Source organism: Sparus aurata, chromosome 18, assembly GCF_900880675.1.
Source record: "Sparus aurata chromosome 18, fSpaAur1.1, whole genome shotgun sequence".
Lineage (NCBI taxonomy): Eukaryota > Metazoa > Chordata > Actinopteri > Spariformes > Sparidae > Sparus > Sparus aurata.
This window is the reverse complement of record NC_044204.1, coordinates 13,765,013-13,837,101: the sequence shown is the minus strand read 5'-3', so window position 1 is coordinate 13,837,101 and position 72,089 is coordinate 13,765,013. Positions and strand designations below refer to the sequence as shown.

Below are 72,089 nucleotides of genomic sequence, written 5' to 3'. Positions count from 1 at the left end.
TCTATACTCTATACAAGAAGGTCTAAATATACACACAGTGGAAACAATATTGCAATTTAATACAACAGCTTGGAAAAGTTCAAAAACGTTATTTACTGATTTTTTTATTATTTGTCCCTTGTGGTGGACATCGGGTCTTGTTTGATCACAAAATGTAATGATGCAATGTATTGATATTGAATTCATTTGCAATCGCTGATTGTTTCCTGACAACCATTTCAGATGTACCTCTTCCTTGCGTTTGTAGCTTGGTGTCATCTGACATCTTTGACTTCCGTTTTTCATATTGGTCCCAGTTTCCAGGAGACCATTTGTTTTCAACATATCCAGTACGGAGGTGGAATACCTGTCAAAGTACAGGTGTGTTCCTCTTGGAAGAGACTGTGTCATCTCAGCGACTGCATTCCCTCCAATTCCCAATTTCTGGTCGGTGAACATATTCTGGCCCTTGTAGACTTCAAAATCCAGCACCAGACCACTGGGACTGGCAAGCACACACGCTGTCACTGCTGTGGGATTTGGTTTTCCCTGGCACAAACTGCCGTTCGGGACACAAGCCTTTGAAGGGAATCATCTGTTCATCTTCACAAGCCTCGGCTCGCCTCTCATTCTTTTTCTCCTCATCAGAGACGTCAAGATCGTTTAGGACTTTGATGGACTGCCTAATCTTGAAGAATCTGTCTCGCCTCATTGAATTGTTCATAACTGGGACCCTCGTCTTCGCCACCCAGTACATCCAGATCCTAGGGTATCTGAGACATGCCGTTCACATAGATATTCTGGCTCCCTCACATAGTTATCAGGGAGGTCTTTGTCCTCCCTGATAACATATATGAGGGAGCCAGAATATCAGTAACATCTCTGAATATAATGTAGTCCCTTAGAAAAAACATCACAATGACCTCAGTGCAAAAACAAATAATTGAATTAACATTTGATATTATGAATGTGTCAACATAGAACATTACAGGCATCAACAAAGTAAACATCATGACAGAACAGTTGTATTGTACTGTATTGGATATACTTACACAGGTATACCTAATAATGTTCCCACAATCGTGTGCCAAGTAACATCAGTAAGGTCAGCTTGTACACCACCGGATATTTACAGTATCAGTTACTTCAAGCATTAGGTTAATGAAGAACATCACCCTCTGAAGTTAGTCCCTGCTGACTTAAGCTTGGATTGTTTGGAAGTTATTTTAGAAGCCTTCTGCATTCTACTAGAAAATCAATAAATCAAATACATGACAAAAGAAAATTGCAGTGACTGAGGCTGTTGCAGTCTCAAAATTCAGCCTCATTCAGCCCATATTAAAAAGATTGGACAGGCTGCCTGCCTGCGTGCACTCAATTCTCACATGCTAGTTTGACAGAGTGAGTACTGACAATATCCATGTTTGTTGTTTACACTAAAATCATTATGATAATGTGATGTGTTTTCACATATGTGAGTGAGACATGAGGTAAATGTGCGGTACACAACCTTTGAGTCTGTGTGATGGCAGCTTTGCCAACTGAGCACCAAGCACCAGCCCCTGACTCAAAGTAAGAGTGAGAAACAGCGATAGTAGCTGTTTTTAGACAGGGCACCAAGCACAAATAAGCACAAATAAGGCAGAGAGCTACTGAGCTCAATAAAAGAGCTGCAGCCCCAGCAACAGCCTCATTCAGTGGCTAACATTAGCACAAAGCACACAGCCCCTGAGCCAATACTACTCACTTAGCACAAAGCACACACCTACAGCAGTAAGGAGTAACTGTTGAGATGGGTAGCTGCGATACGTTTTACTTGTGTTTAAATGATTGTGGCATTTAACATAGTTGTTCATGTATGCATTTATTAGTCTAAAGAAGCAAAGGAAGCTTGTGCAACCCCCTAAAACATCACCCTGCTGGCCAGTGAGGGATGTCAGCGTCCGTGTTGGCAGCCAGTGTGTGTTCATGAGTTTTGGAGGAGTGGCTCTGAAGGGAGGAGTTGGGATTTTTTTCAGTTGGATACTTTCAAAAAGAAGCTTGTCATTGCTGACTTCAACAATCTTACTAACCCTAGCTTTAGATGAGAGCAATTAATAACCTTGTGCCAGAGGGAAGCTAACAAAAAAGCTGCAATATTGGAATAGGTGTAGCTTCCCCGACTGGGCTTAAGGTAACACCTGAACATAACCTTGATATTCCAGTCAGAATTTAAAACAATGCTAAATGTTTTAAGGTACCCGTTAAGTTATACAATATGTTATTCTACCACAGATGCAATCCAATATATCCATTCCTACAGTGGAATATATGACCCTGATACAATATTGGAACGTACACACACACACACCACTAAAAGCCTTTTAACACAAAAGAAGGAAATGTTCCATTTTATTTACAGCAGCTTAAAGGTGAACTAAAGAACTAGAGAGTGGAAGCAGAGGGAGTTAATTAGGAAGTGGCAATTGTCTGTTTGTTAAAAGAGAGACACAGAGCAACAGTGTTGTAAAAGTTTTATTGGCATAATCCCAGCTGACCCAAATGTGTTTTTACACAGCCTTTATCAAAGACCAGCCTATATTTTTTTGCGCACCAGATATCATGTGAAATAAGGTCATTATTTGGATAGGGTTTTTATTATTTGAGAATGTACGGTTTTGCGCTGTTTGCCTCAACTGTAAATTGCTCTGGATCACATCATCAGCCGGAGGCCTTAAGAATAGTGTAGCTTTATTTCTCTATCTCCGTCTCTTTCCCTGCTTATTTTTCATTCTGCAATTGTGTCACTGCCTCCGAGGACTATTTAAAATTAAATGTAAGACTCAAATGCGCCTCGGAGAAATACAATACTTATATGCCATATGCTGCAAGAGCGGTAGATAATCTTGAAATTACAGTGAGGGACCACTAAAAATAGTAATTTCACAAGCAGCATCAATATTTAATAATCTCTTTCTTTCATTTCCTTCATAGTCTGTATTTTTCTGTGTCTTTATACATCATAGATAATTATCTTTCGTTCTGTAATCTGTCTTCTATCACTGCATTTCTGTATGTCTGCCTCTTTCTGTTCCTCTCAAGTTGGCGTGTCTATTTTAGAACAATAGATGTCACCTGTGACACAAAAAAACTGTAAATTCCTATAATCTCTCTCTTTTGCTCTCTCTCTCCACACTACACACTCTCTGTTTTCCTCTCTACCACCACCAGCCCCCTTTCCTCTCGATAGCTCCTAGGAATGATCTTTATCAGAGGAGACAGAATTGAAACTTCACAGTTAGTCTTTCTTTAATCTCCTCAACCCTCTGCCATCTCTGAGATTACTGAAGTGGTGTGTGTGTGTGTGTGTGGGTGTGTGTATGAGAGGGGGAACAAATCCATATGTGTGCTTGCGTCACACACCCTGCATCACACACCTCACTTTTGTCTAAGTGTACAATTTGTTTACACATCCACTTGTATATGATTTGGTAGGATTCTGTCATAAAGCAAAGACAGATAATATCATATTTGGTCTATTACACTGTAGGCCTTTCGAACATATTTCTCAACAGAAGTCCAATTTTGCTGAATAACATTTGCCAGCACGACACATTTCTTCTGCATAAGAATCCAAAGTTACTAAACACAGGCTAAATATGGCATGACTTTTCACAAACTAGTCCAAAACAGTTTAAACTGTCATTTATCCAACCGAAACTTAATTAACTGGGCACTGCATAGTGTACTGAAGCTGCAGAGCTGCACCTCAAGTACCAAGGCTTAATGCTGTGGCTCTTTGCTGCATGTCTTACCCTCTCTTTACTCCTTTTCCGGTCAGTTTTCAACTATATCTAATAATGGGAAAAAGAAAATATGTATTATAAATTGAAATATTGTCACATCTAAGATTTTCAGACATAAATGCAATCGAATAACGTGAGTGATGCTTTCATACAACCTAACTAAAAATGATGACGGGGTTGCTCATTCATCAATGATGGAACCCCATAACACAGTTCTTTTCCAATACTTTCGAAAAATGATTGGTATCTCTTTTCTGTGACAGAAAGGCAGGGCCGGCCTAAGGCATAAGCGAACTAAGCGGCTGCTTGGGGCCCCCTGGCCACCAGAGTGCCCCAATCAACAGAAAAAAATTTGATTTTTTTTTTTACATAATAAAGGGCTCAAAATCAAGTTCTGCATAGGGTCCCCAAAATGCTTGGGCCGGCACTGGTTAAAGGTATAACATGTGAGACACCTGCCAAAGGTAACTCCAAAAACATAGGGGGCAGCATATTACCAGAGTAACTAACCGCTAACTGCTGTTGACTATATACTTTGCTGTAGCTATCTTCTATGTTAGCCATTAGCCTATGTTAGCTAGTTAGCTCAGTCATATAAGTGATCCTTTGAGTTGGCTAAAGTCTTCCTGGGCCTTGTCCTCAGAAACAAGGGAGTCACTACAGTCAACAAGCTACACAAACACGCCTGGACAAAGGGACTGGACACAGCTTTTGGTTCTAATTAACCGAAGGGGAGTTGCAGACTTTAAACCCTGAGTGCATGTGTTCTCACAGAGTCATTATCATCACATGTGAACATGAACAAACTTGATTGCAGTCAGGATTGCACAGATTTATACATTGGGGAAATAAAACAACCCCCCCCAAGCGAGTGGCACAACTCAGAAGGGCCAACTCCTCAACTCTCCAAATACTCGAGGTGTCATGTTGATGTCTAAGTGAAGGCTTTGGCCTTCAATGATTAGCTGTGCAGCCTCCTTTAAATCCAAATTCTTTTAGACCTTGCAAACAAATGAGAAGAACAAAACTGGGCTGGTGTTGTGAGGGGAAGCACTGCTGCTTGCCAGAAAAAAAAAAAAAAGTGCAAACACAACTGTTACAACGCACAGCCCAATCATACAGCAGCTGCTGTGCATGCAGTGGCAAAGGGTTAGTTCAAACAATAAACATGCTCTAAATATGCTTCTAGTCTGAGCGTTCAATGCACATAAAAGGCGCAGTAAAAGTTGGAAGAGGGGGCAAGTACACTCACATGATGTGTTAATAAAATGTTAACACCTCAGTTCAGAATCCCAGCAATGTCAAAGATCAATGCTGTTTCTCAAACTCCGCAAACAGAGCTGCTCAAGAGGTGTGTAGAGAAAACATTTCTGCACAGTCGAGGCTGCAGTCTCTATTAACACCCACAATAATGTAGGCCCATGCTGTATATTACAGACCTTGGCAGAGCCACAATATGCAGAAAATGTTTTATCCCTGGCTCTGAATGCACCCCGGTTATTCCCATCCAGTCGGTACATATCCACTGCCATTCGGTTGAGGATGTGACAGAACTGATGTGAAGTAGTGGCCTCATGAGTGAATCATTGGTGGTTTAAATACCCAAAATATCAGCGCAGGGACTGGTATTTAACCTTCACCTGCGCTAATGGAGCAGAAAAGTATTGGCACACTTGATTGCATCACTTGATCCCTCACTCCAGCTTGTGTATAATACTTGGCCATTAGTCAGGGAATCGTTGATGAAATATCTGGTGATCAATCCTCAACGTGTATAATACATTTTTCAATCAGCCCATAGTGTGAACAGGCTTCCAGTGTAATACACACCATGATTTATGATAGCGTTGAAAAGGTATGTGATTTAAATTAGTGATCAGTTCTTAATTACAATAGCACTATATCTTCTTCAATGGCCAGTCAACACCAAACGCTGGAGCTCTCTCTCTCTCTCTCTCCCTCTCTCTCTCTCTCACACACACACACACACACACACGCACACACACACACACACACACACACACACAATGTGAATGTGATGCAAAATGGTAAAATTTAAAATCTAAGTTGGCTATATAGATGACACAACAGTTATTTTGCATCAAAGCAGTAAACATGTCTGACTTGAATTTAACAATTAATATATTTCATATTTTCTATGACAGTGACTCATCTGATAATAAGATTTTAGTAAGCCTGTTTCAGGTAACCTGGTATTGCATGACCACCTACACAAAAACATGGTAACTCATGGCGCACTAAAGGTGGAAGTAATCTGTATTTAGATATTTAATAACTAAGCTCTGCTTTCATTCATTAAGAATGCACATACACAGTACTTTCAATGACACAACATGCAGAAGGTGGTGTCATTGCGTCATCAGATCTGTGACTTTATACTGTACAATCATTGTTCACCAGACCACAATGAGGCTGATGTATTAAAGTTCCCTCCTGAGTTTTTTCTGATTGTTCTCGTGCCTCAGTTGCTCCCATAACAGTTACATGACTAATATAACTGAAGATGGAAAAAAAAAAAAAAACAACTCAAGAACCTTTTGTGTCTAAACCTAATCAAACTGTGACTGTTAGACAGGTTAAAAACGCTCCAAAAGTCATAAAAATATGTGAGCTGCTAATCAGCAAGCTATATATTGAACGTCTAATCAGATATTATATGTTCACTCGACTTGAAAGACTGATTGTTTAAAACTATGTCACCTTTAATACTTTGAGCCCGTGGTTCTTTTAGTTTAGAAGGAATATCAAAAGATAACAACAAATTATTACAATAATTTCTATTACATCGGAGGTGATGATCAATGTTTTTTCATTACCTAGTGCTTTGTCATTTTTGCCAATTCCCGCCATTAAAAAGTCATATGAAACTTCTGAAATTGCCATGCAGTCATTAAAAAAAAATTGCTAAATCAAACATTTTTTTTAATCTCGAAAGATAACAAAATACTACTGAGTACTATTGTGTATACTGTGTATGTGTTTGTGTGTGTGTGTGTGTGTGTGTGTGTGTGTGTGTGTTTGTGTGTTCTGCATTTTGTGCACCAGATTCAAAATGATGAGGTGGCTAGAAGGAGATGGATTTTGACTGTATTGAGGAAGAGCGATTACCAGAACCATGTAGCCAAAATGTCTTATCACAGGACTTTGACAAGACAGGTCAGACAGTGAGGATTAGGAAATGAGTAATAGCCTCTGTCATTCCAAATCTGCCACATTATCTTCAGAAGACACAGTAGCATATTGAAAACAACACTTTACAATCCATCCTACTGATCTATACATCCTCAGCTTAGTTAATTGTTTAAGACAAAGGAATAGGCTACATTTCCATAATGCTACTCGTGTCTTTTCTTTGCATGGACATTCAATAAATGCCAAGCCAAGGACCAAAGCGAATTCCTAAAGTGCCTTCATTCATATGAAAGACAAGGAAAAGAAAAAGAAAAAATGATGCCTCATTTTTAAGATACTCTATCCTAGTTAATCAGTTTGGATATATTATATCAAACAAACACAACCACAGCAATAATATACATAGATGCATAGATGTGGTTGAGTTAGTAACTGGGTCCTTCAAGACCATAAATCCTATAGGATGTATTTAATTAGTTCTGTCATACTGTATACTGGAATTGAGATTGGAAAGGTCAGTCCGGTGGGAATGTCAGTGTCCCGTAAGATTCATACAGATGGACTGGATTCTGGAGGTTTGGTATATATACCTATATACTTATTGTATATGGAATACATGATATAGAGCATTATAGATAAAGCTGAGTATGATACTAATATTAATCAATCTTGCTGGACTGTAGGGTTTCTGCAGAGGCAAGAGTTACGATAAGCAACAACAAGAATATGGCTTGGGATTTGGCCCATTCTTCATTTGCTAGCTTTGCTTTTAAGAATCTATCATTTCACAATTTATAAGCCTCTGTGATACAAATGAATACTGTAATCATTCTTTATGTGTTTAACTATCTTTTCAGGAGAACAGTGACGGTCCAAGCCTTTAAAAGATGAAAAAGAAACATGGTATTTCTGATTAATTAATTCAACATTTAGACAGACAATAAGAAAATAAGTAAAACTTTGTGTATAGGCATGCCTGTTTAAGAGGAGGAAACAATAAGAGCAAAGGGAGTTCTTACTCACTTAACTGTCTAAAAGTGTACATGAACTTGAAGAAAATGGTACACTTCCCTTCATCTTGATTGAGAACACTGATGTTAGAGACTGAATGGCTTGTATGTCTATGAAAACTATTTCATCAAGCACACATTTGCAAAACATGACTTTCTTGGATGAAACATATTCACTGTGAGCCAGGAATCAATAAAGATGTGCCACAAGAAAATGCCATCTCTGAGCTTGATAAATAAGGAGGGATGTTTTCAAGACAACCAAAGTGAACGTAAGACAGAATCCCTTTGTTGTGATGGTGGACAATTTGAAGTGGTACTGGTTGTCTCCTGGGTTCTACCACCTCAGACCAAATTTGACCGCAGAGATACAGGCCCAACATGTGACACATATTCTTCATGGATTGTGACATCCATGTTCTGGCCATAATCATCGGTTGCTATGCCTTGAATGTTAGAATACGCACTCTGCTCGTCATACTTCAGGCATCCAACAACTGGATCCCAAGTTGTTTGATCCACCTAACATGCTGAAACCAATGCAAAACCTGCTTCAGGCATATGGGGAGTTGAACGTCTTTGAGTGGCATGTCCCACAAAGCTTTTTGAAGACTAACCAACCACACAATGACATAGTGATGTAATAATCCACTCTTTGGTTTCAAAGGCTTGTGTGAAAAATAATTACCTTTCAACAAATTTGACTACAACTTGGTCAAAGCCCCTTCTCTTAAACTTCTTGTCAACTTCCAGTGACAAACCCCTGGCCGAGGGTTCAGCAGGCTAACATTGGTATTAACTTCTCTAATGGGCAAACATTTGTGTTCCCTTCTCTATCAGGCCAACAACAATCTTAGCTTCTCCAACTGGCTAACATTGGCATTAACATTTTCAAGATTACAGTTTTTGTAGCATGTTTATCATAATATGTTGGTGTTCATGTTGTTCCCCATCCACATTGTCATTTCCATACAGACAACAACCCCAGTGCAAACCATTGTATGGGGTTTACACTGGCCAAACTAGTAATGCCCTTCGACAGGAGACTGTAAAACCGCTTATTGTAGCAGCTGTGAACAACCAAGACTCATTCCAGCCAGACCGCAGATTTGTGAACATGATCCCTCAGAACACTCCCACTGAGTTTTCAGCTGTCATCCAATGCTGTGCAACACACATTACTGGCTGGGTTGTGAGCAAGGTGGGCCCTCTCCTGTCAGGTGACACCTGCCAAGAGGCTTCAACAATGACAGGGACCCCGCAGATAAGTCGAACTGCCTCATACAGAAAAACAGCAGGGGGCTGGTGATCCCATCCACCAGATGTGTGACAGTCAGTCATCATGGCAGTGGAGAGGGCCGTCAGGAAGATGATGAACACCCTTACAGTCTGTAAGAAAGATGTACCATCCATCCAGGGTCCTCCTTGCTGTAGAGGAAGGGGCTGGGTTTCCCAAGACATTTTTAACCTTGAAGAGCACTTCCTGCACTGAAAAAAGTGAAACTACTGTGTCATTCCTTTAAAGTGTATTTTTAAATTGGTCTAATGACAAATTATGGGTTCATTTTTAAACCTGATGTTTTCAGTTTGCTTCAAAGCAAATGTTACTACCTGTGGATAAAATTAAAAGAAACACTTCTACTCAAATGGTATTTTCACTTCAAACCAAACGTTTTCCTGTCACGTGACCATGTGACGTCACATCAGACCGCTCTTTTCTTTGAAGTCCGCCATTGTTGTTTCCTCGCATCAAGTGTGGACCACAAGAGTGGCAGGGTTCTCCCCAGACGGTGGAATAACGGCGCTGCGCTGCTATACTGCTAGCTCAGCACCACTATACTCATTTTCAATGTTAGCTGCTTTATAGCGGGTGTTTGTGGGCTGCCGCGGTCTTCTCGTAGTGAACAACAAGTGTCCGACGAGGTCCGACGCCACAAAACCAAGTTACTAACGAGACAGTGCCGTTTTATGAACTACGGGAGCCCATGAGGAGCGATCTCCACCCCGCTGACGGCGAGGAGCGCCGGAGGAGCTTCCCCCCCCGACGGCGAGGAGCAATCTCTCTTGTGTGTGATTTTGTGAGGGAGTTCATTGTAAGTTTACTGTTATGATGCTGTGTTTGGCGCTTCTTAATTAATTGCTGTCGTTGGTAAACACACACACGGCTTGGTGCTGCAACCGAATTTCACAGCTATGAGATGATTGGCTGTTTGCCTGTCAGGGAGCATTCAGGGATATGATTGGCTGTTTGAATGCTAGGCAGGGAGCACATGTGGGACTATTTGTTACATGACTGGCTGATAGGCAGTCCCAAAATAAAATAGTGTGCAGAGTAAATAAATTGCAGACAATATGTTATTCATTCAGTGTGAACCAGTATCAAAGGATCCACAGAAGAGGCAGGGTTTATAATTCCATTCTCTCATCTGTCAATATAATCCAGTATAGTACAATACCAGAATGCCTAAGGTCTAATAAATTGGAGTCTGTAGTTACAATCATGGACAATAACTAAACTTTTTTAGATTTATCAATCAATTTGAAATCTCCCCATCAAATTCAGTCTGATAAAATTCAGTATAGATGCTTTTATGATGGTAGTAAGTATAAAGAAAATTTGCAGTTGTCAAAAGAGTGTGCTATTTCACTTATTTTGTACATTGATGACTTTGAAATCTGCAACCCCCTAGGTACTTAAAGAAAAAAACACAAAATCTGTGGGGTATATTGGACATTGGGGAACTTAACCGCTAGTTTTCAGTCATCACTGTCTAATACATATTTAGCTGCACTTATTCATAGTGAGGATGTTAAGTGCTATGGTTTTGAGAGTGTACTGAAGCCATTGATAGATGATCTCATTACCTTACAACAAGAAGGACTGTTTATTGCCAAATTGGGGAAAACTGTGAAAGGGTTTGTTCATTGTGTAGTGGCAGACAATCGCGGCGCGCACAGTTTGGCAGAGTTTGTGGAACTTTTTTCAGGTAACTATGTTTGCAGGTTCTATACAGCAGAAAATGTAGACATTCAAACAACAGAGGTCAGGTCTGGAGCATTTTGTTTAAGAAGCAATGAAATTCATCTCAAAGCTATTGAAGAAAATTCATTGGATTGACATTTTGGTGTAAAACAAAGTGTGTGCTGTCAGAAAATATGTCATATTTCAGTGTGACAGAGCGTTTTCCCTCAGATATAGCTCATGATCTGTTTGAAGGAATTATCCCTGTTGAGATTGCTCTTTGTCTTACTGTGCTAATTTCCAAAAATTATTTTACATTAGCAAATTTGAATGAAGCAATAACAACATTTCCATTTAAGTGGACTGATAAGACAAACCGCCCCCATCTTGTGCCCCTCACCTATCCTACAAAAAGAACGATTGGAGGAAATGCACACGAGAATTGGAGCCTGTTGAGATTTCTTCCTCTCTTGATTGGAGCCAGAGTTCCTTCAAACGAACCAGCATGGCAGGTCCTGTGTGATTTAAAGGACATAGTAGAACTTGCTGTTGCACCTCTTCATACTGAGGACTCTATTTCTTATCTAGACTTCAAGATAACTGAACACAGGGCAGTATTCCAAGAGGTTTTCCCCCACAAAGAATACGGCCCAGACATCATTTTCTGGAGCATTATCCCCAGTTGATACGCCAGTTTGGCCCCCTGGTTGCACTATGGACTATGAGATATGAAGCCAAACATAGCTTTTTCAAAAGAGTAATCGATCATACGAACTGTTATAAAAATGTATTGTGTTCATTAGCCCAGAGGCACCAATTTCAGACTGCATATAATCTGCACATGTCTGAATTTTCTAAACCATCTTTGGAGGTTACTGACGTGTCAACACTTTCCCTTGATGTTATCAATCAGGATATTGCACTAGCAGTCAAAGAGAAACACCCAGATATGGACACTGTGAACCTTGCAAAAAATGTATCCTACAACGGCTATAACTATAGGACTGGAATGGTGGTAGCCCATGGGTCTCTGGCTGGACTTCCAGAGTTTTGTGAAATGGTTCATATGATTGTTCTACAAAAGACACTAATTTTCATCATCAAAAAAATTGGATGCCTGGTACCTGGAGCATTATCGAGCTTATGACTTGGTCATATCAGCCAATAAACAACTACAGCTTGTTGGGGTGCAAGAACTGACCGATCCCTACCCTCTGGCTCACTACATGGTTGGCGGACAGCGCATCATCTCTTTGAAGAGATACATACATGCATAAGGTTGTATATGAATGGGTGTAGGTTTGGAAATGTAGAATTCTTTAAAAGTAGCTTTTGTTTTATCAGTCTGTTTAATTGTCAGAAAAAATGCAATTTGCCAAGAATGTCCTGTTATTTTCACCAGAATTGTAAATTAGATCTATGTTGTGGCCAATTATGTACTACAACTAATACTATTATTTTTTATTCTCATTTTTACTTGATGCTTTTGGGTGGACTGACACGATAGAGAGAAGGCCAGCTAAGCTGAGGGTTATCTTGAATCCTGATGACACCAGGAAGCTAATTCTGCCTGGTGGTATTCCAGAGACAGTAGAGGAACTCATCAATCAAGTGAGGAAAGTGTGTGGATTAAATTGCAATGTTAGACTGCAGTACCAAGACAGGGACTTCGGAGATGCGCTAGTGAACTTGACATCTACTGCTGAACTTGAAGGTTTTGCAACTATCAAGGTCATTCCACTAACTGATGATGACCAAACCATCCCTGTCTGTGATGATTTGGTGTCCACTGAAACTGATGACACAGAGCTCCTGTCCTTACCCTCAAGTTCTGTCTCTACAAGAACCCAGATGTGGCCAAGGGAGTTTCCCATCCCAACATTCTCCTATGACACTGAACTCCAGTTAGAGAAGGGAAATGCAGTGTATATCTCCTCCAAGACACAATTGACTCCAAGTCCTAAGACAATATCAGACATTCTGAGAGAGGTAGCTGAAGAGATTTACAAGTACAAACCGTACCCAACAGATGCTGACATTAGCGATGTAGCTGAAGCGCTAATTAAGAAGCATCCATGCCTCTATGAACCCGGTTCATACAGTGGTTGCTACGGATGGAAACAGAGGCTGAAGACAAAAATGGGCAACTACCGTACTCAGCTGAAGGGCATTGGATGTGCTGAATTACTTGCAAATTCGCTGAAATCCAAAGCTCCAGAGGATGCATTGCCTGCAAAAAAAGTCAAGAGACCTAGGAGAGGAGAAGCCAACCACATACCTGACATTCCAACTGGAGAGACCTCAGATAATTTGGAAGATGAGAGACTGTCACTTTTGACAGAAGTGAGGAAGCGAAACAATCGTGCAGTGTTAAAGAACAAAATGGAGAAGACCTTTTCACTGCGAAGACAGGAAATTGTGGCAAAGGAATCAGGAGTGGAGGAGGTGAAAGAGAGATGGCCTGCATTGTTTACAGTGGATGAGGTAATTAATTTTTTCAGTCAATAGCAATAGGTCAGTGGTGGCCTGTAAATTAAATATTATATATATATTATATATATTATCTTTATTGACAGACTCGAGGTCCAGGTATAAAAAAACACACACAATAAACAGACAAACATAAGATCACAGATACATTACACATGTGTGCTCAATGGTTAAAAAACATAAACATGTTGGTTCCAATATTTCCAAAAGCTGGAGAAATATCTTGTCTCACTTTGGGTAGGGTCAGTCAATGATATTATAATCCCATTCCTAGAATCAATCAGCCGACGCATACATTTAAACATAAAATTCCTAAGTAATGCCTGAAAAGTGGGAACATTACAGTTCACAAACATCTTGCTAGCACTTTCCCACCTTGGGTATTTTAACAGGATTCTAAGAGCATCGTTATATGCCACCTTAAAGGAGAACTTCGGTCGATTTAAACATGCAGCTTCATTGCTCAAGCTACCCTTGACTTGCCAGTACCAAAGACGCGAACAAATTTGGTCCAGCCATTACAGAGCTCCGTAAACGGAGATGTAGCATTGAACGCTAACAGCATGGGGTCAGAACTTCACACTGTGTTTTAACCGTCTTAACATGCTCCACATCTCACACCAAAAGTTATGCAACATCAGCAGACACCGTAGCACACAGCACTGTAGCGTGTATGACTCAAACTGAATAAAAAAGTAGTTAAAACAGTGTGTTTGTGCAAGAAGCTACTTACCTGTTTGTTGACATCCGTGTGTTCCGGTAGCTAGACCATACTAGTCGATCCGTCGAGCGTGCACTTACTCCCTCACTGGCGGAGACGGAAACGTATTCCAGCATTTTCGTGTTTATGTTCATAATGTACATGTCCATGTTACAGCCTGTCATGAGCCATGAGCCTTACAATAGCCTGTTAAGCCTGTTAAGTGCACACTCGATGGATATGCTAGTTTGGTCTAGCTACCGGAAGACGCGGATGTCAACAAACAGGTAAGTAGCTCCTTGCACAAACACACTATTTTAACTACTTTTTTATTCATTTTGAGTCATACGCGCTACAGTGCTGTGTGCTAAGGTGTCTGCTGATGTTGCATAACTTTTGGTGTGAGATTTGGAGCATGTTAAGACGCTTAAAACACAGTGTAAAGTTCTGACCCCATGCTGTTAGCGTTCAATGCTACATCTCCGTTCACGGAGCTCTGTAATGGCTGGACCAAATGTGTTCGCGTCTTCGGTACTCGCAAGTCAAGGGTAGCTTGAGCAATGAAGCTGCATGTTTAAATCGACCAAAGTTCTCCTTTAATCTTATTCATCTTTGCTTTACTATGGCTACACCACAGGTGTGCTGTGTAAAGCGGAGTGCAGTATGCTTTAAAAAGAGCTGTTTTAACTTCATCAGTGCACATATGAAATTTGCGTGCCAGCATATTTGCCTGAGCATATAATTTATAGCACTGGCACTGAATATCATCATCATCACTAAGGTCATTCCTGATGATATGCCCTAAGTATTTTACTTTGGTTACAATAACTAGCTCTTGTTCAGACAGGTAAAAGGAGGGAAACTTTAGCATCTGATCCTCCTTAGTTCTAGCTATCATGATAACACTCTTTTTAGGATTAAATTTGATGTCAAACTGCAAACCATACTTAGTACAAACTCTGAGAAGTTGCTGTAAGCCAGCACTATATGGTGACATAATGATTAAATCATCAGCGTACATTAAATGGTTAATAAGTTGATTCCCCACCATACATCCAGTCTTACACTCTTCTAATTCTCTAGACAGACCATCCATATACAGGTTAAAAAGGATAGGTGACAATATTCCGCCTTGTCTGACCCCATTGGTAACAGGGAATGGGGTTGATGTTGTTTTGCCCCATCTAACTTGCATGGTTTGGTGAGAGTACCAATAATGCAGAATTCTTATTAAGTATGTGGGCACCCCTCGCTCTTGCAACTTAATAAACAGTTTGCCATGATTAATGCAATCAAAGGCTTTGGACGCATCTAAAAAGCACATAAACATTGTTGAATTGCGCCTTTTATAGTTAGAGACAAGTTCTTTTAAAGCATAAATACACAAGTCAGTGCCATGCTTAGTTTTGAATCCAAATTGGTTGTCAGTAGTTATAGCGTAATCTTGAAGCCTGCCAAGCAAGATCTGTTCAAACACTTTAGATAGTATACTAGCTTTAGCAATTGGTCTGTAGTTATCTAAAACTATCTAAATGATATTAATATCTCCTATTATATGAAACCTGTGAAAAAAAAAATAGCCAAAGCAGTCACAAAAATGTCACAAAAGATCTTACACCACAGAGTTTTAATGCAATTTGTAATGTCATAACTTACATATGTGATATTTTGTTTTAAAAAGATCAGTGCTGAATTCATGAGGATTACTACCGCTCCACTTCAACCACGATTCCTGGCCTCCTTGGACAAGCACTACAGCAAGCTGATTGAGATCATCAGGAACATGGGAAGAGCTGTCAGAGAGAAGACCCGGGATGTGCTGAAAGTTCTTGATCAGGTATGTACTTAATACTGCAAAACTCGCCTTACATCACATAAACAGTAACATTGTAAATAGAAGCAATAGTGTTAATGTGTCATATTGTCATCACATTTGATTGTGGAGTTAGATTACATGTTGAAAGAAGTACAATGTGCATCTCGACATTTGTGCAAACCATTTGTTTGATTACTGGACAATTACTGTAGCCTAAGTCTAAGTTCCCATTGATGCATTTTCGTGTTTGCATCTTCAGTCAAGTTGCACAGTTCAACAGCATGATTTTGCATTGTTTATGTTTGCACTTACCTAGAGCCTTGATGTAAGCCTAAGGAGAGAGTGTCTGCTGAAGTGCCTCATCCTGTACCTTGGGGAAGATGTACAAAAACTCATCAAGGAGTTTCTGGTAAGAAGTTTTGCATTATTCACTTAAGCTTTAGACAATCCTAACTGAAGTATGTATGTGATTGTGTTATATATATATATATATATATATATATATATATATATATATATATATATATATATATGTAACATTTTATGTCACGGCTGTTATAACCTTTTGAAGCTGTTGCTAGCTGCTAGATTCAATAATAATCACATTGTTCAACATTATGATCCTGATATACATAACAATTTAACAGAAATCTCATTTGCAATACAGCAATAGTAACCAGGTTAACAACCCAATATCAACAAATATTAGTCAAAAAGGTGAGTTATAAGGTCCAAATTATTGGAATTAACAGATGAGTTGACTGACTATCCATTACCAAACACACAAGCCACTCATCATAATCTCATAATCGTAAAACTATGCAATGATAACAAATATTTTTATCTATCACTGAAGAAATACAAGTATGGAATTTAATGAGATACGACACAATAAACACAATGTAAGTACAACAGAAATGGTACTTACTTTTCTTTATTCACCTGACACTCAGAGTTTCACAAGAGCATCCTTCCAAAGGAAAATATCTAAAATCACAGGCAAAAACTATGAGTAACTGTCCGCTACACGTTTACTACAGCTGAGAGAAAAAGTCTTTTGGTCTTCTGCTGTATGATTAAATCACTTCCTGCTACACAAAGGGGAGACCGACTTGTGTGCGTACATACAGAGTAGCCTTTTATACAATACATTTCTTGTCTTTTGTCAGGTTGGTGAGAAGGATGACGCCGAAAGAGAGCTTCAACAGTGCACAATGGCAGTGTTTGTCATCAGAGAGGAGGAGGATCCGTTACAGCCACCACGTGACGTAGGCATCATCATTGATGGTGTGGAGGTGCTTAATGAACTGCCATCAGTTGCACATGGTTTTATGGTCTTATTTGGCCTCATATATGCTCTAAACTTGAGCTGTCCAGGTGAGCTCAAACACACTTTCGATGCACTGCAGAAAATATTCATGGGGATAGAGCCAAAGAAAATGACACGCAGAGTGTGCAGTCGAGTGTCAAGCTCTAAATATGGGGTTGCTCAAAGAAAGACATTTGGATACAGCATGTTGATCTGTTTTAAGTGTTTGTGTTGAAATACATCCCAGGATAATGTTAGAAATTAAAGCCTGTTTTGAATCAAAGCTGTTTTTTCTCTTATTTATAATGACCCCTGATATTCTCTGTTAACATAATTCTTTCTGTTGTGTTGTGGATGATGCTAAATTCAGAATGATCAGCAAGAGCACTAGTAATGGTTCCTTTTTTTTTTTCTTGAACTGCCTTTGTTCATAATTGCACCCATAGCAACTGTGTGTATCCTTGGTTTATTTATTTTTTTGGCTTCCTTGCATTTATAATGGTTCAAAATAATGATATTCATACCTTTTTGTCAAAGGATAGCAAAGATTAGATTTGATGGACTGTTAGAAAGTCTATTTTTATACTTAATTGCTGTTCCGTTGCATCTAAAGTTTTGAAGAAGAGTACAACCAGTTATACATGTTAAGATGTGCATGTAAATGGATGTGTTTCATGAGGTTTAAAAAGTAACATGTTGAAAAAACCACATTTTATTTTATTTTACACACAAGTTTTATTTTTTATGTGTAAAACACATACTTTCCTGGCTGCTGATTGCGAGTTTGACATGATGCCTATTTCAAAGTCATCAAAAATAAATGGTCTTTTGAAGAGAATGTTCCTGTTTTTTAAGTTTTCTCTTAAGTGAATCAGTTCAGTGAATTCTAGTCCTATATTATAGGGAATGGAATTTAGTTTATGGTGATATATCAGTTTTTAAAAAGGCAAAAAATAACATTGTATATGTAAGTAATACTTTGGTTTGTGACTAAAGAAAATATATTGATTATGGTATAATAAAAAAAAAATACTTTGTACTGAATCAGAAATGTAACTTGAGAAAAATAAAAAAAAAATTGCGTGTAACAGAATTACAGCAATTCAATTAGTTTATTCCAAAGTAAAATTTATAATTGGGTGTAATGGTAAATATTAGGTTTTCCCAAATTAAAAAAATAAGTTGTAAAAAAGCAAAAAAAAAAATAGTTTATGGTCTTTGAAATGAATAATGTTTTTACTTTGAATGAAAGCAAATGTTTTGCTTTGTCTTAAAATATAAAATGTATTTACATTAAATCAAAATTTACGTTTTCAACCAAATCATACATTTAATTTGTGAAAAACTAATAAATTTAGGTGTAACAAATTACAGTAATTTTTTTAAGTTGATCCAAAGTATCACTTTTTTCAGTGTGGAAACCCAACATGGCACTGATATCCATTAAAGCAGTGCATTCTCTAGTTCCAGAACTGTCAGGAGTAGATAACCAATGTATTTCCTATATGGTCCAAAAAGATTCCTCACACAGCATATTAAGCAAGTGTCTAACAGAACCTAATCTCTACGGACAGATATCAGATATAGAATCTGTTGACAAGGGATAAGATTTTGTTGTCCTAAGTGTTCTGGTTTCTGGTTGTAGTCTCAGTGGTGTTGATGAATCACATTTGAGAATGCTTTGGTTATATGAGGGACACAGTGAGGAGAGCATCGAAGGTTATATGCTTGTGCCGAAATGCAATCTCGGAACCCAATGGCTAACCACTGATGACAGCCTAGCTTTTTATGAGTTTTAAAAAAAATATATATCTGCATTTAAATGGGGATATCTGTTTATCAAGATTAACTGAAATGTCAGATGTAATCCAACTGTAAAGAATGTAAAAAAATGACATACTGGAAAGGAAGTCTTGGGCTAGATATCCTTGACCCTCATCTCTTTATTGTTAAAAATGTAAAATGGCTAAAGCTTTCTAGGGGGTGCTTGTTTCAGACCCAAAGGTCTTAGTGGAGGACTTGTCTTGTCGTGTACATCTTGTGGACATGAGACTTGTGCATATGTCCCACCTCCGTTAGTAAGCTGCATGCATGATAATTGCATTGCACTTATTAAGATGAAGCTTGTTCTTAGATCAGAGTAGCACTGACTAACTGTTGCCCTCTAGGCGATTAGGTAGTTTTGTGACACACACACAGGTACACATTCATATATAGAAATGTCTTTATTTCATCTGTAACGGACGACCATTCCAGCACATGCATGCAAGCACAAATATATCTCTGTGATGTGGGTATATAAGAGTGTGAGACAGAGAAGAGAGGAGAGGACGAGGAGCTTACCTCAGAATAAGTTGATTCTATGTTTGCACGTGGATCAGTGAATGACTCTGTGTCCTTGTATGTGAATGAGGGGGCGATAAATTCATTTATTTCAGCCGTCAGTGACGACAGGCTGGTGGGAGGGAAATGAAAAACTACTGCATCAGGTAAACACTGAGAGAGCGCTTCTGTGTGTGCAATTCAGCTATGGCTGTGTGTGTATACACTACATGTTTGTGTGCATGTGTCAGTCCATTTGTCTATGTGTATGTGTGTGCATGCTCCAGAAAAATTTAAAACTCCTCTCGTGCCTCCCAAACAGATTAAAAATGATCCATAGTAATTAGTATTTTTGGTACAAAAACAATACAAATAAAACAACATAAATATCCACTGCTTAGGAGAATATTACATCAAGCCTAGTAATTCAGGGAGAGCTGTAATTATGCAAAGGTAAGTGTTTCTCCAGGCTCTCCTTCATTTGTTCCACTTTAGTCACATTTTAAGATGTGATACATGTTGATTTGACATTAACTCTCTGAGCCGTGCCCTCTGAGGTGGCTGTGCAATCACTCATCATATTTCAGGAGGTCTCATTTTAAGATATGGAAATTGCATTTTGCTTGGTTGTTGCATTAATTTACATCAGTGTTGACAGGCTAAAAATAAGAATGTAATGTAAACTCTAAGGCACATAACAGCACTGAAAGAACAGTAGGACTCCAACTTTTTGACCCCATCCTGTTGCGGTCGGGTGATGGTGAGGTGGACCCAAAAGCGGCAGGCTGGGAGAGTGCAAAAAAAGCTTTATTAACAGAGGGTTCAAAATGAGCAACAGAAAGTGTCCACGGCTGCAAACGGCAGGCGGCAGGAATAACAGAAGAAGTCCGCGGCGTCTGGCGGCTGAAGGCAGGCTCAACAAAGGGTGTCCGCGTCTGTAGGCGGCTGGAGACTGGAGGCAGGTTCGCGGGGGGAAGACAAGGCAGCGAGGCACCGAGCTGGCGAAGAAAGCACAAAACGAAGTCAGAACAAAACTCTTCATACACTAGGAATAATGCCGGGTAGCAGAAGACGCTGGCTACTGGCTCTACCGATGAGACGGAATTATCTGGCACAGGAGTTGAGTCAGGCCGGCTTCTTATAGAGGAGGTGATTAGGTGGGGATGAGAACCAGGTGTGCCTCGCTGCGCTTGGCTAAGTGGGTCAGCTCCGCCTCCCGCCGCTCTCCAACACTGCAGGTAAAGCAGGGGGAAAAAAACAGGGTGCACACAACTATACATCCCCGAATAAATCGGGGCAGCACGAGCCATAACACATCCACAACTTAGTTTTGCAAACTAAATACACAACTGGGAATTTCCAATGCAATGATCCTTTCTCTTACACCGATATAACACAGTATAGAGCCTCAGAAAAACAACCATGCTCCTGATTTATAGCAGTAACAACTGCGCAATAGCTGCTGACATTTACCAGAGATTAAAAAAATACTCAATCCACTTTTCATACTTGAAAAGTAACACAAAGTCATTCACACAATGACTTTAGGACTGTCAGTACTGTGTCCAACAATCATGTTTTGGTTAGGTTTAGGCTGCAAAACTACTTGGTTAGGCTTGGGTAAAGATCATACTTTGGGTTAAAGCACCTACATTCAGTTTGGTAACCTAAGTTATTAGGGGTGTGCATTGGCACAATGTATTGCGATGCATTGCGATGCATCAAAATTCTACTGCAAACAACAAGGCAAACTTTTCATCAGTCATGAGGCAATACAAGCAGTCAGATATTGAACAACAGATTTTATTGGCTGCTATGTGTGTATTATCACTCTCCTGTTTCCCCAGGTGTTCCCCTCTGTTAATCCAAACCTGCAGACAGTATATAATCATATAGATGCTGTTATAATGTGTAGTGATTGAGATCCTGACTCACCAAACATCCTGGAAAGTGACGAAGTTAAGTTCGCGTTAAATTACATAATTATACATAATCACCATCAGTAAACAGGACACTGTCTGACTCTGTCACTCGCGGGGATGGAGGCTGTTTTCTGGGGGAAAGTTCCCTGAAGTCTCGGTCTGGAGGGCTGATGGTCACGGTGATTTATTTTCGTCACAAACACTCTGTGAGTTAAAGTTGTTTGCCAGTGACAGACGCTGTTTTTTGAGCAAAAATGTGAGGAAGAGTCGGGAGGACAGGCGGAGGACGGACAGGAAGACAGACTCTTCTCCATGTACAGCTGTGGTATTTGTTTTCCTCATATAAATTGCCAAAGACAGTTACAGTTACTATGTTACTGTAACGTTGCTTTGTGGGACATTTCTCTGTATTTAGTTGAGTGAAGGACCACTGCAGTTATCAGACTGCATGACCAACACGCCCCTGCTCCGTGCCTCCGGATTATCCATTCACACTTGGACGGCTCACCAATAATGCAGCCCTGATGTTGTTGTTATGCTAGCTAGTGCTGCCGCTTAGCATGTAGCTACAGTCTGCGCAACGTTGCTCCAGAAATGCCCCCGGAAGTAATTGAAACTTCACAACTTTATTGTCCACTCAAGGCCAGAAAATAAACAGTGACATAATCGATTATGGCACATTGCCGCATCGATGCTGAATCATGCATGCCCCGCATTGCGATGCATCGCTGAATCGATTATTGTTGACACCACTATAAGTTATGTAAGTGACATAACTACATCAGTCACATTATATACGTTTTGTCATTTAAGTACATAAATTATTTATGTAACATCACTTCAAAACAAATCAATATTGTTTCGGTCACAAATGGGACACAAGTTTAGTCTCTGGAGGGGAAGTCCAGTGCATAATCTAATCTAAATGACCACCACCCAACTGTGACTTTTGTTGCTCTTTATACTTTATACTAAAAAAAAATGTTAAGACCTTACCTAGATCCGCGACAAAACATATCGATTTGGAATAATATTTTGTGTCTAGAAGCTATGAATATGCAAATACTGTTCACTTTTAGGTTAAAGCATTGATCACAAGTTGTCTCAACTCACTGTAAAGTCATTTCTCAATGCATTTGCACTAGAGGCTTCAAGTTTCCACATCACATTTGAGTATGATGGGACCATGATTGGTTTCCAAACTGGTTGTGATGTCACAAAATCCCTCTCCGATGTCCACAGCTTAGGGTGTGTCCCCATTCTCTTATTTGCATGGTTGAAACCAAAAACCTAAAAAGTACTTTCTACTTATGCGGCTATCTTGCTACACTCAGCAAGATCTCGTAACTTTTGTAGTCTAATAAATAGTAAATGCCACAATCATCACAATCACCTACCAGGGTTACCTTGGCTTAGGCGCTGTGTGCTTTGTGCTAACGTCAGCTTATACAGGACTGTGTTGCTGCCACAGCAATTATTTTTTTGGGCTCTGGGGCTGTGTGCTTTGTGCTTCAAAGTTAGCTAGTTACTGAACAACTGGCTCAGAGGCTGTGACTGTGAACACAGCACATAGTTGTCATCGCTAACTAACTCCAATTATCTCATGTCTCACTCACATGTGAGAAAACACCTTCAATTATTATAAAGAATGTAAACAATGGGCATGGCTGTTGTTGGTACTCATTTCTGTTATGCTAGCATGTAAGTATTGGTATTGGCTGCAGTTTCACTGCCACTACCTCGCTAATGGCTTTAGCGATTTATCTGTAGCTTTGTGGACTCCGGTCATGTGCAATGAGAACAAGCAGGCGGGTACATAGGTAGACAGACAGTCTGTCCAGTCATTTCCTGCAGGCCGAATGAGGCCATTGGATGGGCTTATCAGAGGCCTACACCAGCCACAGATACTGGATTTTTCAGTTATTTGTCAGTGCATTTAATTCATCTATATTTTCTACAAATATAACAAAAAATGCTTCTAGAAAAACGTGTGGAAAAAAATGGATAACAATACTCTTAAAACACACTTTACGGAAGACACAGTGAAGTAGTCAGTACTTCTTATCCTCTGCTGTGTCAGTTTTGACTTGATCATTTTACACACTTGTATCCAATATCATCCATCAATCCATTACAACTCATATTTCCCTCTCTCTCACGCTGCACCGCAAGGCTTTGACCAGCCCGCCCTGCACTTGTTAGCATAAAACTTTGACACTCACTCACAAAGCTCTAACCCTCTACATGAGATGGAGAGGCCACTTAGCTAATGTATTTGAACACTGCCACTTGACTGCCTCGGCATTTCTGCTCAGATGACTGTGCCATTGCCCAGCTGCCATTTTCCAGCCATGCAACGTGCCACCAAATATTTGTATCATATTTATATGATTAACAAACCTCCACAGACTCATTTTCATAGAGTTTGGTGTGAAGGTTATTAAAGGTTAGAGGTTATTTTATTATTATTATTTTGAGTTAGACTGTAACAAATAGCGCTGGAGAAAACGATTAAGTGTGTACAATCAATTAATTTACACAAAGCTGACTAAAGTGGCAGCATATGGCTATTTGACTTCCTCTGCATTTTAATTGGAGGAAGAGGTGAAGCAGAACACACAATTCACCTGTCTCCTCATCTCAGTGTGCAAATATTACCTTCAGACATACAGTATGCTCTATGTACTATAATGTCCGAGAATATTCAGGTATTCAAGCCTTAAGAGATGTTATTTTTGCTGGATACTTGTGTGTTTACATGCAGGAAAAGACACATTTGTGTTACATTTCTTAGAATCTTATTGTCCTCATTTGTATCCAGGTGAATAGTCACAGACAGGAAACACGTTTAATTCCAACCACATAAATAGTTCTGGTATCGTTTCAATGTCAAACTGAACATATTGAAATGATTCTTGGTTTTTGTTCCAAAGCATTCAAGGGTAACTGGTGATGGAAAACAGTATAAATCTCAATAACAATAACTTCTTTTTATCCAGCTGATGAAATCCAGGTGAGAAACAAAATAAGAGATAATACATAGCACATGTATTGTATCTTGACACACCTTAGCTTATTATCTTCTTGCACTCACAGCAATGTAGGTTTACTGATGTTCACATTTGTATTTAATTTTTTCCAGTACGTGTATGTTCATCTTTCTCTTAAAAGACTGGTTTCCTTGAACTGGACCTAGATAGCACAAAACATAGCACAGCTAAGCAGAGAAATATTGAACTTGTCAATGCCTTGCACATGAATTGAATTTATTTTGTGTAACTTCACTGAGCTTAAGTGTTGGGTGCTCTGTGTGGTCAGGTTATTGGTAGTTGGCCTTGCCACAACTAAATTTCTACTTGACTAAACTACGAAGTAAAGTTCTAAGTTGTGCATGCAACAGACCATCATTTTCCAACATGATGCCTGTATCTTACACAAACTCGTTCTGAAGAATAGCTCAGATCACACCTACATATGATCCCAGCCAGCAAATGGCTTGAGTTCAACCATCGTTTCTTTGTCTATCTAAACATGTCATCTTGGACATGAGGCGATCTCTCCCCAGTGATTTTATCTGTAGTTTGCTTTGTTCCACCATGCAGCCCTTAGCGACCAATTTGTATCACAGCCCCCATTTTGTTTCTGTGTCTTTCTTACACCCACAAATATACACGCCTACATTACCAACAGATGCTGTTTCTGGTTATTTTGAAAAAACAATAAAACGATAGAAAAAATACCTTTAAGGCCCTATTCCACACGCACACACGCACACACACACACACACACACATACACACACACCTACTTTGAACACAGATAACGCTTTATATTCCAGATTGTCATTAAATATGTAAAAATGCCATGAAAAGCATTCAACATGTGTCCACCTGACTTCTTATAAACACATGTTCTTGGTCGTGTACACAGAGGGGTCAGTATTATAGTCATTCTATTCAGTGAACCAGGATATTTTAAGTAACCTTAATACTGAAGGTATTTAACTTAAGTGAATCCTTTAAATCTACAAGATGATTCAAAATTCCAAGAATCTCAAGCCTAAGTTGAACAAAAATAAGTTAAAAACAACAAAACACTTGAAGGAGCTAAAAAAAAACTGAAAAAAAGAAAACTAAATTAAAGTGTGTGGGAATCTAAAATTTCATTTGGAAGATACAAGGATAAAAGACTTAACATGCTCTCAGAGTTGTAGTGTATAAATAGCTGAACTAATTATGGAGTTATTTCAGAAGATCTTTCTGAGCTCCCAGAAGATTTATCTCAGTTAAAGACAGAGAAGTTAGAAGGATTTCCTGGGTAGCTCATGATGAGGTGACAAAGCATCTCCCAGTGAAGGCCACAAGAAATGCGAGGCCACATCATGACTGAGGGCACTACTGTACTGTCTCAGAGTAATAGGTTACACACTGCTTGCTACTATTCCTTTCATCTCTAGTTTGACTTTTCCTAATCAAAATGTATTTGTTCAACAACACAGTTGTAAGTTATTAAGTTGACAGAATCCTCCATCCCCCCAAAAAAAATAAAACGTGTTATACATGTAATTTAACTGTATGATTGATCTGTTTTATCAGTTCTGTCCGTTCTTTAATAGTTGTATGCAGTGTTTTTCCTTTTCTCGGAAATCAAAGCCCTTTGAGAGTGTTTAATAAGTTATATAAATAAAGTTAACATGGGTTAGCTTAAAAATGTCTTGTGTGCATTCTGTATCCTGTCAAGGAAAGTCAGTGGCTGAATCTGTGGCCAGTTAACTGTTAAAATAGTAACTGTAATGTTTACTTTTTTCTTTTTTTTTTTTTCTTTTTTAATTTCTTTATTACTGTATAAGTAAAACTATGGAAACATTCCAAGTTACATCTCAAGATGCTGAACGCGGTGCAGAATTTAATCCCGCTTTTGTATAATCATTTTCATTGCATGACTGTTTGTCTTTATGTCTGTCTTCATTACTGTACTGACTTTTGGCTGACTTTGCAAGCTAGAGCTGTTAGTTAGCTAGCAGCTGACCATCTGTGTGGACTGCATGAACTACTAAAATCAGGCTGTGATAACCTTGACACGGAGTGTTACCACCTCATCTAACCTTTTTGCTTCACGGCTTGCTGGCCATGATGATGGAAGACAAGAAATTAATGAAGAATTTGGTTCCATGAGTCATTTCAGACGTGTCTGTCTGTGCGCATTTGTTGCCACACGTGTTCTCTTCATTAGCTAAGCCCAAATTGTTCTAATGAATATTCATAAACGTGGCATTTGATAGGCTACAGTATTTTACTGTTGACAGAGCTGCTAGTCAGAGGCCAGTGAACACATTTACACCAACATGATGTTTTTTTATAGACACAAAGCACATTTGTACATTTGTGTCCAAAGTACCTGTGATTCAAAAGTGACATTTAAGGGATATTCCGGTGTAAATTGAATCCATGGTCTAAATCACCATGAAACGGTGTTAGACTCCCTCTTGAGATATCAAGTTAGCAGACCGCTAATTTACAGAGTTTTATCAACCTCAGAAACAACCGCACGACAACAATACACTGTAGTAAATGGATCCAAATATAAACCGCCACCAAAAAGCCACAAATGATGCTCAGAACAGCACCAAACTTCAGAACAGTACAAATAGGGTCTCAGCACATAGTCTGGGGCATCTAACCTCTGCTAGCTTAGCTGGGGAAGCTATTGGGATGCAAAAAACATAGTTCAACTCTCCTCCATCAGCTTCCGGGTCGGGGAAGTCCTGACGCGACGATTACCGAGTGCGGTTAGAAATGCTCAATTCCGTTCTTTTCCCTGTCCGCTCTCGATAATAACTGTTATAAACTGGCAGGTAAGACACATATGAACTGTGATTGCTTTTCCATGGAGTCATAATCATACATTTTCATCCATGAGCCGCGGAACTCTGCTACACTCGGTAATCGAGTCATCGGGACTTCCCGTCAACAGGAAGCTGCTGCAGAAGAGTGGTAAATTTAGTCAGCTTTTCTGTAGAAATCCAGCTAAGCTAGCGGAAGTTAGATGCCTCGGACTATTTGCTGAGACCCTATTTGTACTGTTGCTGAAGTTTGGTGCTGTTCTGAGCATTATTTGTGGCTTTTTGGTGGCGGTTTATATTTGGACCCATTTACTGCAGTGTATTGTTGTCATGCGGCCATTTCTGAGGTTGATAAAACTCTGTAAATTAGCGGTCTGCTAACTTGATCTCTCAAGAGGAAGTCTAACACAGTTTCACGGTGATTTAGACCATGGATTAAATTTTCACCGGAATATCCCTTTAAGGTGAGTCCTTGACACAAATCACAAACATTGCCAATTCTGTTGAAAAAAGAACTTTATTTGCAGTCTTTTGCTTATCCATATAAATGAGTGATATCTATCAGTCATGTTGGTGCTGATGCAGAAAAGGTAATGATTTATCATTTTGTATACTAGATTGTTCTGCCTTGTGACACAGTGTAAACCACTGCAGCACCAGTTAACTTCTGACACACTACCTCTAAATCACCTCGGGTTTTGATGATGTTTCATCGTGATCATTTATCCACTGTTGTGCTTTTTAAATGAGAAGGAAATGGGGAGAGGTAATGAGATGCAACATGTAAAACAGAAGGCTTTTGCCTTTTGTATGCACAAATATAAACACTACTTGTCAACAATGAGGGAAGGTTTCGGTTTATGTCAGTACATCACCTTCAGTGTGTGACTGTGTGTGACTGTGTGTGTGTTCCTCCACTGCATGCAGTTAAGGTAAATGTGTGTAAATCCTCCATCTGCCAGCACAGGAACTTAATCCTGTGGCCACCTGAGTCCAATTTTTACATAACTACCCGAACTCCCAGTGTCTCTGACCCTCTGCACCAAACAATCTGATTGCATCTGTTACATTATTTCTGTAGACTATCATACTTGTGTCATGTAAAAGCAGAAAATTGTTAACAGAACCATTCCGTGCAGCTCTGAAGAAAAAACAAATTACTTGTCCATATAAAACATGCCGGAGTAGGAAAAATTCTATTAAGGGCTGAAATAGGATGAGACACCATTTGTAATTTGAAGAGGAAACACTCATCAGGTGAATCATATTTTAGAAATCACTTTGCTGATTGAAATCATTGCACTGAGCTCAGTTCAACATTCATAGTCCCTGGACCATGTTGTGTAGTTTTTTTTTTCTTTTTCCTTTAAGAACACATAATCATAGCCATGTCACAGTTAAGCACAGCTTGTGACTGCCTTCGTGGTTTTAATGATCCTTCAGTCATCTTCCAACCATACAGTTAATTTTAATGTTGTATTATTCTAATGTAAATACTCATTACTTACTCAGACTGAAATATTTACATTTACAGATGCTTTCGCTTGCTTTTCTAATGTTTGATGCTGTTTGAAGTTATTTACGGTGGCCCAGAGGTGTCATGCCAAATACAGAAGCCACAACACGAATACAAAAGCCACAACACGAATACCAAAGCCACAACACAAAAACAAAAGCAACAACACCAATAAAAAAGCCACAACACGAATACAAACGCCACAACACGAATACAAAAGCCACAACACAAATACAAAAGCCACAACACGAATACAAAAGCCACAACACGAATACCAAAGCCACAACACGAATACAAAAGTCACAACGGAAGTGACCCTAAGCGGAAGTGACCCACAACGGAAGTGACCCAAATAGGAAGTGAACGGCAACGGATGTTGACAATGCGGCGGATTGTTGCTGCCATTTAGGACCCGTGTGCCGGCTGTCTCTGGGCAACACAGAGTCCAACTTCGTCGCTGACTTTCCTCCAAGCTCTCTCCTGTTTTGTCCAAGTCTATGTGTATCTGTTTCTGTCCCGGAGCTCCCGAACTCCGGTCTCTGTATGTGTAGTGTGGTAGTATAGTACGGAGCTAACGAGTTTCGGGGCGCCGAGCACGGAGCATTAGCCCCAGTTAGCACAACAATAGAGCAGCTAGCTTTTCTCGCTTGTTGTGTCGTTCCGAGCCGGAGCTGCAGCGCCGACAGCAGCGCTCCGGTCTGCTCCCCGAGCTCTGTACCACCATACCGCTGTACACACATACAAAGACCGGACAATAAAGGAGAGTGCTTGGAGAAAATCGGAGAGGAAGTTGGACCACTTGCTAAGTTATGAAAATATGTGTCTGTTACTTGATTACAGCTGTCTGTTGTACTTTATTATGAACCACAGTAGCACAATCACAGCTGTACAAATGTACGCCACCATGAGTGACAGCAGAGATGAGGAGTTTCCTCCGACGCAACACCTTCACTTGCAGAATGATGCCAGATAATTCACCGAGAAGGTGGCGAAGTTTGTGACATTTTCAACCCGGATTTTGAGAGGAAGGAATTAAATGTCTGTCCCAAATAAACGCCTGGTCTGTTAAGTGATTGAAACAAATAAACGCCGCGGCTATTATTTGGTATTTCACGGTATGATAACTCTCCCGGCTGGGGAGAGAGACATGCGTCACAGTGCTCAGCTGCAGACACAGCAGAGAGGTGACGAGATGCGACTCATCATGACTGACAGGCATCAAGGCCACTCAGCATTACCATGTATAATTACCTATTTTGTATTTGTGTTGTTCCTTTTGTATTCGTGTTGTTGCTTTTGTGTTCGTGTCGTGGCTTTTGTATTCGTGTTGTGGCTTTTGTATTCGTGTTGTGGCTTCTGTATTTGGTCTGACACCTCTGGGCCACCGTAGTTATTTATATCTGAACAAAAAATATATATAAATATGTTAACAATGAAAAGGTTTGAATATGACTTTTTTCCTTTTTTTTATATATATATATATATAAAATATTAGGCAGAGTCATGGAAATGAAGGACACATGAATGTGATTGTGCTACTGTGGTTCATAATAAAGTACAACAGACAGCTGTAACATCCGTTGCCGTTCACTTCTGGGGTCACTTCCGTTGTGGGTCACTTTCGTTGTGGGTCACTTCCGTTGTGGCTTTTGTATTTGTGTTGTGGCTTTTGTATTTGTGTTGTTGCTTTTGTATTTGTGTTGTGACTTTTGTATTTGTGTTGTGGCTTTTGTATTCGTGTTGTGGCTTTTGTATTTGTGTTGTTGCTTTTGTGTTTGTGTTGTGGCATTTGTATTTGTGTTGTGGCTTTTTTATTCGTGTTTTGGCGTTTGTATTTGTGTTGTGGCTTTTGTATTCGTGTTGTGGCTTTTGTATTTGTGTTGTTGCTTTTGTATTCATGTTGTTGCTTTTGTGTTCGTGTCGTGGCTTTTGTATTCGTGTTGTGGCTTTTGTATTCGTGTTGTGGCTTCTGTATTTGGCCTGACACCTCTGGGCCACCGTAGTTATTTATATCTGAACAAAAAATATATATAAATATGTAAACAATGAAAAGGTTTGAATATGACTTTTTTCCTTTTTACATTTTAATTTCAACAAAATAATTTAAAGGTCCCATATCATAAAAAAACATGTTTTCTCTGCTCTCTACATATATAAACTGGTCCTCCCTGAGCCTGCCAACTCCCTGAATGAGGAAAACAAGTGATTCCTGCATGGTCGCTGCAGCCCACCCACTGGTAAAATGGAGCTCCTACAGGCTCTTCAGATTCTGCACCTTTCGTTACGTAACGAAAGGAGTCATTATCATAGGCCGACCTCCTCTGTGCGGTGATAGGAGATATCCAAGAGGGGGGGTTCATCCCAGAGGTGAAGTTCGGTGTGTCCAGCTGAGAGACAGCAGTGTTTAGCAACGTTGTCGCACAGAGCTAGACACGCAGTTGCTCTGTTGTTGGTTGTAATAATCAACATAAGTGCCTATATTCTGTCCCAGCGACAGAACTACAGAAGAGACCGTGGTTGTGTTTCATTTTTAAGGACAATGTGCCAGCTGCGGTCTGTGTTAGCTTTTATGTGTGTGCTAACCACTTCACATCAGACTGCTTCAGTAACGAGGGTCAGTGCAAAGCTGGCTTTGCCTCGACACTGACCCTCGTTAAAGGATCAGTCTCAACCATACCGGACCCAGCAACTGCACCCGAGCCAGCTATAAGTGTCACCGCGGTTTGATATTATTTACAGTTGCCGATGAGTATGGTGAAGTCAGTTCGAAACTGGCTGGTTACACCCTGCCTTTCCGAAACCCCGCTGTTCCGAACATAGACTTCAATTAATCGTAATGGCGGGGTTTCCCTCTTTTTTCAAAGACCCCGCGGAGTGGGGGGTTTCGGAATGGGGGGGTGTCGCAATGGAGGTGTGTCGGAATGGAAGGGCGTCCCCAAACTGGCTAACTAGTTAGCTCCACTTCGGTCCGCTATGCAATGGCGTTTGAAGCGAGATTAATGTTAATAATATAACAATGGACCTTGGTTGTCACAGTAAAAAGTCTGGAAACATGTGCAGACTGGAGACAGAGACGATGCGAACAGTGTCCAAGAGTTTGGAGACTGTGTTGGAGACAAACACAGCTTTTGCTAGCTGTTAGCCATTAGCTACATGGTAGTAACTGTAACAACACATACAAACAAACTAACATTATTCAGCCACACTAACCATTCTGAAACACCCCACTGCAGCCACAGAGTCTGTACTTCTTCCGAAGCCTCTCCTTCTGGGTCCGATTCTGGGTCAAACTGGTTCGGTTGAACGAAAAAATCTCCGCGAGCCATAGTGTTACATCCACCGTAAACATTAGTGCATGCTACTGTTAGCATTAGGGGCTTCCTCTCCCTAAGAGTGACGTAGCAGGCAAGGCTCCCCAAGTATGCGTTGACAGACGGAGCTCATTAGCATTTAAAGGTGCAGGCACAGAAACAGACTGCTGTGAACAGAGCTCAGCAGAGTGACTTTTAGACAGCTGGAGTTCAGGACCATGTCTGTGTTTGGGGCAATACATATCGAATACAGAGTTGTTGGACCTCTGACAGCTGTGTGAAATTGATGAAAAACAGTATAATATGGGACCTTTAAAAATATGTGTTTGAATACACATTATTCAGTTTTGGTAGATGATGCTCCTGTTCCCCTGTGTGGGCCTACAGATGGCAAGATCTGTAAAATGTTAGGAAAACTAAATACCTTACAATTTGATGATACAAAATGATCTTGGCACTGTGGCACCTAGGATGGCTGCCTCATATGTTTGGGCACAGAGAGGTGGATTAGAATCCAAAAGGCGCACAGTCAAAGTCCTGGGATTCACCATCCAGAATAACTAGTGTTGGGACAGTCAACTGGACCACATGCTGACTTCGGCCAACAGGAAGCTTGAGCTGCGAGCCATCTGAAGAAATTTGCTGCCTGGGAGCCAGAATTGGTTTCCATCTAAACCTCTCTGGTGCTGAGTATGCCATTCCTGTGTGGCACAACTTGTCGACTGCAGACCAGTCTAAACTGCTGTAACACACAAGGAAACAGGCCTGTGAACTCATGCTTGGCCAGAGGAACCCAATGTACCCCGAGGCTCTCTGCACTCTTGGATTCTGTTCTCTAGCAGAGAGACCTACTCAACTGTGTCTCAGCTTTGCCAGAAAGCTGCCAAAGTCCATCCCCAGTGCCGCCTTTCAGGGAGGAGCTCACATGTCGTCAGACAAGGGACTCAAACAAAGTGACCAACCGTGTCCAACTGAGAGATACAGGAGATCACTATATCCACCATATGTGCAGACTCCTAAATGAGCGCATATTTTAGATTTGTGATAAGAGGAAATAGACTTTTACCTAGATAATTGCTAAATTCAGCTATGTTTTAAGTTTTTCTCATTTCTCTCAAAATGTGTACTGAGCTGTACTATGACAAATTGTGACAGCAAAACAATTCTGTTTTCTAAATGACATTGTCTCCATGAACCGAATTCTGAATGGTCAATAAACATAAGCAAACTGCACTTCTGTCCAACCAACAGTCTGAAAGCTATTCAGTTATTCATTATATAATAATATATAATAATTGCGTTGTTGTTCTTCAGCATGTGAGCATCCTGATGTTGTGCTTGGGTGCATCTTTACAGAGCTGCTAACACGGCTGTAGAACCTTATTGTAAGTGTCTGACTGAATAGTCAGTTGTACGATTTCAAACCTTCTCCTTTTCTATTTATTTGCATCATCCCCACTGTCTTTTCTATGAGCACTCACCCTGACCCCCGTGTCGAAGACAACTCATACATAACCTAGACACTGAGTAGACTGTCAACTGTAGACTGCTTTGTCACTCTGTGGTGATGGATTACTGACGGTGAAAATGCACTTAACTGGGAGCATCAGAATTATGTGTGATTTTTGTTTTTTTATCAAGTTCTAACTTTCCTCTGAGAATAAAGAAGACAAACTTTCTGTGGGAAGAAAACTGGCATGTAAAGACAGTGTGTGTGTGAGTTCTTGCATACGTGTGTGTATGCATATGTGTGGGAGGGTTGGCACGGCACTGTGCACGCAGCAGCGCCTGGCAGTCCATTACAAGGGCGAACAGCCTCAGTGTAGTGAAGATCTTTTTAGTAAATATGCTACATTTTGTGCATACTCCAAATCTTTGTTCATTCTTTTGGATTGGGAGAGGCAAAAAGAGTCTCAATAGAAAAAAATAAAAAAATAACATTTAGTTTCCGATACTGGAAGTAGAATTAAAAACAGCCAAAAAGTCCACAGGCCTGCTGATGGATGACGGCAGCGACATAATCAAGCAATAAGAAAGTTTCCTCCAAGATTCTGTTGATTCTGAGAAGCCACATGAAAAAGTTATATGTTAACTTTTGTTAGTTAGCTATATGCTTTTTGTTAACTCACATGTACTTGTATGTTTGGTGGTGCTAGGTCTCACTTAAAGTTCAAGGGTCCAGGTTTAACTCATCTGATGCATCAGCAGGTGAAAGGATAATAAACATGTCTTACAATAGGCCTGAAATGATCTCGTCTTTCTCTCATGGTTGGCAGCTCAATTACAGTTTTTCTCGATTGTTTACACACATTTTCTGAAAGCATGCCTCATGCTCTCAGAACTCTACACACAAATCAAAAATCACACACACAACGGGCAAAACCCCTCAATTCTCCTGCAAAATTGAACTTTATATTCAAAACAATTTTGTTTTCAAATGACACACACAAACCATCAAATGAATAGACATGTATAAGAACCAGTTGAACACTGATGTGCTCAGTGTAAAACACTATGATGAATGGAAAACACTTCTTCTTCATTCATCATAATGACTTAGGCCTTTTTTGTTCAGTTACACTTACTACAGTCAGTACATACATAAGTGTGATGTTAAATATTTGAGAATATTGTTTTTATACTCAGAACACACAAATACACGGTAACATATATATTTTATTTTCCCACAAAAACAATCACTGCATGAAAAGTGGGATTTTCGGCCCCGTAGACGCCCGGAAATCTCCTTAATTTTCGGGAGTTAACGACAATTTACAGGCTGTGAACGTGGCGTTTGTCTGTGCCGAAAATTGTCGGAAACGAACCATGACGTCAGTGGAGCTCCCGGATGTGCGAACGGCTCCAATTTGCATATGAATAGCAGTGAAACCACGCCTGGCCAGAGAACGTGTGGGCTGGCTTCAATATCCTCACTCAGTATTGGATGAAACCACTACTCATAAACAAGCAAAATCACTCGTGATTGGTCACCATGGGTCATTATAAATGTAGACCCCGGTGGGAATATATATATATATATATATATATATATATATATATATATATATTATGTTTATATATTTATATTTATATGATTTATTCATTCATTTATATTTATGATATCATCAATGACATGAATGAATTTACTGAGGAAAGGAACATTTACCAGGAAGGAGTTGTTTATTCAAAGAAAGAGTTTTATTAGCACAAACACAAACACACAGCATGTACAAAGCATAATCTGCCCACACAACAAACAGGAAGCTCAAGAGGCCCAAAATCCTGCAGCACCGCGAAGTGTCTGTTTCTGCAGACGTCTGTGGTGCGCTGCTCTGTACTTCGGAATCGCCTCTCATGTGACTGCAGTGTGGCACAGAGCTCGGTGAGCTCCCGGCTGCGAAAGGACGGAGGTCGCACAATTCATCCGGACACCCGCCATCTTGTGCCGTCTTCCTCCTCAGACATCAGGTCCATGGCGGCGCACATCGAAAAGTCCACCTCATCCTCACCTAGCACTCTGTCTCGCTTCCAGCAGCTGTAAAAACAAAAAATAAAGACGATCAGTACTGCGCGATGCACTGCGTGTGGATACAACACATCTATCATTTAATAGAATAATAGTCACACTGACCAAAAACGGATCTAATCTAATAAATCTTACCCTATTTGTCCTCGATCGACTCCGAGCTGAACTCCTCACAGCCTCCGCCTGCGATGCAAGATCTGCTTGTTTGTTGTCCTGCGTACTGTCTCGTAATGTCTCACAGGCAGCTGGAAAACAATTGAAAACACTGGTATGAATAAAGAAAACGTAAGTCACAGTAAAATTAAAACAGGGAGAAAACAGTAACAGTTAAGGTTACTTACACACAATGCTGGCGTCATTATCGGCATCGTGTAAATCTGGACTTGCAGACGTGGCTCCGAGCTAACAGGAGGTCGCGGCCTTGTTATGAGGCGAGGTTGGTCTGTGAAAACAAAATGCTCGCAGCGATAAACCTCCGTGTCCCTCTGCCGCAGGGAAGCGCCATCCGTCGGCGACATTCTTCGTGGCGACCCGGCAAAGCTTCTCCCGTCCGCGCAGACGTCCTCTCGACAATGACCGGGCCGCTAGACTAGCTCCTGCTAGCCTAGCTTAGCTCCTGCTAGCTATCTTAGCCGAACTTGCTTCGTGTCCATTAAAAAACAAACACTTCAACTGCGATGGAGAGTCCAACTCACACACTCACAGCACGTCGTCAGACAACAGTTCAGTCTGTTAGTGATAAAACACGACACACACAGTCCACCGTCAGCTGCTCGACGCCATTAACTCTCCGCTCCTTCTTCCTCGTCACTCACGCGCCGGTCTACCCGGAAGTGTAAAAACTCTTACAGGTCATGAACTTTCACACGCAATAAGAATGACTTTTCAACTGCTTTTAAAACATTCAGAACCCATGAAATGATAGAAATACTTTTTTTTTTTTTTTACATTTTAATATCTTGGTTATCTCAAAATATTTAATGCACATTTTAACTTCTTAACAACTGGAGTTTTATCTTTAACTTGTTCCCAGGAGAGAGAGAGAGAGAGAGAGAGAAAAGAATAAATAATCTTTTTAACATAACATTGGCCATTGCTAATGACATACACAGTAATTGATCTAGCATACTTTCATTAAATAAATCCATTCAAGCTCAAATATAAGGGTTTATAATTAAGCTATACTGAGCCTCATCTATTTATACCAGAGATTTTCTTAAAATGAAGTTAACACCTTTTAGAACAAGGTTACCTGGGGTAAAACTCCCCCTGCTACCCTGATTTGCATTTGTATAGCTCACAGCCTTTTCATTTACATGTTAAAGCCTCCCCTAGAATCAGGGGGAGGGGGGTCATGGGGGGACAACTGCCAAGCAAGGCCCACGTCAATTTCCGACAATTTACGTCAGTTTTCAGTGTTGCCTGCAAATTGCCGCAAACCTGAAATTCCACGTCAATCTACAGTGCCGCATACTGACGAAAATCCCACTTTTCATGCAGTGAATGTACACAGTGTACATCCCAACTAACACAAAGTGCATATACAACAATATACGGTCTACCTACAAAACAACAGAAGAATTTACTGTACACAGTTACAGTAAAAAAAACAATAATAAAAAAAAAAAAAACTATGCTGCATGCTCTCCTCTGTTTCGGTCTGGCCACAGCACCTCATCCACATCACAAGCCATGTTTTCCCTGGCCAAGCAGCAAGAGAAACATCACCTAGCATGGTGAATCCAGCCATGAAAAGCACCAACTGCTATATATCCACATGCATCTTCCATAGCTTGGAGAAGGGGTATACACATTTGTGGATTTGTGGATTTCGGTCATACACTTTACAAAACATTCTCAATAGGATTGAGGAATGGAGAATATGGAGGGAGATAAAGCATGGTTGGGCAGTGAACCAGTTACGAACCAGAGTCAGTGTGCATAGTAGGGCAATTTACTCTAGAATTTTGAATGACAGAGTGTTCTTTGTGAAAGCAAGAGATTTTCTTCATGAAAATTGTGCCAAATGCAGAGTATTGTGTGTAGTGTTTTGAAAAAAGTGTGTTTTAGAACTGCAATTTGAGTGTAAAGCAGGAATTGTGCTTCTAGTTTAGCAGAATTGGTTCAGGGGGTTGGTGCATGAGTTACATGTTGTGGTCATTGTGTCTCAAGTACCAGTTTTTGTGTGTAAACGATTGAGAAAAACTGTAAATGGATCCATCACTTCCCTTTAGGGCCCTTGAGGGACACCGGGAAGCCATATGATTAACTATTTACAGTTTTTCTCAATTGTTTACACACAAAAACTGGTACTTGAGACAAAATGACCGCAACATGTAACTCATGCACCAACCCCCTGAACCAATTCTGCTAAACTGGAAGCACAATTCCTGCTTTACACTCAAATTGCAGTTCTAAAACACACTTTTTTCAAAACACTACACACAATTCTCTGCATTTGGCACAATTTTCATGAAGAAAATCTCTTGCTTTCACAAAGAACACTCTGTCATTCAAAATTCTAAAGTGAATTGCCCTACTATGCACACTGACTCATCAAATGGGCAAACACCTAGACACCCTACACAACACACTCATTCCACCAGAGCAGCTCAGGTACATTGTGATTTGGGACAACGTAAGATTCCACTGGGCTGCTCTGGTTCGTAACTGGTTCACTGCCCAACCACGCTTTATCTCCCTCCATATTCTCCATTCCTCAATCCTATTGAGAATTTTTTGTAGAGTGTATGACCGAAATCCACAAATGTGTATACCCCTTCTCCAAGCTATGGAAGATGCATGTGGATATATAGCAGTTGGTGCTTTTCATGGCTGGATTCACCATGCTAGGTGATGTTTCTCTTGCTGCTTGGCCAGGGAAAACATGGCTTGTGATGTGGATGAGGTGCTGTGGCCAGACCGAAACAGAGGAGATCATGCTGCACAGTTTTTTGTCTTTTTATTTTATTTTTTTACTGTAACAGTGTACAGTAAATTCTTCTGTTGTTTTGTAGGTAGACCGTATATTGTTGTATATGCACTTTGTGTTGGTTGAGATGTACGCTGTGTACATTGTTTTTGTGGGAAAAATAAAATATATCTGATACCGTGTATTTGTGTGTTCTGAGTATAAAAACAATATTCTTAAATATTTTACAACACGTATGTATGTACTGACTGTAGTAAGTGTAACTGAACAAAAAAGGCCTAAGTCATTATGATGAATGAAGAAGAAGTGTTTTCCATTCATCATAGTGTTTTACACTGAGCACATCAGTGTTCAACTGGTTCTTATAAATGTCTATTCATTTGATGGTTTGTGTGTGTCATTTGAAAACAAAATACCATTTTGAGAAGAAATAACATTGTTTTGAATGTAAAGTTTAATTTTGCAGGAGAATTGAGGGGTTTTGCCCATTGTGTGTGTGATTTTTGATTTGTGTGTAGAGTTCTGAGAGCATGAGGCATGCTTTCAGAAAATGTGTGTAAACAATCGAGAAAAACTGTAAATACTAGCTGAGGCTAATTTTTCCGTTTAAGAAGTAGTTTGAAATAGTTTGGGGATATACAGTGCACTTATTGGCTTTTCTTTTGCCAAGAAATAGATGAGATGATTAGCTTAGCAAAAGCACTGAAAGGGTGAGCAACAGCTTGCCTGGCTCTGTCCAGAGTTGAAAAATTCCGCCTACAAACAGCTCGAAAACTCACTTATCAACACATTATGTCATAATTTTAATATGTGCTCAAAGTGTGTGACTCACTTCTATTTGGATTGATTCCAGCACATCCTCACACCTAGACAACTAAATAGGTTGGTTATTAATGACTTTTCTAAAATGATATATCAACATTCCCAAAACAACATTATTGTTGCAGTATACCAGTGACAGCAGTACTGGACTGTCGTCATATCCTGGCAGTGCGGTTAGATTCAGGCAAGAAAACTACTCAGTTAGGTTTATGAAAAGATCGTGGTTTGGGTTGGAGGAGGTGTGATGGGTATGCAACTTTAATGTATGTATGTTACGTTTGTTACTTAATTACATAAGTTACTTAATTACATTTGGAACAGAAGTTGCAGAAGTAACAGTGATTCTAACTGAAACCACGATGTGTTCCTAAACCTTACCCGGGACTGTAGAACAAAGTTCTGAAACAAGTGCATGATGTGTTAGGATAACCATGCAATTCTTTTCAACCATGCCTTTTAAGTGACTGAAAGATTGAATTTTAGTGCTTACATGTCCGTCAAGAAAAGTAACCTCTACCGTGTCCTCAGACTTAGTTTGAGTTTCGGTAGATAGCTGTTACTCCTCTGTTCCAAACATGTCCACAAATTTCAGGAAATATTTATGGGAATCCCGTTGTTAGGAAAGTAAAATTACTGTAAAAGCTTTCATGTACTGGCCGACAAACATGGTTATCAAAATTGGCTATGGAGAGTTGCAAAACATTATTTTTGGACTGGACTGGTTCTCATTACTGGCACTACACACAACACACAGTTAAAAGAAGACAACCGGCACACTAAGTTAGACTGGCAACATGAAAACTTGTCCTGCTCACACACAACACACTAAAAGACAACATCACGCCAAATACAGTATGTTAATGTGACAAAAGTAGTACGAAGACAGCTCAGTTTTCTAAAACTGGTATATTTTTCTCTCTGAAGATACATAAAAATCAATGTATCATTGAGTAAGATATTGTATTTTAAGTTTTACAGCTCACTAATAATAGCTATTGTTACCAAACAACAACAGATGTTGAAAAACACACTAAATCCATGTTTTTCATGAAGAAAGATGCACAAATCTGTGGCGTTATAAAAGACACACCAGATTTAATTGATGTAAGACAGTAAACATGCCAGATGACGACTCCTACACTTTTCCTCGTTGGCATAAACGAGTGTTGACAAAATTATCATGCCATTTAATTCTGAAAGATTTTTGAGTCAGATTTGGGTTATGTGATAGACTGGTGTACCGTCCAGAGTGCACCCTGCCTCTCTTCCAATGCATGCTGGGAGAGGCTCCAGCCCACCACCAACCTGATCAGCATGACGAGCACAGAGACTGGCTGGGTGGATGGAGAAGCTCAGATCTGGTGTTTCTTCATTATTTCATTTGTTACCACTCTATTCTCGTATCATTGCATACAAAATGTGCTCGATGCAAAGAAATCCAAACATTCTGACTCGCTTGATTTGATGTCATGCTTGATATTGTGCAAAATAGATAAGGTGAGCACAAGGAAGAAAACTATGACAAGATGCCAAAAACAGTAACAAAATGTGGCTGCACCTTTATGCGTTTGCTCTAAATTGCCTATTGCATTCTGGGCTGCTGCACTGACCTGGTCACGGAGGTCAACCAGCAGGCCAGGCCATCTTGAATTCTTCCAGGACCTCTGATGGTCATTTGGAGACAGCCTGTAAACAAACCACAACCATGTGGGAAATCGTTCCCTCACATTCTCTCATTCACCACATAATAATCTCATCCCTCCACTCTATAGTGAGCGGCACGTTTGAGTTTTCAGACAATTCTGAATTATCGTTTTTTTTAGTTGTAAGTTACACATCTATTAGATGAAAACCATTGCAATGGAGGATTTTTATCCTTTGATTGGAATTGTTGAGGGCATAACGTAGAGCATATTTTCACACTCTCAGTTAAGATATACAATATAAACCATGAATGATAACTAGAGAACTAGAGAACTAGAGACAAGAGAATGATTATGGGTACCCTGTGACAATGCTATAGATTATTGCATCCACGTAGCATTTTTCAAACGATGTCTCAATATCATTCTCATATCAAATGTGATGAAGTCTTGCCTAAAAACTCTTCAAACTCAAATGGCACTCAGTAGAGTGCATACCTCCACAAAGGTTTAATAGATCGCTTTAATTTAACCAAGCCCACTCGAATATCAAATTTTAAACTTTGTTTTAACCTCACTTGACCACAGTTAAGGTCACCAGATCTCAGATCAGCATCAAAATGTACTCACTCATAGATACCTTCAAGATCCATGCATTACTTCATTAGAAATTAATAAACATGTTGAAAAAGAAAAATGTTGAAAGATGCTTTCCAGCAATGTTAAGAAAGTGAGAAACAATTTCTCTTTCTGTCCCTTTATCCTAATCCATACCAAATGTTAAAACGGGGCCGACTCCCATCCTCCATCCAAGTCTCATGGAAATCTATCATGTAGTTTTTGAGTAATCCTGCTGAGAAACCAGCCAATCAACCAATAAACAGACACAAACATGACCTCCTAGGTGGAGGTGATTACAACCACACTGCTGGAAAAGGCCAACCCATGATCAACCAGAAACCCCTCTGCCCCTGCACTCTTTTTGCTGCTAGGGAATGAAGAAGGTGAGTGGCCGGTTAACAAAGGGGAAGCATTTTTCTAAAAAGGGGGTTGACAACTCCCTTCAAAGCATGTTAAATTAGATTCACATTTATACATGCATGTGTATATGCAACACCTATACCAGTGGTCCTCAATAGGCGGCCCCCGGGCCTCATCTGGCCCAATGCCCAAACTATTATTCCTTCACCATGTGTTTTGGTTGGGTCAGCACGTGTACACCGGGACTTGTCTCCATGCCAACGATACAAAGACAGCTGGGTCACTCACCGCTGTGAGTGCAACTTTTAACTTTCACTTTTGTTTTTGGAGTAGTTCGCATATTCACATTTTTCCGGTGGTAAGAGATTGAAAATGGCGTGTTTCCAAGTAAACTGCTATAACAAAGTGGAAAATTGGAGACTCAGAGGAACTTAAAATTTGCACTAATTCTCCCTCCAACCAGGACAAGACCCACGTATCTGACAGTGCAGCGGTAACAAACGCTTAGACTTATGTAGTTTAACAAATTCTAGCTAGTCTCATGATGTATCTTCAGATACACACAGAGTGTAACGGACGGGAAATTTCTCCCGGCAAACACCCTTTCACTCACGGTGCCACCATTTTTATCATCCTTGTTAAAACTCAACACCATTTAATCAAAGAACAAATGACGTGAATTAACCCACAACCATCTTACATATCATCTTATTCACAAACACATTCACAAACCATAATTACACCAACACCAACAGAATACCCAAGAGTCATTGCGCCACAGTCCACAAGGGGCGTTACAATATGCCAGGAGAAGCTGTGATGAAGATTTCCAATTTGAAACGGCAATATGAGACGAAGCATAGAAATTTTTAAGAGACATTTCCTCAAAATTCAGAGATAAGCACAACACAAATAAATGCACTGAAATCGTCATACCAAGCTGCAAGCAGGATTCTTGTCACATCTATGTCACAATGAAATAAAATAATGCATGACTGAAGTGATGGACACAATGTTTGAAGGCAAACAAAAAGAGGAAATATTCAACTATGTATTTTCATTTATGTTAAAATGGAAATGACATTTTATTTTAGTTCGTATTTTGTTGTTTAGAATGAAAAAGACATTTTGTTTTGAATATTACAGTATTATTGCATGTGGCCTGACCGACCTCAATACATGGACCTTTGAGTCAGTGAAAAAAATCTTTGTGGCCCTTTAAGATTTGTATTTGAGTACCCCTGACCTATACACTCTCAGCTCTTAAGATTCAACAACTTGGTCAGTTTCAGACTATCAAACACTACATACAACTCTAGCATCAGTTTTGTACGAGAAGAGCACTAATAATAGGACCATGCAATGTCTGGTAACACTTTCAAAATAAAGCTTACTGTCAAGCAGTTTATATATTATGACATAGTATGACTTTTAAACAGTTATAAATGTTGTCAAACGGTTGCACCTTGTTTAGTTTTAGGCACTGATCATACATTGGGTTAAAATCACTAGATTCATTCTTGTAACACAAGACATCAAATTTACTTTAAGCCTAAATGTTTTCCTAACACTAACCTAGTGTTTTTTGTGCTTAAACCTAAGCAGGTACACAACATAGAATTCAAAATGTAATCTATGAAAATGTAATGTTTCAACATACATGTGGTTTGCATAAATGTATATTGTCAACATTTATTCTAGAGATTGATACACTGTCTCTGTCAAAACATAATAAATCCACCTACCAATCATTTTTGAGCTAGTTAAGTAAGATAAGTAAGTCAGCCGAAGAAATAGACTGGTGCATACACCGGTCCACAACACCCTGTCTTATTTTTACTGTGCGTTAAGCAGATAAGATATAACATGTTGATAACTGAGCTTGAGGTGCTGATTGGAGGATTTTGTTAATGTTGGACAGAGCCAGGTAACCTGTTTCCACCTGTTACCAGTCACCGTGCTAAGTGAAGCTAACCAACGGGCCAGCTCAATACATTGAATGGACATTAAATGTGTCGTCTTACTCTCAGCAGGGTAGCCATGAACGTGCATCTTTCAAAAATTAGCTCGTAGCAGATGGAGAGCAAGAGATGATCGTGATGAAGATGAGAGAGCGCTGTGAACCAGAGAGAGTGAGAGGTGAGAGGCAGAGAGGGCCCTCGCTACAAGGCGTTCACCTCTGCTCGAAGAAACCTCATTTTCCTCCTGTGATGTCCGCCTCCATCCATCACTTCCCACCCCTTCCTCTCCTCATCTCTTCCTCTGCTCCTGGTGTCTGTTCTCGCTCTGATTAATGAGCAGGGCCCCGGCTGAACCTATTAACAATGTGTAATACCGCTCAGTCTGCAAATAGCCTGCACTGTCCAGACCTACTTTACACTCCTCAAGGTAGCCGTGGCCTATTAGGTCGCTCTCTGACTGTGCCATGTTGCCTCTCGCTGGGAAGCTGTTTCTGTAGCTCCCCGCTTCTCCTTTTCCTTTCCCTGTGTCTATTTCTGCCCCTCCGCCTCCCATCATGTCTTACAATGCCTCCACCTCCTCCTCCTCCTCCTCCCCAGTAGTCTTCCTCATTTCTCTTTGTGTCACTTATTTCTCCTCTCTTCTTCCGCTATCCTTGGCCCTATTAGGGTGGTCAAGTTGGGAGACTAATTGACCTGAAAACCACATCAATCAAGGGAAACTTCCAACGCACACGTGGCCCTCTCAACCTAGTTTTTGGAACAATGGCAACAGGTATGAAGACTGATATTCACTCTGCAGCTACTTTTACTTCGTCTCCACTCCAAGCATGTCCAGCTCATCCAAATTACTTTCATTTTGAAGGGAGACTGTTGCATTTGCCTTAATATCATTTCGCACTTTAAGGACGCTGTAAGGAAAGCTGACGAAGGACAACTGGAATGGGAGAACATGCAGTTAACAACAAACAACTGTCTTGCTGAGGTTGTCAGGATGTAAATGAAACTACATCACAGTTGCACGAGTTAAGCGTCACCAAGACTAAGCGTGTTCCCGTCAGGATGGAGAAGAGAAGGTGGGCTCAACACTGAACTAAAGATTTAAGTTATTACCAACTAAACTAACGAGGTGGTGGGGTGCAGGTGGAGTGAGGTGGGGAGCAGGTAAGGGGGGTGAGCAGTAGAAACCAGGCTAACATAGGAGATTCAGTGCAGGTGTGGAGAGAAAGCAGACTGTAGAGGAGCACAAAAACACATCAAAGAACCAGAGCAAAAGACACCACAAAACCCCTGAAAACACATAGAAAGCCCACAAATTGAAACTGAAATGACATTTGCTATGCTACACTATGTACACATAAATTGATCAATCTGCAAGTAGTACAGTTAGAGTAGGAATAGTTTACACCTACAAAGGCCCTGACAACCTTTGAAGTCTCATTTAGCCACTTGTTGCGCTCAATAATTAAAACGTGAGAAATAACCAATGTGTTATCATATATATATATATATATATATATATATATGTATATATATATATATATATATATATAAATATATATATATATATAAATATATATATATATATATATATATATATATATATATATATATATATATATATATATATATATATATATATATATATATATATAATATATATATATATATATATATATATATATATAAATATATAAAAATGCATATATGAACATTTCTTAATCTTGTGTAAACATGTAAGCTTATTTCAGGCATTTAACTGTAAACCTGTTAAAATATATATATATATATAAGGGCATCCGTTACATTTGGAACAGAAGGAAGTTTGAATCTGTATTTCTTTGCCCTGGGAAGCCTGAGTGACGGATCATACAAGAACAAGTTACAGCTGTGAGACTGCTGATCGGATCAATGATGTGTTTATTTGCTCATGAAGTCAAACTATATGGATAAAACAAACAAAAAAACAATAATAAAGACAGACTTTGTAACTTTCCTCTCAGACCTTACATAGCCTCACTCGAAGTCTTCATCACATTTCCCAGTTATGTCTCGTTACGTTCTCTAAACATGTCGAGGAGCTCAGACATTCTCACTTCCTTTCAGTGCAAAATTGAATTACCTTGAAGTAAAAGACGACGTCTCTCCTTCGCGCTGCCGTAATGACTATAATTTTTTTTCGCTTTAGGAAGGAGTGAAATTACCTATCTGGATTGGCAGGATGTCTCCCTCTGAATACAAAGCTAAATAAGGACATTTTTTCGCAGCGTTATGGGGGAAAGGCAGAGCGCACAAGGAATGGAAAACACACATACAGCACGTCTCCTGTGTGATATCATTCACGCGAAGCAGGTGCCAGCGTGTCCTGGAGGCCAAGTTCTTTGGAGCTGCAGACGGCTCTGCTGCTCGCAAAATGCCATGTAGGAACATTGCGCCGAAACCCGAGCAGGTTTTTTATATGAATGTGCAAACAGTCGAGCACTTTACCCCGGGCTTCTCCTCACAGCCGAAAACGAGCGGCGAGAATGTGGAGCCCGGCGCTGTTTAATGTTTAATGCCCTCTGGACCTGTGCTGGAACGGCTGCACAAACTCCACAAAGAACAAGAAGGAAAGCAGAGAAGGAATGTTAAGACAAACAGAAAAATTTGCTTTTTGAGGAGATGAGGGGGGGGGGACACGCTTACAAAGGAGTGAGAGAATGGTGACACAAAGAGAAAAATAAGTGAGAGACACACAGTGGAGAAACAATGGCTTGAAAAGGGGGGAAATCTGGTGAAAGTGATTCAGGCAGACAAGATAAAAAAAAGAGACTGATAAATTAACAGCGGGATGCCACTGTTATGCTGGTAATCTCACTATGGAGATCGTTTGATTTGTGAAAATGGAGCTTTAGAAAATGTGACAATTTGACAGTAGCCTCGGGGAGGCGAGTCAGGGATGGACACATTTTTTGAAAAAAAAACTGCCTCCTCTTTTTTTTTCTCTCCGCATCAAAAAGGGGAAAAAAAAGACCTGCTAACCTGTTATATAAGCCAGCAGCGCCGGGCAAAAAGGCCTGCGCGCCGAGACAGAGGATGTCCATATCTGGAATAAAGGCAAACATGAAGAGCTGAAATTGAGGGAAATTGGCTACAAAAGCTGTCAAGTACAATTCTTCTGCAATTTCTTCCCCGCTTCTCTCTCTCTGACTTGAAAGCTGGACGTAATGGAGGTTTCGAAAGGAACTGGGGGGCTTCAGCCTCTCTCTCACACAAAGTCTATGTACATCAGCAACGCGTAATCATCTAATTGGACTGCACTCTGGTGTATTTCTAACCTCATAGTCTTTTAATCTAGCCGTCGACCCAAAAACACACTTTCCACCCCGTAGGATAGCATTTCAGAATTCGACACACATGGCGAATCATCGGGTCTGTACTGAACTCAACCCTCTGCGTCCAGCTGACACCATTTTTCATTTGAAGTCTCATGGATTCTTTCTCTCGTTCAGCCGCAGCGGAACACACACTGCTGGAATTAAGTGACCTTTTCATTTTTAATGGACAGTGGCGTAGTTTCTATGTTGATCGCTGAGGGTAAGATTTGGAATGGGAGAAAAACAGGAACAAAACACCTAATTTCACACACTGATCCACAACCTTCATGGTGAGCAGGTGATAACTGCCAAGTAACATATGTAAGGTTTCACGTTTCATGTAAAAACAATAATTACCTCAGTTGTCTTGACAACTACCCCAACACGATTTAATTATAACATTCTGCTTTTAACCAACTGACTGTTAAATAGCTGTAATTTGTTCATTACATTTCCTTCTTCTACTGATCACACCATTTTAACTTCCAACTTGTTTCCGTCTGACATCCCCTCAGGAAGCTCAGGCACTCATTCTCGTTCTTTGTCACAAAATTATTATACACAGGTACATAAATGAAATTCAATGATTAATGGAAAATAGGCTAATATTGTTATTAAATGATAATTGGGTAATTTGAATACATTAGAGGTAATTATTGTTGTAATGCTGAATGTCATTTCAAAGAATAAAATATTTCTTGGCCATGACCACCTACTCACCATGACATTTTCCCAAAGTGTTACCTATAAGTGTTCCTGTCATTTTTCATCGTGCCTCATTAAAGTACAAAAAATAGACATTTTCTGTGGTATCAAAATTCATGCGTTTCCAGGCTGCAAACAGGAACAACAACCAATCACTGCAGCACGACTTTGAATTTGCTGAAACATGTAGAATCCATTAGAGATGAAAGAATTTTTGAATGAATGAACTTGATGATGAACTTTTTTTATTTTTATTTTTTTTATTTGTATATTTATTTTACCAGGAAAGCCGCACTGAGATTGAGATTGAAATCTCCTTTTCTCGATAGACATCAATGACAGTCACATATAATCAAAATAGGACAGTGGACACACGCAGAAACACAAATACACACACACAAGCACTATATCGAAATTAAACAGATATGCAATTATACAATCTTGAATTACATTCTTAAATTGCTTTAAAAAAAAAATAAATAACAATTATCAGGGACAATAGTTTGATGACTCCTTGAGATTGTTAAATGCTGTTAAGGCCAGTAGAGAGTTAAACATTTTCTGGCTTTTGTGCCGCTCTTAAATTTCATCACTGGAACAAAAGGAAAATGTGAAAATTCAAGGTTGTCTTTTTTGTCTCACCTTGTTATGCAGCAGGAGATCACATAATAGGTTTGTTTAAGATAAACTGAGCCTACCCTGGATAGAGCAGGTAGCAGAGACATAAAAACTGCAGTCAAGTGTTTGCAGTCCTCCAGTAGCCTTCAGCCTGAACAGGAAGAAACACAAACACTCGCGTCCTGTAGCTCCGACTCTGATTTATTAAAATGTTATCAGACGCCAGCTATCAGTCAGTGTGCGGTCCTCAACTGTTTAAATTATGAGAGGGTAGGCTATCAAAACGCTATGCAGGCTTATCGGTGACCTCTGTTCAAGGATTGATTTCATTTTGCATTAATTCTTACATAAATCAGCATTGGCTGCTGTATCTAAAGCAGCAGAGCAGACCTCTACCTCTGAAATTACAGCAAAAATAAGAGGAATAAAAGCCAATAGCTCTCGTGATGGAGTCGTCAGATATTTACACATTCTATTTAGAAGTCGGGGCTTCACATTCAACATCAGATGCTGCTAAAAGAATCATCACACACCTCACCAGAAGCTTGTTTCTTGCTAAATACATCCAAAAAAGGAATAAACATTAAAAAATGAGTTAGAATAAAAAGTCTCTGAGTCAACATCGAACACAGCGTTTTTCAATCATTCTTCTCAGGGATCCCCAGCCCTGCACGTTGCAACAGTTTCCCTGATCAACACACCTGATTCAAATGATCATCTCATCATCGACCCGTTCATTTGAATCAGGTGTGTCAAGGCACGGAAAACTCTAACAATATGCAGGGCAAGAACCAGGACTGAAAAACGCTTCAGCTATAGCATCAGATGAAAGTCAGGGGTTTCCCCATGCCATGGGCCTCACAGTCCGTGGAGAGAAACTGGGGCGCCAAAACAGGATCAGGCTGGGCACAAATCTAACCGGCATGCATTGTGTGGCAGTCACCAGTGATCCGATTCTGTGCAGGCACCGCTCATCCCGATCAAGCCTATTGACAAGCCTGAGGGCAATGACTTAATTTCCCTCTGGTCCGAGCAGTCCAATATAAAGTTAGCCCTCCTGAGGACCTTCCTGTTATGAAGCTGCTTGTGTTTTACTGTCCCGCCCAGTGCCCCAAATCTCAGTTCACCGCCTACCATAGAGTCAACCACAGTGCGTCTATTACAAAGGGAACGGTGACCCCTCATTTCCACCGCGTCTTATTTTACCTGGTGTGTGCCCTGCTGATTTGTTACATCCTCAATGTGACTTCCTATCCCACCTGAAGCGCCATGCCTGCCTGACGCTGTTCAAGGTCAAGTTCAAGTTACTTTATTAATACCCAGCGGTAGATTTTGTTTGCAGTAGAGCCCTCATACACACATAAGGAAATACAAAGAGGCACAATCCGACATCCTCCAACTTAGGACAGTGGAAATAAAAAAAAAGGCAAATTATGAAGTTCTTAAAAGTTCTTAAGAAGTTCTTAAAAGTTCTTAAAAAGTTCTTACAGGTCCAGATCATTCTAAGATAGTGAACTGAACTGAAAAACTAACATTAAGAAGAAAATAAACAAGATGAATCATAAAAATTATTTAGGTAGTAAAAACATATATAATGGGTAATATAAATAGATAAAAAATATAATAAATACAGCAATGAGTAAATAAGTAAAAGCAGCAATAGTTAATCACTTGTGCAAAATATAGCTATTACTTATTCCTCAGTGTAATGGCTGCAGGGACACAGCTGTTTTTGTGTCTTTTTGTTCTACTCCGAGGGATTGTAAGCCTGCGCCCCGAGGGGAGAAGCTGAAACTCAGTGTGTAATGGGTGGGAACTGTCATTTAAAATTGAACCACATATGTGCTGTAGCTGTTTTGTATACAAGGTCTCCACGTTGAGCTGTGGCTTACCAATCAGCCTGCTAGACCCCTTTACTATTCGGTTGAGTGAGCTTTTATTTTTCAAAGAAGGGTTCCCAAACCAGGCTGCAAGTGTAAATAATACAACGGATTCAATAAAAACATGGTAAAAGAGGGTCATGATGGATTTGTCGATGTGGGAGCGACTCAGTTTCCTCAAACAGAACAGATGCTGATGCCCCTTTTTTACACACAGTTAGTTTCAAATGTGAGTTTTGAGTCTATAATCGTTCCCCAGATATTTATAAGATGGCACACATTGAACAGTTTGACCTTTGATGGATGTAAATTCTTGTGTCTGGATTGTTTTTCCTTAAATCAATGAGCATGTCCTTTGTCTTGGCTATATTTAGTTGAAGGTGGGATGCCTCACACCATCCAACAAAGTCATTGATGACTGGACCATGACCAGTTTCACTGTCTTGGAAAAGGCTAATAATTACTGAGACATCGGCATATTTAATGATGGTCCTGTTGTCCCACCTGCTCTGACACATATTTGTGTACAGGACGTAAAGAAGAGGTGAGAGGACGCATCCTTGTGGGGATCCGGTTGATGAGCAGACTTTGTCAGAGTTGACAAACTGCAAGGTCCACTCAGTAGCTGTTCTGGGGTGTTTGATAATATCACAGTCTTTATCAGCAGACAGAGGTTGCCTGGTTACTTAGGAAAAAAAGTGCCAGTGCATCGAGGTCAGTGTGGTTCTTAGGTCTTCGAACACTGACATTCAAACACACCAATTAGCCACAACTTCAAAACCACTGACCACTGGTGTGGCGGTGAAATTGATCGCCTTGTTACGATGTCATGTCCTGCTGGGAAAACTCGTGTCTTGCCGTTTATGTGTTTAATGCTGTGACACGTACCGCCCACCTGCAGACTGCAGACCGAGGTTTCAAGGGGTTAAGCACAAAATCTTTCACTGTTTTGCAAGCAGCTTTGGACTAGTCATTGATTTTCCATATGGCAGCCATCATTCTTTTTATCCAGCTCGGCGTTGTCGGATGAGATCATCCATTTACACAAAATGATCCCATTAATGCTGAAGTTTCAACACAGCTGAGGCCTGATGGGATTATTTTAGTCTGAGTCACGCTGTTCCATCTGGAGGAGTGCTGAACGAGTCCTATTAATGGATTACCAGCCTGTTGCTCAAACTTAGTCACCGATGACTTTTCACTGCTTCCCCCAATAGTCCAGACTGTGTCTTCAAACTTGTGAACGTAGTAAACACATGAAAGAATGGACATGGAAGCCGTCAAGCAGAGAGCCCTTCAGATAAATGTTCTCAGTCGTATTTTGGCACAAACACTGATGTCATGGGCTAGAAATGCAAAGGATTCCATTAACATGCAAATACACGATATGCATCTCCCCATTTGAATTAAGTATTGACAATTAAACCTCTCTAACTGGAGGACATTTTTGACCCTTTAAACTCATGTAGTTACAATTAATTAAGAATGATTTGACATAGCTGAGACCGCATGTGTCTCAGTTATTAATGTCAAATGGTTTTTGCCTTTCAAGTTTTAATTGAAAACGTGGAATTGCCCGACTTTCTAATTGTGGCTCCTGCACTCCTATTTCAGGCGTGTGTGTGCTGGAGATAGCCGCCAGTGTGTGTGTGTGCTAAGGGCTTCTGAATAACGTCATCTCAGCAGCATATTAATGTCAGTGATAAGTCAGACTGTTAATGTTGCCTCTTAAATAAAGAGGAAAAATCCAGCCTAAATGTGAATTCATAGTGAAGTACGGTCTATATTTGGGTGCACATTACTCCCTCTAACATACATTACAAGCAGAGATGCTTTATCATGAAAATAACATATGTTCTAGACCAACACATCCTCATACCTAAACTACCAAGTCGGTAGATTGTCAGCGTCTTCCAAAATGATTTGTATCACTGTTCTAAAAACAACTTGCAGCGTAACACATAACAGATCAGACATAACAATCACAGTTTGGTTGGGTTTAGGCAAGTAATTTCTTGGTAGAATTAAGGAAAACATTGTGGTTTGGGTTAAATTCACTACTTTAGGGTTAGTGTTGGCTGCTAGGGGTTGCTGCCTAACATATGGGCCATAATAACATTCTTTCATTTTCAGCCTATGGTCATTTTTTGGATGAGGACAGGCTCCCTTTTTATGTTTAAATCAGTTTAATTAAATCACTTGATAAAGCAGTAACACCTTCAACCATAAAGTCACACTTCATGCTGTTTGTCCATGTCATGAAGCTTTCTAAACTCAAAAGTTTCCCCTGGCAGCAATGAATACTGAAGTTTGTTCAGTTTGTTCATTAGATAGTGTAAGAAATAGCAATAATTCAATCAGCAGCTTTATATCATGTTGGCAAGAATAATAATTAGGGCTATCAAATAATAAAGTACTTAAAGATCTTATTATCCTCTTTATAAATTCTCCTTATGGTTATAATTGTTGCCATTTTCATCAGAGGGAAGGACCATATCTCATCTAAACAAGATGTCAAAGTTTAAGAAAAAGTGTCTAGACAGTTAACCAAAAACATAATGCATTCTGCGAAGTATAACAGCACTCAGCAGAGCCCAGCTAAACGTCAGCCAAGGCCCAACAGTCCCTTTTGTATTACTCAAAGATACCAGCCACCTGATTTTTGCGTCACAATACAAAATTCTTGGATCAATCAATTTTTCCAGATCTGCACCAAAGGGTAATGAGGTCTATTATGGGACAATAACCATCCTTCATCAGAGATTCATGGAATCTGTGTAGTAGTTTTTGTGTTAGCCTGCTGACGAACCGACCAACCAACAACAAATGGACACATGTGAAAACATAGCCTCCCTGGTGGTGGTTAATTAGCTAATGGTGTGCTAACTTCTAAGTAACCTTAGGACTATTTTTACAGCTGCAATAAATTACAGATTGGGATTTAAGTATGCACGAAGAACTAATGTGTTGTCACTGCTTCTCTAGTGCCAGTGGTAAAACAGTCTATGACTGTTATTAACGTGGTAAAACAGTCATAGTTTAGTAAGGATTAGGCATAATGACTACTTGGTTATGTTTATGAAATGATAATACTTTTAGCTCAAAGAACCACATTCAATCCCATAACTTACAGTTAAGTTACATAACTCAGCTCACATAAATGTATATATGTATAATGTACTTACATACATTGACTTACTTACATAACAACTTTTTTATGAAGTCACTCTTCACCCTTGGTCACAAACAGGATGCAAACACCAGTCTCCTGAGGTAAGGTCCTGTGAATGACTCATTCAGCTGCCCCAACAACTTGAACTTTTCTTGCACTTTACACTCCAGCAAGGAGTGATGCTCAAGAGGGTTATTGACCAGACTACTCTGTTTGACGCATTGAGAGTCAGAACACACACACACACACACACACGCACACACACACACACACACACACACACACACACACACTTCAAATCTCATGATGTGTGACATTTACTCTCTTAACACTTAGATGTTTGACTCGTTGGTGTAAAGATGATGTTGGCACTTGGAGGGGATGAGTGCCCTCTTCTAAAAGTTTTGAAAAGCAAGTGAGTCAGTTTCACCTTTAGAGTTCATATGAGGGTGACGGTCCAAACGCTACAACAGGAGAAACACTGTGTACAACTGTGATTCCCAAAAAAACTAGGGGTGCTGTGAAAAACAAAACTGAATGTGATGGTTTGTTAATCCTTTTTTAACGTACGTATACTCAGTTGACAACAGAACAACAACAATTTAATGTTTTGCCTCATTAACTTAATTGGTTTGTGTAGATATATGCTTATTCTGAATTTGATGGCAGTAACAGGTATCAAACAAGTTGGGACAGGGGCAACAAAGGACTGCAAAAGTTGTGGAATGCTCCAAAAAACACCTGTTTGGCACCTTCCACAGGTAAACAGGTTCATAGGTAACAGCTGATATTTTCATTACTGGGCATTAAAGGGGCTGCTTGAAAGGCTCAGCCATTTACAAGCAAGGATGGGGCAAGGTTCATCGCTTTGCTAAACACATGATTCTATAAAGATGTTACACGGGCTCAGGAACACTTTGTACAACTGGTGTCAGTAGACACAGTCTGTTTGCAAGTTATTGATTTGTTTTTTAAATAGATTTTCAGCGAATCAGTGTTTTTAATTTAGTTTAAAAGGCAAAGCTTTCAATCACTGTGCTGTGTTTATATCCTTTGACAGTCTCTAAGTGATCGTGATAATGATCTGTTGATGTCTGAATGCCTCGTAGCACCTTTAACACCTCTGAAAAAAACGCTTAGAAACCTGTCTGAACACTTCAACTGCGTGTCAACACATTATGTGTAGTCTGCTAGTTCGCCGCAGTCAGATTTAATTGGTGGGCACTTTGTGAGAACTTCCTCAGTTTTTCTTTTTGAAGTCTGCTAATTTCTCAGAGGAACTGACTCGGACTGAGCGTGTTTTCTTTGTGGGAAATGAAGGTGTGAGAGCGGCCCCCGAAAAAAAAGTTGCCTACTCTGTTACTTGACCACTTCATTTGTGTCTCTCTGCATTGTCTGCCTACCTATTTCCGTCTTTCATCTTCTCAACAGTCACTGCGTTTCCTATCTCACACACTTCAATTTAAGGCCAAATTATGACTGCTCTGCTAACTTCATATCTTAACTCTGCACAAGCCACCGGCCTGGCAGCGGCGTTACTTTGAGCGAGCGAGGCAGAGGAACGGCGGGAGAGAGAAAGACAAAGATATAAAGTGACGGAGCCACAGAGAGACGGAAACAGATGAGCAGAGAGAAACAAAGAAATGAGAAATGTGAAGAGCAGCATTCGGGGAGATGAAAAGTGATTTACTGGTTCAGAGGGTGTTGTGGCCTCGCTGTTGGCTGGGAAATGGCTTGGCACAGCTGATACTGTGCGTGTGTGTGCGTCACTCCGAAAATGTGTTTGTGTGTATCTACCCATATGCATATGCTTCTTGGTTCCCCCCCTCTGCGTGTCTGTGATACCGAGATCATGCTAATCAGTGCTGTTTGGGACTTGCGGTGAAAGACAGTCATCTGGACGCGGCTCTAATTATCTCCGTGGTGATTTTCACAGAGTGGTTCGGTTTCGCTGTTTCAGTACGTGCTGGGTTTGTGTGTAAGTGTGTACGAGGGAGCGGCAGCAGCTCTGTTGCTCTTAATCTTCTCTCATCGTTTTCTTCATCTTTTTGATTAATGATATTCCAATCAGCTGTGTCTGGACAACACAACCCCACAACAAAGTATTCTCAGAGGGGTGGGATGGGGGAATCTAACAGGAGAACTTGAGTAGAGCAAAAGACAAAGAAAGAAAGAAAGCCTTTGAGAGGGAGGAGAGACAGAGAAAAGCAGATTGGCCTTTTTGAAGCTCTTTAATGAAGCATATCCTGCCTAAAAGACGAAAGAGCCAAAACCCAAAAGAAGAACTCACGCATAATCCCTCCCTATCTTTGAAAACCTTCCCACCCACATGCATGCACACTCATGCTCATAGTCACCTTTAACCTGCCTGTCCCGCTGGATCTGAGCGATGATCTGAGAGAGAGCGAGGTGAAGAGACAAAATACCAACAAGTTTTACATTTCAAAATAACCTATACAAACATTTAAGAATGACTCGAATGGTTTATGATCTGCCACCTCCGTGGTCACATTTAGAAAGTGCTTCTTGGTTTAGGCTTGGGAAAAGACTGTGGTCACGGTTTGAAAAAAGCGATCAAAAGAGTTGATTGTTGGTAACTGAACATAATATGATGCTCAACTTACCACTCAACCCAACCTCCTTGCTAAGAGGTTTTTGTGGCCAAAATACAAAGCCAAGATACGTTTCTTCCTATATAGCTATCAGCCACAATATTATTAGTATAGTGTTCTTATTCCACTCTATTGCACTATTCTCATCCCGGTTGACTTCTTGTATGGTGAGGACTGCTGAGCCTGAATTCTGTGCTGAGCCAGCACCATGTAATTGCATCCTCTTACTTATCTATTTTTATTTGCACTAAATTGTCCCAGGTTGTACAGTTGTTGTTATGTGCGGTGTCCTAGAGTGCTTTGAAAGGCACCTTCAAATAAAATGCATTATTATTATTATTATTATTATTATTATTATTATTATTATTATTATTATCAATAGTTTTTTTTTTTAAAAAGGAAAAAGGTGAGCGAATGCAATCAATCATATTGTGACAATGAAATGTTCTCCTGGGAAACTTCACATTCATGTGGATGTTACTTGACACAAACCATCTCCACAAACACCATTGCAGAAGCAAAGTAACGCCAGCAAATGGTCTCCAAATTCCCCAGATACCAATCCGTACCATCCATAGGGACTAGATAATGGCTGCGTTCCAAACCCATCTGGTCTGAACAGGGTTTAAACTGTGTCAGGCTTGAGTCAGATTTGGGTTGAGCTCAGTAAGTACCGCCCCCCCCCCCCCCCCCCCCCCCCCCCCCCAAACCCGCAGGACTTGAAGGTTATGCCACCAAAATCCTGGTGCCAGACACCACAGGGCTTCCCCACACAAAGTGATTAAAGTGTTAAAAGGAAATAAAGTGATTTTTTAACATTTTAGCATTGAACAGCAGCATATATTACAGCAACACCCAGCATTTAAAGACAGTTTTCTTTTTCATGTTTCAGTCCATTAACTATACCAATCACATATTTTATATCATGGCTCACCATTTTCCAAACTGTAGTGTAATTTTTTCCTATTAATTTCCTGTCTACCAGCCTTTATTTATTGCTTTATTTATTTATACCAATGTAGAGACTGTTCTCATCTCCTTGTTCCTGGAAGGGCCACCATCAACAAATGCTCAGTGCACATGGATGTCATAAATATGAAAATGCTTATTTTAATTATTTATTGCATCCATTCGAATGGTTGATGTTGTGTGTGGTCCTGTAAAGCTAAGGACACACAGAAGACACCCGATTTCTCAGACGTGTGCATCATTCTTTGCAGTCTTCTTACATGGAAAAACAACAATTAAACCCAGATTACAGTTAAGCATACTGTGCTCCATTTGGCTCATGTCCTATGACAACTCAGTAGGTCTATATAAATTGCACAACAGAGTGATCCCATGCTTCTGTTAGGATACATCCATCAAGTTCAAAACTGAAAAGACACTGTAGAAGATTGGGAAAAAAAAATATATGGAGAGAGAGCAATGCAAAATTAAAGATACATTAAGATTATAAAGTACCACACTGGTCTGGTGATGGCTTCACTCGTATCTCTGTATTTCAAAGTAATTGTTCAGAAAGAAAGCCAGTTAGTATGCCTTTGTTCTCACTGTCCCTCCTGTAAAAAATGAAACACCCACTGTGGTTTAAGGAGAGCGGTGGTCCAGTGATCGTGGTTCGATCCCCAGGTCCTTCTGTCCACATGACAAGTGCCTGGAGTAAGACGCTGAACCCAAGGTGTTCCCATTGGACAGGCCAGCGCCTTTCATTGCAACGGAGTCTCTACTGGTGTGTGAGCATGTGAATGGGTGAGTAAGTGGCACAGTTTTAAGCGCTTTGTCCGATAAGGTACCATATATGTACAGACACCATATCTAGTGAGTGAATCAGACTTATTAAACAACAATTAGTTTTGGTAATTAAAGTTTGCTGTTATCTCAGGCCTTTAGTGTTCATCAACCCAGCAAGTCAAACAGCCCATTCAAAACACTGTATTCTCTGCTTTTTTTTAATCTATTGTTGTTGCGATAGGCAAGATCATTAGGGTTCACTTCTTTGTTTTGAACCTGTGGAGATTTACTTTAATTAATTTCATAACAATGCAGCTGTTACTAACTTGGGGCCAACATTTAAATTGTATATACTGTATTTATGCTCTGTCCAAAAGAGTTATCTCTGTTTTAGATTCATTTCAGCTTTGTGCCAGTGAATGGGGTAAACCATCATGTACCCAAAACCAATCCAGGCAGAGAGTCCTTAGGGACGCTCTAAAATACCTCATAGCTGTAAATAAAAGAGAAGAGCATTTATGGAATTAAATCATGAGGATATTCAGTGCACCTTCACAGCTGAAGTATGCATTATGTATACATGTAGTATGTAGGCAAACAATCCAACAGCTACACTAGCAGCCAAGGGAGGATTTACTTTTGCACAGCTGTGCATTGAGATAAATGGTGTGGTCAGCATGCTAAAATGCTCAAAATCACAGCACTAACATGATGATGATACGCATGAGTTGTATTACTATATATGTTCACATTCATATTTTAGTTTGTTGGCATACTAACATTAGCCTATTAGGACTAAACACAAACTGAAGTCATTACTTCCGCAGGTATTTCAGCATAAACCAAAGGACTGGAGAAACAGAAATTCTGACCCGATGATGGTGCTAGATAAATAGTAAAAGGGATCCCCACAGTCATAAAAACGTAAGTCTAACCCACATGTCACGGAGAGCGGTCCAGGCTAAAATATCTGATGGACAGGCTTTTCTTTGCAAGACTTGCCCTTCACTGCCTTTCATTGGCTAGTGTCTGTCATTTTCATGTGACGAAAACCTTGACTTAAATGTTTAATCTCACCACAAACTATTCAAGAATTAGCTAGCTGGCATGCTATTTGTAGCTGTATGTAAAGTGATTGTTTGGCGTTAATGGGTCGTGTCTGTTTTTCTTGCAGTCGGTTTTTAAAACAAACAGCAGCTGAGCTGACACAGCGGATTGTGAGCTGTAGTTTCCACAAATACACCAACTTTTTCTGCCTTTCAGCTTTAGTATCTCTGGGTTAGCAAGAGACCAGCAGCAGGGCAGCGGGTCACCCTGCGACCACCCAACCTGTCCGCACTGGTTAGCCTAAAGACACTCTAGCAGCGGAAACTGGCTCTGGAGCATGAGTGACCCTGAGCATACCAGCAGCAGGATGAGAAGGAGGCTGGATTGTCTGTTTATTTGGGAAATTACAGCTCATAAACTGCTGTATCGTAACCACAAAAAAAAACAGACATAACAAAAGTTACACTGTGATTTAACAGCTTGAGTCAAGCTTAAAGAATGCAAACAACGAGGCAGCCAATCAGAGGCTGAGTTGGACTTGTCTTGCAAGAAAAGCAGTGGGATTCATACAAATGTGACAGACATGGCAACCAAAGAGCCATGTTACTAGCGTGGCTAATAATTGATTTTTTTAAATAACCAGGTGTTTTTTGTGCGATGGAAAAATAATACACACACATAATACATCTGAAAATAATTTGTTTTAGGTCAAAGGGATTTAATTACCAATAATCACTGAGGCTGTAACCCCAACAAATGTAGCATACACTTAACACCTTCAGCTGTCAATCAAGGATGCACGCCTTGCCTGACCACCGATGAACTCAAATAGCTTCCTTATCATGGTTATCTTAAATTATCCTGCACAGTCTCATTGAAAAGTCAGGCTAAGCATTAATCTGCCGCATGTCATTCCAGATATCTGTATCTCTACTCTCCCCTGGTGTCTGCCCTCTGACAGGCTCACATTAGGACTTATCCTCTCGAAGGTTGGCAACCAATCAAAATGACAAATGGCAACTGGGGACTGTGACAATACCTTATTTTTTCAGAAGAGAATTCTGACTTGATATCAGAACTTTCTTCTTTTTTTTTCCTGAATGTCTCCAGATTAATGGCAACTGGAATGCATAGATTCAAGGTTAACTGGTCCCTAAAAAACAATGGCAACCATGCTGGGGCGTTTGGTTCAACAGGGTCACAGTGGCTTAGTTAATAGAGCAAGTCCTTGTCGAAGTGTCCTTCACCAACACACTGAGCCCCAAATTTCCCCCACTGGTTGGACCAGAAACTACGGTGGCTCGCTGCCTTAGGTATTTAAGTCTATGTGTGAATGACAGGAACATTGTAAGGCACTTCCGATGTGCTGTATAACTAGTCAATTTAACCTCAAATTGGCCAAAATCATCAAAGCATGTATCACTCAGTCATTAACTTTTGCAAGTTAGTTGTATGCAGATTAAAATAGTGGGAGAGCATCAGAGGAGATGAAGATGTCATTTCATGTACAAATACAAGCATTGTGTTTTCTCCTTATGCTACATCTAATGTCTTTCTTATCGTTTTATTTTTACCCACTAGTTAATATTTCCAAGAAGTGAGAATGTGTGACAAACTGATATTTCCTCAGCATTTCTCAATATGCCATGAGCTACGGGACCTCACAAACACCTCACTTACTAATCACTCCCTACACGTTAAACACCTCAATTAATATGAACACACTACATCCCTTATCTCCCGTTCCGTAGTATCTCAGGTGGCCAGATTAATGTTTTGTGCTGAACTTATGCACAGTACCTTACCTAATCCTTCCTATTAAATCGCAGTCTCCTTGTAAAGGGGAGCTATTACATTGTTAATGATGAGTCATACGAGTAAAACCTTTAAAGCGCGAGAATGAGTAATTCCGCTTTGAGAATGGGGCGTAGTAAAAATTGAACAGACAGGGTGTTGCAGGCGTTCCCCATTAATGCTCATGCAGTCATAATGAGGCGGTGTAAAAAAATAAAGTGCTGTCTGCGCTGTAAAAAGTAATGGGGGGCCTACATCATTTCACAGAAGAGTATTTTGTGATTTGTGGTTGGGAAATTAACATTCTTAAAAACGTGTTGAATGGCTCAACATTATGAAATTCATTGCTGAAAGTTAAAATCAATCTAAAAATATGACACAAATACACAAAAATGTTTTTGAGTACTAGGTTTGTTTCTGTCTAGTGAACTTCGATGTAGCCCAGAGGCCTTAGTTTTGTAATTAGTGCAACCCGGGCCTCTCCCTATTTATACAGTTCATGCAATCAGTTTCTAGTTCTGTGTGTTGTTATGCATACATAATATTTAACAATGTGGAACACTTGAAACCATGCATATGCACACAGCCCATCGCACACTGCCTCTGACCCAAAAGTCTTCGAATAGATGTGCATTGTAAAATACATCAAGTCCAAGACAAACTTGTACATTTATACGTGTTCTATACGTTTTCTTTATGTGCCTCTGCTTGTAATGCTCTATGTTTTGCTTTTCATGTTATCTAGCAATTGTAAGGTTAAAGTTTTCAGACTTCTGAAATCCAGGCTACAGTGCTTGGCAGTGTTTCAAATACGTCTGGTGATATGCTTTGTAGACATTATAAAGAATGGGGATGTGACTTTTTAAAAGGTTAACTAGTGAGAGAGAAAAATAGCCCCCACATGATGACACAGCTATACAGGTTAATTTGCAGAAATAACAATCCTTGAACAACCATATCTTTGGTTTCCCAGCAACCGCTGCCACTGTCATTACCTGGCATGACTCGTTACTGACTGGTTAGTGCAAAGCAAAACGAATGACATCAAATCACATTTCAAGTCAGTCTAAATATCAAGGAAAATCGGCTGGGAATGGTGAGAGCTAGTGAGTTATACCGACCACAGGTGTGTTTTAAGGTGGGATGATGGTGTGTTTATTTATTAACAGGGCCACTAAGACACCACACCATACCTTTGTAGGCTACATTATTACATTTTCTTGTTCTCTGTCATTTCTTTCGGGTCAAAACACTTTATCTTCGCTTCTGCCAGAGTTCTCATTAGGGGTTGCATAGTGTTCACAGCAGTTGTCCACTGTCACTCTAAAAAGGTCTAGAATAATCTAGAAATTAAAATTGCAAAAATTTAACTTCATTGCTTTGTCTTATATATTTATTTTTTATGGCTACATCCCTTTAGAAAGGTTATTTTCTTTTAATCAGATTTACCTTAGAAACTTTGGAATTGCATATATTATTCAATACTGGATACATTCTTGTGGATGTTTTACAAATATCCCAGTGAGTAAGATGAAACTGAACTGAAGGAGGCCTTGTTTGTTTCCAGGATATTTCGACGATATTACCATTTTAGTAGTGATATTCCCTTTTTAATGCAGTTAAAATGAACTTGTACCATCCACAACATGACTGAGTAAAACGTAATAAGAGTGTAATTTACTCTGCAAGCAATGTTTGTTTCCAGCGTATTACCGTTACAGTATCATCTGTGATAGATTGCTCCCTTTTACTAGTTACACGGTTGTCCCAGAGTGATGCCACTTGCCATGTGGTATCACAGTAAAGCACCAGTGTTGTACCAGCCTGTACTCGCTCTCAACCAGTCCAATACAGGAGCCTGGTCAGTGGCCCTACTCATTTACGATTCACGCTGTAGTTACCCCTTTAGTGTCAGAAAGACAAGTCAAAGTAAGGGGTTACTTGGTTAGTTCATACACAGAACCTTTCCTCTAAAGAATGAGGATGGCCAAGAATCTGTGATTTGTACCAAAGTTAAGTAAGTAAACGCACATAAATGCTGTAATTTAAGATTATATGAGTGACGCGAGTTACATCACTGACATAACGTCATCTCCTAACCCTAACCAAGAAGTTTAGTCTCTAGTCTAGTCTCTAGTCTTCTATCTTAGGATACTCTAGTACACACCCACTTCTTCTAATTGGTCACTTGGTGAATTAAGGGTCCATCTATACAATAGACTTAAAGAGGAGTTGACCTGTCTCCCTGCTCATCTCCCATAACTCATCTAACTTAAAGGCGGATCTCTGTCAAGAGGACAGAAATTTCTCAGTGGTCCACAGAATGTAAGATCTCGCTAGCTAAATGGCAGATACTGAGTGTGGCGATGCAAAGTGTTTGAAATAAAATGACAATGACAACTTCCTGAAAAGAATTATATGATTTAAAAAAAAAAAAAAACATTTCATATTAACCAGTTGAGTCTGGTTCCTTAAATTATGTCACAAGTCATGCTTTTTTTTTCTACTCGTTAGACATACCTAACATACCAGGAAGTACATTTTAAATACACCGCCTGCTGTCAGTGGTCACTCGAGACACCTCGGATGCCGCTGACTTGAATCTGAAGTCATAATCGGCCATGGAGAGAGTGACTGGAAGGACTGACAGACGGAGAGGACAGTGAGAGAGATGAAGGAAATGGAGGATGCAGAGAGGAGAGAATAGACAGTTACTCACAGGGAAGAAAGTAGAGAAAGAGAGGAGTGATGCGTCTGGATCGCCTGTCTCTGTGTCACCCTTTTTTTCACCTCCTCTTCATGCTGTATGTTACTTCCCCTCTTTCTGACTCTCCCTCTTCTCTTCCTCCCCACATTTTCCACCTCTGCTACTTTCATCTCCTCCTGAGAAGTCTCTCTTCATTCTTTCTTCCTTTTGCTGTGTCTGTCAACCTCCAGTCTCTCCCTCCATCTCTTCTTTCTGCCCACCTCTCATCTCCATTCTTCACCCCCTCTCTCTCTCTCTCTGCTGTGCCACCCTCCTTCCCCTTATCTCTCCTGTCTTTCAACTTGTGTGCTCTCCTCTTTTATCGTGCTGTTCTATCTCTTTCTCTACCGCTCTCGTTCCCTCTGTTCTTTTCCTACCTCCTTCTCTCACCCTTTCCCTCTCCCCCCTCCCACTCTCCCTCCACCACTGGAGCCTGGCAATAGAAATGACTAATGGGAGATTATTGCTGATATCAAGACAAAGCGGAACACAGCCGAGCTTCCTCGCTGATACCTCTCGCCGCGCACACACGCACACACACAAAATACACACACTAACCACAATTAAAGCACTACAAACCCACGCTGTTCCAGAGATAAAAAAAAAAACTTAATTTAAACTGGATATCTTATTTTCATAATCAATAAGCGCTGTGGAACTAAACAAATATCTGTTTGTTCATTATTGTTTATTACTTTACTCAAAGTTATTGGCACTTCTTAATAATTTACCAAAAGTAATATGCAAAAAAAAATAAATAAAAATACTTCTCACATCTCAGATTACATTAAACTAGCCTTAAACTTTTTCAGCTTGTCCTCGACAGTAAAAGGAGTTTATTATGAACCATGGACATTTGTGTTGAACGTTTCCAGTATAACGGTCATATTTAATCCTACATTCTTGCACTGTGGGACTTTAAGATGAGCAATGCTGTTTTTCTTCCACTGTAAACATATGGATTTAGAGTACACCTAAAGCTCATGTTAGAGCTGCCATTCCACGTATCAGGAGCTCTGTCTCTGTTTGTTTATAGGCCCGTAAAAAAAGTTGCATAGTGTACCTTTAACAACAAGGCAATTTAAACAACAACACAATTTCAAACTTTTGCTTTGTTTATTTGTGGCGGACCTTACCACCTCTCTAGCTTTAAACAGTGTTCTGGGGCATTATTTTCCTCTGAGAAGAAGCTTGTTTATTCACTTATGGAAAAATAAATGTTTCTGAGTGTGCTGTAATACCTCATTAATTTTGAAAATATTACAATTCCTGTTTGAGTTTGAATTTCCTCTCCAAAACTACACAGTGCCCCTTTAAAGTGAATATATTGATTGATAGTACTTGATAATACATGCAGTATTGTAATAAGTGTAATATTTACTGGTATGCGTTTATAAAACTACTACTCAATAACAAAAAATGACTTTGCATATATTAATGAATAACTAGATAATATTGTTTTTACGAGGTTTGTACCAGTGTAATATGTAAATACAATGGCTATTTAAATGATCCAAATAATGGAAAAAAATATTACATCTCCTTTAATGGAAAATATATTTCAGGTTTTAATGCAGATAATTTCATGATTTAGGCAGCAACTTTTACTTTGAACACCCACATGTACAGCGTCAGTGAGCAACAGTTGTCCTCATCAAGAAGACCTGCAGCGATCCTCTTACGATCAATTTGTAGAAGACTACCTATATTATGTGAAAGAAATTTATATTGGTAATGGTGTGCATTGTCTGTATCATTCTGCTCAGTTCATTTACCACCCTTGGAACGAAATGTGTTATCTGCATTTCAGATTTGTTTGTACAGTGGATGGCAGATTATGTCTGTACAGTATACGATCTGCTCTTTCTCACCAAACTAACCACAATTTGATTGACGGTCTTATTCTCGAGTGCAGATATTCTAACAATCAAACATCGATACTGCTCCACAAATCTTTATAGCATGCATTGTGGTTCCACTTTAGCTTTCATTAACATTTAAATGCTACATATTTATAATTCAGTATATCTTGGCCTGACAAACAACTTGACAGACGACTGAGCCCACGTCAGCCTGTGTGCCCACAGTCTTTGTTATCAGTGCTGATGGAACAGTGTACCAGCAGGCGAAGGACGTTCGCTGTATAGTCCAGTCTGACTGAATGGTGTTTTTTAGATAATCATGTGTTCCTACATCGCGTGTTGTTCCTTTTCATCTTGCACATGTCCTCTCTGGATGACAGCTGCCTCGCCTACATGTTGGTAATAACATCTACTTTGCTTTCTAACTGCATCATTATTTTAAACCACCCGACAGATACATCGTATAGCATACACCATATCATGTATATTGTATATACGATTTGAATCACTTTACTTGGTTAGGTTACAGATGAGGACCCACGGACACACACACACACACACACACACACACACACACACACACACTTAGGAATTCACAAAAAAAAAAAACGGTTGGCATTTGTAACAAACATCTATGGCTTTAAGTATAACATATCTTATGCTCATATTAGTATTGAGATACACTCTCATGTCCCCATGTTTCTTTCAGCTACGGCAACAGTACACTTGTGAAGCAATTTCAAATCAAGCGTTACAAGAAGCTCCCCTCTGTTATTAGGCCTAATATGTTAAATTGACATAATTGCAATAAACACTATTATTAGTACTGCACTGACATGATATTTACAGCTGCAACGGACGAAGTGAGGAGAAGCAGTATAAAGATGCAACTACTGGGAGGAGGTCGGGATGGACAGTCGGGTTAAACAAGCACAGGACTTTGATTCAGGAGACTGCTGTTCATGTCCAATGTGAAACCAGAAGTCAACAGTGAGTTCTTTGAAATTCTAATGTAGTGAGGTTATACTTGTATATAAGGTAACAAAAACAAAAGTGATGTTCAGCGTCAGCACCCTCAGGAGTACATGTATCTTGATAATTCAAGGTGCAAGGTTTATGGTAATTTACTTGTCACTGGTCAACACAAGCTAGCATGAAAAAAGTTTTTAAATCTCCTTAATGCTACACAAACATAGAACATACACCGATGAGGCATAACATTATGACCACCTGCCTAATATTGTGAAGGCTCCCCTTGTGCAGCCAAAACAGCCCTGATCTGTTAAGACACAGCCTTAAGACATCTGAGGGCGTTTTATAGAGGATCCTCTGGGTCCTGTATGTTGATGAGGTGGGGCCTCCATGAGGGCACATTGTCCTGCTGGGGGGCCACTGCCATCAGGTAGTGTTGTTGTGATGATGGGGTGTACTTGGTCCACAACAGTTTTTGGATGGGTGGTTCATATCAAGTGGCATTCACATGAATGCCAGTGCCTAAGGTTTCCCCAGCAGAACATTGCATTGCGATGAGATGATCGATGTTATTGTCATCACTTGTCAGTGGTTTTAATGTTGTAGCTGACCGGTGTATGTACATATGTGATGGGATAATACTGAATATATCATTGGAACATGAGTGAACATTGAGTGCAGCAGCTTGATCCAGGACATTGTGGTGGAGAAAGGTCTCTGTAAAGAGGTGGGCACAATATTCTCTGATTTCTCCCCTCCTCAGGGCAGTCCTGCTGGCCAGGTTGGATAGTCCAAAGATGTTATGGGCATTGATCTTCTCAAAGTCAGCTGCCCTTAATCCAAAATCTGCACTTTCTTCTTTAGTCCTGCTGAATTTAGACATGTCATAGGCAATATGTTTTTGGCAAAATTAAGCCAGAAAAAACAAATGAGGGTATACCTTGAGTTTCCTCAAGCGTCTGAGGTGAAACCCCCTCTGCCTTGCCTTACTGAAGCATGCAGCTCCCAGGTCAGGCCCTCTGTGACACCAAGGTATTTGAAGCTGTCCACCTTCTCCACATAGGATCTGTTGATGTTAAGGGGGCAATGTAAAGACTCCTACAGAGAGTGTAACATTATAGGTTGTTTGTAGCCTTAATGCTGCGAGTCTAGCTTGTGTCATCAAGTCCGTCAATAGTGTGTCTATTAGAGTAGGTTAGTACTAAAAGTTTTTAGGTAGCTCAATTGAACCTGAAGGAATTTCTGTTGACTTGAGTAATGTTTTTATTGCCACAGAGGAAGTTAATTCATTAGTCCAAAGTGTCTCCTGATGTCTTAATGGCAGAAACAGACCGCAGACTGTCAAGCAGCTAAGGATTACTGCTGGCACAGTTGATCACTAGCCTGCAAAGACAAAGAGACAAATGAAAAATGCTGTAGGTGAATACACCTAATTAATTTATCTGATGTATTGACGTTTTGCACCAATGGAAACATTTCATGTCTCACTTTTATGAGAGAAAAAGCTTCAAGGATAAGGACTGTCTTTGGTTAAATGGGAAAATTACACAATAGGACTGGTGTGAAAAGTGTCTTTATGCTCAGAAAGTCTTTTTTTAATAAAACCAGGATTTTGAAAAGAGGGTCGTGGGTGGTTATCCTGTGGTCAGTGTTTGCTTATATTGAGGCCAATATGTTAACATTACCAATTCTGCAAAAAATACACAAAATACCTATGCAGCAATGTAAAATATTAAATCACTGCATCATATAAATGGGTTTTACAGTTTTCCTCTGTTCAGCCGCTCACTCATGCACCACTGGCATCGATCTACCATGCAATGTGCTGACCCGATCAATGGTTGCCGCCTGCCACCAACCCCTCGATCAGTGAATGACCCACTCTGTCTCCTGAGCCGCAGTGATCCTCTAAACTGTACCCTAGCCTGCATTTAGTATGTAAACAGAAACTAATGTAACACGGGGTCAATCTGTCAGCATCAGTGTCATCAGCCTGGAGATAAAGGGAGAAGAAAAAGAAGAAGAAGAGGTAGAGGGAGAGGAAGAAGAAGACACAGGGATTGGGAGTCCCAGGGTGACTGGGTCTAATTGAAATAAATTCTGACTAAAGCAATGACTTTAATGACATTTTGAATCCGGGACTGCAGTAATGACATGGAAGAGCCTCGAGGGAGAGTGGCACTTTAAAAAGCTGGAGTGAGCGGGAGGGAGGAGAGAGAGACAAAAGGAGGGAGGTTGGAGAGGTTAAGTTTGGAGAGCGGCTATTTATTAAGTGAGCCGGGGGAGAAGGAGAAAGCCTGAGAGACACACTGAGATGTAGACAGAAAGATGGAGACAGAAGAGTTTCAAACTGGAGAGAGGGACTGAAGATTTAAGAAAGACGTCCAGGGAGAGAAGACTTTTTCTCCCTTCTTTTCATCAGGCTGTCAAGCAGCTTCTCTTTTTAGCTCATTTCCCAGAATGCAAGACACTGTCGATAGGTCAACCTTGTGAAGTCACCATCTGAAACTCAGTCAAACCAACCGAGGCTTTGCTGCTGCAGAATATAGTAAAACTCAACCCTGTGATTAAATATTCATCACCTCATGACATATTTATGAGCCTAAAATCTAATATTGCTTTTCTTTGAAGGACTTATATCACCACATTGTTGCTGGTGGAATTGATTTTCAAAGAACGGAGCGCTTAGTATTCACAAATTGAATAGGGACTCATTTAAAAGCGGAAAAACAGAAAAGAGAATCCCAAGATTCCATGAGGAAAAAAGTGCTTTGTATCCGTCGCAACCTCAAGTCTGTCGCTTGTCCTTTTCGATTTTCCCCTCTCCCATAGACATATCGTGTAAATATCATTTACTGGCATATGTGGGAGCTCTAACTCAACGACAAAATAACACACCAGCGAGCCGTGAATCCAAAATACTCAAACACCCTGAGCTTCCTGGCAAAAGGTGAAGATACAAAACAATTCAAAACAAGTAACTGATCAATACATTCGACAACACAACCAAAACCTTTCCTGACATCAAACTGGCAAACGCATGCAAACCATGTACCTTGTGGGCTAAAAATCCTGACACAAATAGCTCACAACGCAAACAATCTCATTCCACCTCAGCCTCAGCACACCTCCAAGCGCTTTGTGACCGGCTGCAGATGCCCCGGTTCTGGATTCAGGAAGAGGTCATACCAGCATGTTTTGCAAGTGTGGCCTATGGCAACAGCAGTACACACTTTTACCTTTAGACAAACTAGTGTTGTTGAAGGATAACAGGTTGATGATCAAGTCCACAGTCACAGTCTGTAACAATTTAACAATATTTGCCTGCACAAGATGTATTTCTTTGTCATGTCTGCTCATTTCACGTGTGCTTATTGCAGCCTGAACCGATAATTGCAATCAATGATGTCATGCTATCCAGCCATCAGTCAATCTTCAATCCTAGCAGTGAGCAAGTGGACCAGAGCTTACCCATTCACACACACACATTCATACGCTAATGTACACCGCAATAAATTATTCCATAAGGATATTCTTTACTCTGTGTCTGAATGATTTCCTGCTGCTACTGCTCGTCATTAATTGCACCTTCAGTAGGAATAAAACAATATAGCAGCACATGAGCACAAGGGTCTATCGGTTCACTTAAGCAGTGAATAATGAGAGCATCAACGAGACCTTAATGAGATTAGACAGTAGCTCCTAAAAAATAGTGAAAGGTTGTTCCAAAAAATGTAAACGGCCTCTTCAACAGGGTGGAAAAATACCCACAAATGAAAGCTGACAGCGTGCACTTTATCCTCATAATGATAATGTCGTTTCGTATTAAAGATTTTATGAGTGCGGGGCCAAAACATAAAAAACACTGTTTGCTGTCCAAATTGAATACGAATGTAACACAAGACATTCTCTCTGTGTACAACATAATATTTTAGACTATAATGTAATATGCATGAATCATAACGCAGTTACACTGAAAGGGCAAAATTTCCTTCCTTCCCGCACACACACATTGCCGTATGTCATTTCTGCGCATGATGGACGGTGATGTGAAAAATGCAAATTGAGTCCTTGGCTGGCTGCCCACACATGTTGCCAGCAGCTCTTCATAACGTCGAAAAACGTTTTAGGGTGGATGTTCCTTTAATTCCTGGTCATTTTAAAAAATGGGATCTTAAGCTTACATGAGTGGTTTGGATTTTGGGTTTCTGGCATAAATGAAAGTATTTTTAATGAATCTGAGTCCCAGGGCAACAGTCTAAATTCCTCATTAGCGTGTCAGCCCAGAAAACGTCGCAATCAAGGCTCTGGATCATCTGAGGGAAAACTTGAGTTATGCATTTGATTCTGAACAGTGCTCACTGGATTGGTTTTTATATGGATCAAAAAATTACACCACCAGTTAAAAGGGAGAAAAGACTGTCACATTTGCAAAAGTGCCCAACAGAGGTAAACCTTATTTTACATTGAATTGATTCAATCTGGTTCTTATGTTGATGTACTGTATCCATCCACACATAGTGCACATGAAAGGAAAGAGGACAAACAAGAAGTGTGATCAGAGAGTTTGAGAATTAGCCCAGATATTGTGCAGAAAGGCCACAGATTTATGAGAACACAGCAACTCTTAGATAGAACTGGTTCACCGATGCCTACATTGCATTACATGTGTCCATTGTGATATCATTTCTCGGAGTTCCTCGAAATGCTCTGTATCCCTGAAATCTCAACAACCATAGCTAAGCTTATGTAAGTCAATTAACAATAGCAAATGATTATATTAACCCTTTAGGCGCCGGGTTTTATTTTAAAAAAATACTAGATTTTGACATCTAAATTTCAGAAGGCTCTGGCTTGAATGTAGTTTGAGATAGAGACAAAGTGTAAATGAGACAAATATTGAGAATGACCTAAAGTTTATGAAGGGAGTAATTTTTCCCATCTAATTTGCATATTATGACGTCATATGGTGGCGGCCATGTTGGATTATGTAATTTCCATGAAATACCTGGTATTTTGAAAGAGAGTTGAACTTATTTCATCAGATTCATCCCCTCCATCCATTTGTTATGTTGTCCACACATCAAATGAACAGAGAAAAAGTAAATTGTAAGCCAACAGTCAATTAGAACTATTAGTACACCACAAAACTCATGTAAACAGTATGCGTTTTTTTTACCCACCACCCCCCCCCCCATTGAAGGACACTTTTTTCTTCCCTTTTTCTAGTTTTCTCTTCTCTTCTTCTTTATTATTATTATAATTATAATTATAATTATTATTATTATTATTATTATTATTATTTTTATTATTATTATATGATAATAATAACAGTAGGCGTCTTTTAGCTGCAGAGGCCTTATCTGTGCCCATCTATCCAGATAAAAGTTTGTAATATTTGTAGAGTGTGGAGCCTCTCATTGCAAGGCATAGAGACAATAAGAACTATATATATATATTTACATTTACATCATACCATTCATGGAACCGTGAACTTGGAATTAGTTCATGTCAGCCTAAATACTGATGAGCATTGTCTCCATTGTTATAAGATACCAGAAATCATCAGTCAGAAAGAGAGACAAAAAAACTATAGACCTTGAATCATTGCTT

At 39.9% G+C, this 72,089-nt stretch overlaps 1 protein-coding gene across 2 annotated transcripts; it reads right to left on the bottom strand.

Annotated features, from left to right (window-relative positions):
• Positions 1-19,433: 19,433 nt before the first annotated feature.
• LOC115568489 (uncharacterized) lies at positions 19,434-63,966 on the bottom strand. 2 transcript variants are annotated; one of them, XM_030395798.1, is made up of 4 exons: positions 63,616-63,966; positions 41,007-41,082; positions 20,618-20,758; positions 19,434-20,524 (listed from the first exon to the last, which is right to left on the bottom strand). In XM_030395798.1, the coding sequence occupies exons 1-4, from the start codon at positions 63,771-63,773 to the stop codon at positions 20,186-20,188; spliced, it is 714 nt and encodes a 237-aa protein (XP_030251658.1). In that variant the 5' UTR covers positions 63,774-63,966; the 3' UTR covers positions 19,434-20,185. The 2 variants fall into 2 exon arrangements, with proteins under 2 accessions (XP_030251658.1, XP_030251659.1); XM_030395799.1 differs by lacking the exon at positions 20,618-20,758.
• Positions 63,967-72,089: the final 8,123 nt, after the last annotated feature.

Excerpts from the sequence above, each read along its gene's own strand:
- LOC115568489 (XM_030395798.1), bottom strand. The coding sequence starts at position 63,773 with ATGAAAGTAGCAGAGGTGGAAAATGTGGGGAGGAAGAGAAGAGGGAGA. Across the intron at positions 41,083-63,615 it reads CTTTCTCTACTTTCTTCCCT|GCTGTCTCCAAATGACCATC; the intron begins GTGAGTAACTGT and ends GTTTGTTTACAG. Across the intron at positions 20,525-20,617 it reads CAGATAATTCCGTCTCATCG|CTCGGTGCCTCGCTGCCTTG; the intron begins GTAGAGCCAGTA and ends TTTCTTCGCCAG.